Source organism: Lolium perenne, chromosome 6 (assembly GCF_019359855.2).
Source record: "Lolium perenne isolate Kyuss_39 chromosome 6, Kyuss_2.0, whole genome shotgun sequence".
In the NCBI taxonomy this organism is placed as follows: Eukaryota; Viridiplantae; Streptophyta; class Magnoliopsida; order Poales; family Poaceae; genus Lolium; species Lolium perenne.
In genome coordinates, this window is record NC_067249.2 from 258,004,675 (window position 1) to 258,076,586 (window position 71,912).

General features: G+C 44.3%; 2 protein-coding genes and 4 long non-coding RNA genes across 11 annotated transcripts; 5 read left to right on the forward strand and 1 right to left on the reverse strand.

The window, feature by feature from the left end:
* Positions 1-17,049: 17,049 nt before the first annotated feature.
* On the reverse strand, positions 17,050-18,281 carry LOC139832717 (uncharacterized). Its single transcript, XM_071822536.1, has 2 exons — positions 17,475-18,281; positions 17,050-17,373 (listed from the first exon to the last, which is right to left on the reverse strand). The coding sequence occupies exons 1-2, from the start codon at positions 18,279-18,281 to the stop codon at positions 17,050-17,052; spliced, it is 1,131 nt and encodes a 376-aa protein (XP_071678637.1).
* Positions 18,282-31,571: 13,290 nt separating this feature from the next.
* On the forward strand, positions 31,572-36,965 carry LOC127305311 (uncharacterized). 5 transcript variants are annotated; one of them, XR_007853812.1, is made up of 7 exons: positions 31,572-32,039; positions 32,143-32,292; positions 33,113-33,271; positions 33,378-33,419; positions 34,087-35,100; positions 35,182-35,877; positions 36,034-36,965. It is a non-coding gene; the product is annotated as an uncharacterized lncRNA (long non-coding RNA). The 5 variants fall into 5 exon arrangements; XR_007853814.1 differs by having other exon boundaries at positions 35,182-35,503; positions 35,730-36,965; XR_007853813.1 differs by having other exon boundaries at positions 34,087-34,804; positions 35,017-35,100; positions 35,182-36,965.
* Positions 36,966-40,107: 3,142 nt separating this feature from the next.
* LOC139832718 (uncharacterized) lies at positions 40,108-44,349 on the forward strand. Its single transcript, XM_071822537.1, has 3 exons — positions 40,108-41,397; positions 41,914-42,003; positions 42,577-44,349. The coding sequence occupies exons 1-3, from the start codon at positions 40,108-40,110 to the stop codon at positions 44,347-44,349; spliced, it is 3,153 nt and encodes a 1,050-aa protein (XP_071678638.1).
* A 5,943-nt stretch (positions 44,350-50,292) lies between these two features.
* Positions 50,293-55,487, forward strand: LOC127305312 (uncharacterized). Its single transcript, XR_011746195.1, has 3 exons — positions 50,293-50,405; positions 54,377-54,448; positions 54,531-55,487. It is a non-coding gene; the product is annotated as an uncharacterized lncRNA (long non-coding RNA).
* A 430-nt stretch (positions 55,488-55,917) lies between these two features.
* Positions 55,918-58,855, forward strand: LOC139831880 (uncharacterized). 2 transcript variants are annotated; one of them, XR_011746194.1, is made up of 3 exons: positions 55,918-56,014; positions 56,117-56,527; positions 58,505-58,855. It is a non-coding gene; the product is annotated as an uncharacterized lncRNA (long non-coding RNA). The 2 variants fall into 2 exon arrangements; XR_011746193.1 differs by lacking the exon at positions 58,505-58,855 and having other exon boundaries at positions 56,117-57,492.
* Positions 58,856-65,104: 6,249 nt separating this feature from the next.
* Positions 65,105-66,578, forward strand: LOC127309169 (uncharacterized). Its single transcript, XR_007856983.1, has 2 exons — positions 65,105-65,182; positions 66,302-66,578. It is a non-coding gene; the product is annotated as an uncharacterized lncRNA (long non-coding RNA).
* The last annotated feature ends 5,334 nt before the right edge of the window (positions 66,579-71,912 follow it).

The window sequence follows — 71,912 nt, forward strand, 5'->3', positions numbered from 1 at the left end:
TTTGATGGCTTAATAATTACTTTGAGGGTGACAAGTATACAATACTAGCAATAATCTAGTGTACGTGTGGTCTTCTTCTACGAACGACGCAATACACTCTGATGTACACAGGGCACAAACACGAAATCTTCAACTCGAATCCCTCGCTTGGTCATTTGACTCGTAACAGCCAGAAGACCAGACCAGCTCTCAAGTGTGCATATCCGTTTATTATGATCTGAACAAATAGGAGGACGACATATATTGATGTCAGTTTGTAAGGAAGTTTAAAATGTAACGACAGATATCAACAATCATATCTGACATCAATCTTCCTAACTGGGAGTTGAGGGGTGAAACTCCACACTTCGACACTTTTAAGAGCACGACGAACGCCACACAAACGCTAGCCAAGCAGTGTTCCTTTATCTGCTAAAACTCAAACACCTTGACATACTAATGTCGGTCGTATGGTCCCTATGGATCCAAACTTTCAAGAAGGAGAGCCGTCCCTAGCGAAGAACTTAAACTGTCCCGTACGTATTAGAACCGGTAAATGTTTTGGCCATCTTTATAACATAATTTTATCAATCAAAGGATTTGTAGAGGAAAGTGAATAGCTACATCAGCAAGAAAGGTGCCTCTAGGTTTTCTGAATATTTCTAGCCTCTTGTAAAACATGGTATCTTGCCACTCCACCAAATATACTGTAGCCTTTTTCTAAATATTCTCACTTTTTAAGAGGTGGACCTAGGACTTGATACCTTCATGGACAAAATCAAGTCCCGCATTTACCCGATTCGGGACAAAGAACTGTCCTCTAAGGAAGTGTAACCTTGCACCCTTCAATTTTCGTTTCCGTCTCTTGGTTGTGTCAAAAGTAGATGAATTCCTCACCTAATAATTTCTTGTTTCGTGTTTTACTGTGACGACCCTCACGGGGGTATGTGTAGCGTACAATTACATGAGGGAGGTGACTTGAAGTGCAAGAAGGTTTCTAGGCAATCCTATGAATTTGGATGCACATGCACCCATTTTCTCTAATATTGAAAAAATGCTATTTAATTTTTTTAAGAAATTTAAATTAACATATTATGTTGATACTTACTTTTTGTAAGTTCTCACGGAAAAATACGATTATATGTGGCCTACACAAAAATAATAAAATATCCAAATGACACTATAATGATTGGTTTTGTAGGAATTTCCATTTTTACATTTATGTGTAGGCAGATGGAAATTAACACCTTTTTAACACACTACGAAGTGAAATAGTCCTAGGATGTTCATGTAGAAATAAGATTCCATAAATATCACACTCAACGCAACTCCTCCGCGTCGTCCTGGACAGGGCGACTTGGGCGGAACCCTAAACCGCCGCCGCCCCAAAATCCTCCTCCCCTTCTCGCCGCCGTCGGCTCTCATCAGCGGGCAAAGCCCGCGGGCGGCCGACGGAGGCGGAATCGGTTCCGCGTGCGTCCTTGGCTGTGGAGGATGGGAGGCTCGGCTCTCCTCCGATCTGCAACACTGAGCTCTTTGGCGACCCGTGGTCTTCCGGTGTCGCCTATCCGACGAGGTGCAACAGCGGCGGCCGGCTGTGCGGTCTCAGACTGATATCCTATCCGCCCAGATGGAAGGTCTGCCCGACTTGTCGGCCAGCGGTGGCGGCGTCCGTGGACGTCGTGGTCCTCTGCGGAGGCGTCGTCATGGAGCTATTCGACACCCACAATCCTCGGGCCATGCTCGTCGGGCGAAAGTCTATACCTCGGTAAGAGGCCGGGCGGCGGTGTCTCCACGTCGTTACCCTCTTTAGGGCACCACCTTGAATATCGTAGCCTCTACACGCTTTCCTTGGGCTGGACGTGCATGGCGTCACGACTGACAGGTTCCAGGTTGGCGATTTGCGTGTTCCGTGCGGTGGCTTGCGTGGCAACGATGACTATGATGAGTGATGGTCTTGTTGCGGGAAGATCTTGTTAGTCGGCTAGTTTCGGCTTGTCCGAGTATCTTCACGCTGGTCTTCTCTCATTCTGAAGTCGGAGCTGCTATGTTTTTCAAGTGTCTTCGTTTGAGCAGTGTACGATGATCTGCTAGGGATGGTCCGGTGGTGAAGATCTTCTTCAACGCGGTTCTTGCGAATCTCCTCCCCGAAGCTCATCAACAGAGTCGGAGCTGCCTAGCTCTACGCGAGGAGCCACCTGTTTGGCATTGATCGGCTAGAGCTCCATGGTGCCGCTACGGCAATGTCTTCTTTAATGGTTGTTTCTTCGGGGAAGTTGGAGTTGCTACAAAGTGATGACGATGACGCTGGTGGGCGACCTCGACAATGGCTCTCGCTTCGGTGGCGTGTGTGCCATTTGCCACGACGATCGGTGAGGGTGGTTGTACCGGTTTTTTACTAGTTTTCCGCTAATAAAGTGGCCACTCTGTTCTTCTTTTCTAGAGTATTAATGAAAATGGTAAGTCTTTTGCCTCGGTTCAATTTTTTCCATAAATGCAACTAGGTTCAAATACAAGATTATATTGGCTTGAAATGGAGTTTGAGTAGACTGACATCCTGTGCCCGGTCTCTCATGTGTTTTTATAAAAAAGAATGCTCTTTTTGCCCTACTTGGTTGGACAACAAGGTAAAGAGTGCGATGCAGGTGCATGAACGAATGCATGAATGGTGGGTGTCGGCGCTAACAAATTAATTAAGATGGAGTGCCGGAGCGGAGAAGGAAGGCGAAGTTGGCTAGCTGTTGGTTGACCTCTGAATCGCCGGTGTGAATGCCACAGAGAAGATCGAGGAGAAAATCGTATCGCGTGGCTGATAATAGCTGTAGGGAGAGCGACGTGACTGCGAACGTTCGAATTATATATAGTAGTACCGTACGCAGTGGCCGGAGTGGTACCTGTCACAAGCAAAACGAACTTGACGACGCCAACCAAAAAAAGCATGGAATCGTTTGTTCTTGGATGCAGAACGACTCTTCAAGCTTGGAATTTGACTCGGCCGGCAAATCGAACCAGCCGCGCGCGTCAACCCACCACCCAAATTAAGCTGGTGTTTCTTTTTGAAAGGGCAGTAGTGGAGGTGGCAAAAGTTTGGATTTCCGAAAATGAGAAAACTCTTGCATTCTGAAGATAGAACCGAAATTGATGCATACACTTGGATCGGGTACACGTAGAAACAAAGACATCGCAGATCATCTAACGCACGCGTACTGACGCGCCGTTGCCTACTTGTCTTGCCTGCCCTCGCGACGACGACGGTCGGACGGTGGCTTAATTTGTCGATCCAGTCAAAGACCTATATATAGGTCTGAATGGATGCGCGCGCCAATCTTCTGTCGACGGATCCTCGATGTATCTTCTTTTCCTCTCTTCTGAATCGATTACTAGTTGGCCACCACTGTGGATTAATTGGAGCATTATTTAGTTTCGCTAATTGCACCGCCTAAATCCTCTTATACTCCAGTTCATTGCGCCATTCCCAGTGCAAATTATGAAAATTTACTCTTGAAACAGCAAACTGAATTCTAAGTGGATCAGACAGGCCGGTGCCACTGCATACGAAAAGTTCGTTTTCGCTGAATCAGAATGTCGGATGCACGTGCGGTTGGCCGACCTGCAGGAACGCCGAAATGCGACACAAGAGTCAAGACACGAATTCTACGCGCGCGCGCGAGAGAGCGACGTGACTGCGAACGTCGTCACCTGCTTACTTATTCCGGTAGGTTTTGCTGCCGTTGAACCAGCGAGTCAAATTTAGATGGCTGAATTGTCTGGACTGAAATGTACATCACTAACATGTGCATAAACTAGTAATAGCTTTGCGATAATGTAGTAATGCTCTGGTCTTCTCTGCTTTTTTTTTCGAAATGGGGAGTAAAACCCCGGCTTCTGCATCATGATGATGCACACGGCCTTTTATTAATCAATTACGAGTACAAAAATATAACATCTCAGGCATCGCCTAGAGTTGATACACGAATCAACCAGCGAAATAAAACAAGAAAAGACAGACTACAATTCATAGTATCCGTCTATTGTGCCGCCAGCCAGCCTGGCACAAGATATCCTGAGCGACCATCTGGAACCGTGTGCATCCAGTAGCCATAGCATCCCGCTGTCCCTCCGGTGACAGGAGAGCCCACAACTGGACCCAATGTACCACCATATGTATAACCTGCAAAAAGTTGAAAGAATTTTTTTTGTTAAAAATAATATCATTTCTCACCCTCCATATAGACCAACATAAGGCAGAAACCCCAATACGGATGAATGCCTTTGATTGTCTATCAACTCCATTTAGCCAATTACCAAACATATTCGTAATAGTGGTTGGAGGTGGGAGAGCGAAAGTAAAGTTAATCGTACGCCAAAGTATTCTAGCAAATGGGCAAGTGATGAACAGATGCTCAATAGTCTCCTGTTCACCACAAAAAACACACTTTGTGCGACCTTGCCATCTTCTTTTAGTTAAGTTGTCTTTAGTAAGTAAAACCTTATTACTCAAGAACCACATAAATATTTTTATCTTAAGGGGGATTTTAACTTTCCAAAGATATTTTCGTAAAAAGGGTGTATGGTCATTCATAAGATCCTCATACATAGATTTCACTGTAAACACACCATTTGTTGTCAACGCCCAGACAAACCGATCATTCTCATCCGATAAATTAAACCTCATAAGCTTTCGGCATAATTGTAACCATAAATTCCATTTGTTCCCCACCAACAGCCTTCTGAAATCGATATTCAGAGGTGTCTGAGATAACATTTGGGCTACCGTTACATTCTTGTGATGCACAATATTATATAAAGAAGGATATTGTTGGGCTAATGGTATTTTACCTAACCAGGTGTCTTCCCAAAAACGGGTATATGCTCCATTACCTACCTGGAAAAAACCTCGACTCAAAAAATCGTCTTTAACCTTCATCAATCCCTTCCAAAAGGGGGAGTCTGTCGGTTTAGCTTGTACCTCAGATAAGGTCTTTTGTCTTAGATATTTATTTTGTAGCAACTCCTGCCACACTCCTTGTTCGTTAAGAAGTTTATAAAGCCATTTACTTAATAAACATCTATTTTTTAGTTCAAGGACCTCAATACCTAGACCCCCTTGATCTTTGGGTCGGCAGACGATATTCCACTTGGTAAGTCTATATTTTCTTTTGTTTTCCTCAGATTGCCAAAAAAAATCTAGATCTATAAAAATCCAATCTTTTCCTGACCCCAACAGGTATCTCTAGAAAAGATAGCATGAACATAGGTAAGCTTGTTAAGACTGAATTGATTAAGACAAGTCTATCCCCATAGGACAATAGTTTGCCTTTCCAGCATCCCAATTTGCTTTCAAATCGGGTCTCCACTGGGTACCAATCAGAATTCCGAAGCTTTCTAAAATGTATAGGAATACCTAAGTATTTAAAAGGTAAGGATCCAGCCTCACATCCCAAAATCTGTTTATACAGTTCTACCTCATCATTTGCCTTACCAAAACAATAAATCTCACTCTTGTGGAAATTAATTTTGAGCCCTGATAATTCTTCAAAAAGACAAAGAATTAGTTTCATATTCACCGCTTTCTGTGGGTCATGTTCCAAGAAAAGGATCGTATCATCAGCATATTGTAGAATAGAGATTCCCCCCTCAACAAGATGAGGAATAAGACCTCCTACTTGATCATCATTTTTTGCTCTCTCAATAATGATGGCAAGCATATCCACAACAATATTAAAAAGAATCGGAGACAGTGGATCGCCTTGTCTCAAACCTTTTTTTGTCTGGAAATAATGACCAATGTCATCATTTACCTTTACTCCAACACTTCCCCCTTGAATATATTGTTGGATCATCCTACACCATTCAGGGGCAAACCCCTTCATTCTCAAAGTCTGTTGTAAGAAAGGCCATTTCACTTTATCATAAGCCTTCTCAAAGTCAATCTTAAATAAAACCCCATCCATCTTCTTATTCTGTAACTCATGTATAGTTTCATGAAGAATGACCACCCCTTCTAAAATATTCCTTCCGGGCATAAATGCTGATTGTGTTGGTTTTATAACTCTTGGGGCAATTCCAGTTATGCGATTAGTACCAACCTTGGTAAAAATTTTAAAACACACATTCAGTAAACAAATTGGTCTATATTGTTGTATTTGCACCGCATCCTCTTTCTTTGGTAGTAATGTTATGACACCAAAATTCAGTTTGTACAAAGGCAATTCCCCAGTACTGAACTGATTAAATAGCGCCAACAAGTCATCCTTTATTACTACCCAAAATTTTTGATAGAACTCGGCCGGGAAACCATCCGGCCCCGGCGCTTTATTACGTTCCATTTGAAAAAGTGCGTCATGAACTTCCTCCTCAGAAAAAGGAGCTGTCAAGATCTCATTCTCAACAGTCGATATCTGGGGAATATCCTGCACCTCCTCCTCTATCAAAGAGATATTACTTGACACCGGTGCCCCAAATAACTTTTTATAAAATTCAGTAATGTAGACTTTCAAGTTGTCGTCACCAACAATAGTTCCTTCCTGTTGTTCTAATTGAAAAATTTTCTTTCTTCTATGCTTCCCATTTGCAATCAAATGGAAGTATCGTGTATTACTCCCTCCTTCTTGTATATGTTTAACTTTCGCTCGTTGCGCCCATTTAGATTCTTCTTCCCTTCTTAATTTGTTAAGCTTTTCATTAGCATTTTTTAGTGTTTCTTTCTCCACATCCGACAGGATATTCGTTTCAGCTTTCACATCTAACTCATCAATAATACCAATTAACCTATCTTTTTCTTTCTTATATTGCCCACTTTGGTTCTTTGCCCAACCTTTAAGAAATTGTCTGACATGCCTTAATTTATTTAACCACACATCCATCGGATTCAAACCCACTAACACTGACTTCCATTCTTTTTCAATCATATCAAAGAAACCTTCTTGTCGCAACCAATGTAACTCGAAAGAAAACCTTGGCTTATTTCCTAAATGTGCTTTCACTCCTGAGTCAATAAGAATTGGCGTATGGTCAGAATCCGCCCTTGTCAATGCACGCACAGTGACTAAGGGGAATTTTTGTTCCCAAGAGATGGAAGCTAACACCTGATCTAGCTTCTCATACGTTGGTACCTCCCGACGACTTGCCCACGTAAACTGTCTCCCCGATAGAGCAATTTCACGTAAATTCAAATGTTCAATGATGGCATTAAACACAAAAGGCCACCGAGCTTTAAAATTATCATTATTTTTTTCTTCACGTTTTCTAATAATATTGAAATCACCACCTACTGACATAGGCATCCCAAATGGGCCTGCCGAAGATGGTACCCGGGGTTTACTGGAAGCCCAATACCCGAAGAATAAGAAGATTCGGGAGCCCAAGATTTACTAAGGAAAGATAGAGTTGTAATAGGAAGTGTTGTTTGTGATCTGGCGGGATGAGTTAGAAACCGTCCCGGACTATGTAAACTTGTATAGCACGAATCCCTCGGCTCCACCTCATATATAAGGGGGAGTCGAGGGACAAAGAATCGATCGAATCATTGTCTGCAAGCCCTAGTTTTCATAGTCGTCGAGTACTTTTCGGCTGAAACCTTCGAGATCTACTTGCCCTCTACTTCTAACTAAACCCTAGCCTATAATCCATAGGCATTGACAAGTCAATACCTTGTCAATTGGCGCCGTCTGTGGGAATTAGAGGCGTAAGGAGCTGATCTCGATGGCACGCTCAAGATCTTCGACATCGTCAACCGCAAGCAACACAATGGATCGAGGTAAACAGATCGCTACTGGTCTTGTCGATTTTGTTCCTCACCCACCCTCCCGTTTGGATGCATATGCGTATCTGGCGGAGCCCATGGAGATGACGTTCGGAAGGTTCCACTTTCGCGTCGAGAAGGAAGGATCGTATCGTGTCGAGATTCCGATTTCGTCGGAATCATCAGTGGCCGATTCCGATTTTCCAAGCTACACATCGTCAAACGAATCAGGAGAAGAAGAAACCTCGGCGACACGCTACGTCAGCATCAGAGCAAGAGAGAAACTCGCCAAGATCTTCAACGACATGTCGTTTGAGTCATCTGCGGATTCATATATAAGCGATGGTTCAAGCAATGTCGACAGTTACGACTTCATCGACAAATCTTTGACAGTGGGCAAGGTCTTCATCAACCTCAACGACGATGTCACCAAACCCAACATAGATCTGAGTACAAGGTATCATCAGATTTACGCCATTGAAAATCAAGAAGAGACATCTGAGGCTTTCGACAGTTTGGGAAATCCATACGTCGATCCCTCCAATCTGCGACAAGGCTTGGGCAACAAATACGTCGGGCCAGAGCCGCGAGATAGAGTTCAACTTTCACAAGCAGCGTGGGACAGAGCTGCGAGAGCTATGAACGGCACAGAACCAATGGCTACCACAGCCACACCAGAAGAATTGCAAGCATATCAATATAGGCTCGCACGAGCTGCCGAGGAATTGGAAAAGCAGAGACGGTTGAGTTGAACGGGAGAAAGGAGGCAGCTTCGCATCCAGCGGGGAGAAGGGCAGATCTAAGTCGACAATCTAGAACTACGGGTGATAGCCATCGGGAGGCACGGAACAGAGCAAGGTCAAGACTGCAACACATACCCGAAGCGGAAAGAGAGCACTTGGTTCAAAACCTCGACATGTCCTTTATGTCGATAGATACAAGAGGAAACATCATCCCTAAGACACCAGAGGCTGGGTATATGGCGACACATGCTTTTATCCTTGCATCTAAACCACCTCCGGGTGACCCAAGGGAAACACTGTACAATATGGCGGTAGCAGGAGTTGGAGCTATGGGGACAGCGTTTATATCAACGCCTCCCGAAGGAGTGGCAAGGCAAAATAGTCCGCGACCCGCAGCAGCAACAGCGGCAAAGACTGAAGGGCCAAGTGGAGCAAGAGACACGGCAGCACAAGCAAGAGTCGACGAGCGCGGCAAAGCGAAGGGATCATCGGCAATCCCCGAACTTAACGACGAAGATATGTGCGGCTTACCATGCTTCACGAGGAGAGTCCGAAAACGCGAGTCCCCTCGGGATTCAAGTTACCCGATAATTTCAAGAAATTCGACGGCCTTCAAGATCCGGAGGATTGGCTAGTCGACTATCTGAGACGGTGAAGCCGACAGAGGAACTAGGGCAACAGCCATGCAAAGCATCCAGGTGCACCCGAGTGGTGCCGCACGATCATGGATAAAGAAACTCGCTCCGGGATCCATCGACAGTGGGAAAGTTTCGAGGACGTGTTCGTCAAGAACTTCAGATCCACGTGCAAAAACCCGCATCGTTAGAGGAGTTGAGAGCGTGTCGACAAAAGCCGGATGAGCCAATGAGAAAGTACATCCAGAGGTGGAATATCATCAAAAACTCGGCGAGAAAACATATCCGACGAGAGAGCAATAGATGCGTTTGTCGCAGAGTCGCGTGGAGACTTTGTCGAGGATTTGGGAAGGACCAATCCAAGGACAAAGATCCGCGTTGATGGAGATAGCAAATAAATGGGCAGATGGAGAAGACGCTGTCCACAACAAACGACACAGGTCGCCAGAGGAGGACCGTGGTCGAAACTATCAACCGAGGCGAAGATTTCCTCGGACGTACCAGAACTACGACGCCCCAGGACAAATTTCGGCAGGTTTTCGGACAAATACAGGAGGCAACAGAGATGATTACCAGAGAAGCGGTGAACAGCGAGGTGATAATAGGGATGATTCACGCAACGGTGCAAAATAGTGGGCCGAGGTTTCCAAGACCTTTCGTGTCCCCCGAGGAAATGCTGAACGGACCGTGCCGGATGCACTTCTTCCTCGACAAAGAACGGGAAAAGACAACAGGGCACTGCAGAAGACCGTCGAAATTTTCAGGCAATGTTCGGATACGCGAGAAAATGCTCACGCTCGAGCAGCACGAGAGAAACCCTCGGGAGCCTAGGAGCGAGGTTCATCTACCGCCACCTCCCGCGATTACAGAGGACAATCGACACCGGCTAAGAATAGCGGCAGCACCTGCACCACCACCCTATGTCGATCCTAACTCCAACGGAGCAAAGGTTGATGATTCAGAAGGGAAGGCCGTCCAATAGAGCTCAAAAAGTAATCTCACGACGGTGTTTATGGCAGAGAAAATGCCTCCACCAACAGTTGAGTACCTTAATTGGTCGGGACAAGATATCGGCTTCACAATAGCGAGATCATCCGCAAGCAAGTTCCTCGACCAGGGCGATCAAGCACTTATTCTCGCCAAAGCTATCGCAGGATTTGATGTCTCTCGAGTGTTCATAGACGGCGGCAGCAGCTTGAACCTCATGTATGCAGATACATTGAGGAAGATGAACATATCCTTAGCAAACTTGAAACCAACAGACACAAGATTCCACGGCATCACACCAGAGAAACCAAGTTATCCATTGGGAAAAATCAATCTCGATGTTCAATTTGGGACCCGAGAAAATTATAGAATCGAGAAGCTCGAATTTGAAGTCGTGGATTTTCCATCACAATACCACGCTCTGTTGGGACGACCAGCATATGCTAGATTTATGGCAGTACCACACTATACATACCTGTTGTGGAGGTTGCCCGGACCAAGAGGACCAATCACAGTCAAGGGAAGCTTTGCCTTAGCCGATAAGTGCGACAAGGATTTTCACAGGTTGGCAGAAACTTTCGGGATGCAAGCTGAGTACTTGGCGTCAAAAAGCATGACTGATTACGACGTACTGCCAGACGTTGGAAGACCAAATAAAGAATCAACTTTCAACACAGAGAAAAATTCTAAGGAGGTGCAGATTCACCCGACAGATCCAAAAAAGACGACATCTATAGCAAACGACATGGATATCGCATAGGAAAGCGCGCTCGTCAAGTTCCTCCGTGAGAACTGGAAAATCTTTGCATGGTGTCCAGCTGACATGCCAGGAGTACCCAGGGAACTTGCCGAGCACCACCTAAATTTGGATCCAACGGCGAAACCAATCAGACAACCTCTGCGGCGTTTTTCGGAACCAAACCGCAAAGCCATGCTTTCAGAAATAAATCGACTCGAAGAGGCTGGTTTTATCAGAGAAATATCTACAGAAGCCACATGGGTAGCTAACCCAGTGATGGTGCCGAAGAAAAACACGACAGTCCTTCGCATGTGCGTCGACTTTACGTGTCTCAATAAACATTGTCCCAAGGATCACTTTCCCCTCCCAAGGATCGATCAAATTATCGACTCCACGGCAGGTTGTGAACGTCTTTCCTTCTTGGATGCATACTCTGGTTATAACCAGATCAGATTAAAAGAAGATGATGAAGCCAAGACAGCGTTTATTACACCTTACGCGTGTTTTGCTACAAGACAATGCCCTTCGGTCTAAAAAATGCGGGAGCAACATATCAGAGGATGATGCAGAAGTGTTTAGCAACACAGATCGGGAAAAACGTGCAAGTATACATCGATGATGTCGTCATAACATCAAAAAAGGGGACAACGCTGATCGAGGATCTCAAAGAAACTTTTGACAACCTCGACAAATTCTGCCTCAAACTGAACCCGACGAAGTGTTCTTTTGGCGTCCCAAATAGAGAACTTCTGGGGTTTCTAGTTTCGGCAAGAGGGATTGAAGCAAATCCCGACAAAATACAAGCCATAGTAACAATGAGAAAGCCAACAAAGTTGAAAGAAATACAGCAGCTAATCAAGCGAGTCGCAGCTTTGAGCAGGTTCGTCGCCAGGTTAGGAGAAAAAGCGTTACCATTTTATGCGCTGATAAAACAAGGAGATAAATTCCAGTGGAACGAAGAGGCCGACAGAGCTTTCGAGGATCTGAAGCGAAAAATCTCGACACCACCAATCCTGGTGGCTCCAAAGGAAAAGGAACCTCTCCTGCTGTATATTGCAGCCACGCCCCAAGTGGTTAGCACAGTATTAGTTGTCGAAAGAGAGGAAGAAGGGAAAATCCATGGAGTACAGCGGCCAGTATACTTCGTGAGCGAAGTCTTGTCACCTTCAAAACAAAGGTACCCTCAGTACCAAAAGCTAGCATATGGAGTGTTCACGACAGCACGAAAATTGCGCCACTATTTTTCAGCACACCCGATCATAGTGGTCAATGAAGCTCCCTTGTCAAATATACCGAATAACCCGAAGCTACGGGCGTGTCTCCCTTTGGGGAATAGAACTTTCCCTCGGGACATCACGTATGAAAAAGAAAAGCAATAAAGTCGCAAATCGCCCGGACTTCATCGCAGAATGGATGGAGTTGCAAAATACAGGACCTCCAGATTTATCGAGAACTTGGACCATGAACTTTGATGGGTCCAAGAGACTAGAAGGAGCCGGGCGCAGAGTAGTACTCATATCACCTGAAGGCGACAAATTGAAGTACATCCTCCGGATGACGTTCCTTAACGCATCTAACAATGAAGCAGAATATGAGGCTCTCATACACGGGATGAAGATGGCGAAAGCATTGCGAGCAACTCGATTAAAAATCTTTGGCGACTCACAGTTGGTGGCTCAGCAAGTTATGAACCAATGTGATGCAGTCAATGATAGCATGATGGCATACAAGGAGGTGTACAACGAGCTTGAGAAGTTATTCGATGGATGCGAAGTAAATCATATTAGCAGGTTGAGCAACGATGAAGCCGACGTTCTTGCAAACATCGGGTCACAGTGCCTTCCAGTCCGCTGTGTATTCTCGGGAAGAGATAACAGAGAGATCCACTAAGCCAACAAAGTCAAAAAAGAAGGAGAAGAAACCCTCGGGGCTGCCAAGGAAAAGCAAGAGGACGAAGAAGATCAGGACTTGGTCATGATGATACGGATACCGTGGATGCAGCCGTACATATCATATATCCTTAGGAAAGAAATACCGACGATCCAGCTTGAAGCAAGGCGAGTAATTCGACGCTCCAAAGCTTTCACGGTGGTCAAGGGAGAATTGTATAAGCGAAGTATTTCGGGCGTCTTGCAAAGGTGCGTCACACCCGAAGAAGGAAGAATAATTCGAAGGATGTACACGAAGGAATATGTGGCCACCACGCAAGTAGTCGAGCTATTGCAGCCCAGGTTTTTCGGGCTGGGGTCTCGTGGTTGACAGCAATCGAGGACGCCAAGGACATAGTAAGAACTTGCGACGCGTGTCAAAGGTTTGCCGCAAAACCCCACTCTCCAGCAGCAGAGCTAGCACCAATACCATTGTCATGGCCCTTTGCTCAATGGGGACTTGATATGGTGGGTAAGTTACACAAATCATGGCCAGGAGGAAAGGAGTACATGCTAGTAGCTGTCGATAAGTTTACAAAGTGGATAGAAGCGAAGCCGATAAATTCACCGAGATGGAGCATCCGCAAAAAATTCGTAAAAGGCCTCGTCTTCAGATTTGGAGTGCCCCACGGCATCGTCACGTACAACGGCAGTAACTTCACATCCCATGAATTCAAAGATTATTGCGAAGAGGTGGGTATTAAGCTGAACTTTGCGTCAGTTGCACATCCTCAAACCAATGGGCAAGTCGAGAAAGCCAATGGCATCATCTGCAATGGTATCAAGAAGCGCTTGTTAGGACCACTGGAAAAAGCTCGACATACCTGGCCAGAAGAACTACCAAGTGTGTTGTGGAGCATCCGAACAACACCAAACACAAGAACGCAGAAACTCCGTTTTTCCTGGTTCATGGAGCAGAGGCGGACTACCAATCGAGATAGAGCACAACTCTCCACGTGTCGCTGAATATGATGAAAAAACGTCGAGAAGAGCGCTAGAAGACGACGTCGACGCACTTGACGAAGCTCGAGATGAAGTATTATCTCGGGTAACCAAATATCAACAGGACTTGAAGAATTACCACAGTCGACGTTTGCGGCCAAGATCTTTTCGGGTGGGAGACCTAGTTCTTCGGCTCACGCAAAAAAGTCATGAAAAACTCGAGTCACCATGGCTTGGCCCTTACATTGTCACGGAAGTAATTGGAGGAGGAGCATACAGAATAAAGGACAAGAAGACAGGGGTGGAGGAGCCAAACCCCTGGAACGTGGCGCAACTTAGGCGTTTCTACGCCTAGAGTCAAAATATAGTCTTTGTAAAGCTTCAATGTACTGAAACGCCCGCGAGTTTTCAGACGCACTCTTTTCCTTTTTCGGGGCACCGAGTGGGGCCGGAGAAGGTTTTTAATGAGGCGGGCTCGCGGTGCTGCAATATAATAAAGATAGTGACAATATAACTTTTCTTCTTTATCGACATGACCAAAGTCTTCGCTCCGACGAATTTCAATATAGTTCATCGACAAAAGGAAAAACTTGCCTTGGTATTCAAATACCTCGTGAGTCAACAAAAATACAAAATAGTACTCAATAAAAAGCTCGGGGGCTCATATTCGCCCTAAATATATAAATGCCTTGGTTCAAAACCTCGCAAGTATACAAATATAGTAAAGAGTCACCGAAACACTCGGGGGCTAAACAAACAGAGAAATATAATGATTGCTTTACAATATAGTCATGGATTACAAAGAAAAATATCTACAAGAAGAAAATAACTAGTCTTGATTCAATATGTCATCAAGAGTAACCCTGTTTTCCTCAGGAGCAGCACCAAGAAAATCGGCATAATGGCCATCGGCAAAAAAGTCGGCATCCATCCGAAGTAGGTCCTCAATCATTTCTTCGGCTATAGGCGTAACCTTCGTGTTAATCCTGTCAACACCAACTCTCCGACGTTTTACTTTTTGGTGAACCTTTTCGACAACCTGGGTAAGGTCAAGCTTCGAGTGGCAGATCTGGAGCATGATAAGAGCAAATCTGGCGCCAGCTACCAGTTGAGCTCTGACAAAATCATGGATACTGCGAGCATCCCTGAACCTTTCCATCAAGTCAGGAAGAGTTTTTGGCTGGACGTTCCGAGGAAACATGGAGTTGTAAACCATGGACAAAGTCTTGGTGCAGAAGTCAAGGAAATCGCGAGTTTGAGAGGCGCGATCTTGGAATCTGACAATTTGGCGGGTCCTCTCTGGGGTAGCCCAAAACAAAGAACCATGGTCCAGGGAAAGATTAACAAGGAGGGTTGTCCTAGCATTTACCCTCTCCTCCTCGGCAGTAGCATCAGTAAAGGCACCTATCAAAACAAAGAAGTGGAAACCTCTAAGAAACAATAGCATGAAGATAAAGAATATCAGCGGATGAAACAGGCATACCCGACATATCTGCACTGGCTTCATTCATTAATTCGAGCATGAAATTTTCTCGAGTAGTTGCCTTTTCAGCCTCGGAAGCGGCAATTTCCTTAGCAGCCACGGCTTCGTGAGATTGTTGAAGAGCAATTTTTTCGGCTTCAGATGATTTACGAGATTGCTCCATCATCACAAGTGTTTGCTTCTTCGCATACTGAAGTTGCTGCCGAAGTTCATCCAGTTCTTGCGACAAGGTATCGTCGACAGGTGCAGTATCAGCAAAAGCTCTCCTCGCACGAGAAGAAGGCGATACATTGGAAGGAGCAGAAGATGGAGTATAGTTATCAAATACCAACTGAAAAATAAACAAGACAACATCAAATAACAAGCAAAGATAGAAGTCTTCATTAATCTCTTGGAATAATTACAAGGGCATTACAGTGGAGTTAAGAAAGTACGTGTCGCCAAATGACTACTTTGGCGACAGAAGCAAAAGAAACAGAAAGAAAAACAGAGGCATGCAACTAGACCTCCGGCCTCGAGGAGCTAGGAGTTGAAGCTGGATAGATCCCCAGATACGCAAAGAACTAATTCGTGTTGTCCTTGGCCGCATAGAACAGCGACCACCATCTTGACTGCTCTATCTCGATCGGTGTCGCCAACCTTCATCCAATCAAGCGTCCGTTGGCTGTCGCAACCAGGGCAACAAGATTTCGACAAGAACCTTCATATTCTCCTGACGCATCTTCAATCCCAGGTCTTCCGAAGCATTAAACATCTTGGCGAGGTTAAGGAAAGTTGCGGGTTCTTCTTTCTTCGGGAAGAAATAAGGGAACAACGCTGACAATCCTGCATTAGCATTTGCCACGCCTTCACGAATTTCGCGCCCGTGAAACTCCAGAAGAGAAAGTGCGTCAAGGAGAGGATCGTTGACGGGATTCTCCAGATCAAAATCTTGGTTTGTTTGGGCTGCCACACAAAACAAAGAACCATTAGTCAAAAACCAAGAAACAGGAAGTACAATAGAAGGGGTTGATGATATTACTCAGCGTACGTCGACTTTGCGACTTCAGACGCTTGATGATCTCTTGTTCACGCACAGTTTGTGCAGTTTTCTGCTCATCTAAGGCAGATTCGGCATCTTTGAGCCTTCTCTGCAGTTCCTCGACACTAGCAGCTTTCACCTTGGCTTCATCAACCTCGGCCTTGGCTTTGCTAGCAGCAAGTTCAGCTTTCTTGCGAGCCGCCTCACTTTGCTCGAGTTTTTGAGCAAGTGCGTCGACACGTTCGTTGGCCTCTGAAAGTTTTTCTGTCGAGATATGAAAAAGAAAGAAAAGAAAGATCAAAAAATAGCGACGAGCAACAGGAATAGAAAGTCAGTGCAAAATAGCAAGTACAAAAGTCGTTACCTTCGGCTCTGGCGGCATATTCACGGTACCCAATAAATTGGGACCCGATGCGGAGAAGATCCTTGATCATAGGCTGTTCAGCGTGAACACAGTAAGAGAAACATCGGCATGAAAAAGAGAAAAGGTGTGGAAAAATAAAATAAGGAAAATATAGATGTCGACAGACTTACATCATCTAAGAGCAGAGTCGACGAACTGCCCAACCGAGGGCGTAATCAACAATCTTTTCAACCCTTGCCCTTTTTGGTGAAGGGACACGGGGCTTGATGGCGGAGTAGTGGTGACGACGTCTTGTTGAGGAGGCGACGTTTCTTCTCCTTCAACTAGCGTGTCCGAGGCAAGTACAAAGACGTGACGTGCTTGTTCGAGGAGCCACGTCGATGGCAGTACTTCTTCCTCCTCATCACCGATTGATCAAAAATCGGCGATAAAAAGCACGACAAGATAAATATTTCGAGTACAAAAATATAGCGAGATAGGTGACTTACGAGCTGATGAGGGATTCAACATAAGGATCGTAAGCTGCCTTCGGATTAGAAGGACCAGCTTTTTCAGCCTTAGAAGTGCCAGAATCCTCGGCATCATGCCTTTTCCTTTTGCTCTTCGGAGAAACAGCAGGAGGAGGAGATTGTGCTGATGTTGTATCTTCAGAGGCAGCATCCTTCTCAGTAGATCCCGCAGATTTTCGAGAATCTGCGGGTTCATTCACAAAAGAGGGGGTCTCCTGGTTGACATCATCGACAACGGCTCTTTCTTCGACCTCTCCATCCTCAGGAAGAGGAGGAAGGGAAGCCATAGTAGGATGATTCTACAAAGAAATAGTGACAAAAGAGAATAAGTGAGATACCACTGCAAATAAGATACGAGGAACAGTTCAAAACAAGATAAAACTTCGAGAAGAGAAAATACCTCGGGAAGAGGATTGGAAGCACTGTATGGTTCCACTCGACAGGAGGAGGGAATAGGATCCTTCTTGCCTAATCGAGAAATTCTTCGAACCAATTTTTCCAAGTCCTTTACAGAAAGATCACTGGAGATTCTGTTGGCGTCATTTTCACCAGAATACGTCCAAAGGGGATTTTTGCGAGCCTGAAGAGGCTGCACTCTAATCCTAAGGAAGTAGGCAGTAATTTGAACACCAGATAGCTCTTTGCCTCGAGTGTTTTGAAGATGACGGATACGAGCCATGAGCGCCTCTGTCGCTTTTTTCTCTTCTTCAGAAGCTTCGGCATCCCAGGAACGGCGACGCTGAATCCTGGCACTTCCGTCGAAAGGAACTATGTTGTGCTCCACAGAATTGGCGCTTTCTTCGTGGATGTAGAGCCACTTTTTGCGCCATCCTTGGACAGAATCAGGAAACTTGACGTCGAAATAATCGACATCAGTCCGAACACAGATAACAACGCCACCTATGTTATAAGTGACGTTGTGGGAGCCATTACGGCGGAGGCAGAAAATGCGCTTCCACAGAGCCCAATTGGGAGTAATTCCGAGGAAGCATTCGCAAAGTGTGATAAAAATAGAAATGTGAAGGATGGAATTGGGAGTCAACTGGTGCAGTTGAATCCCGTAAACAAAAAGAAGGCCGCGGAGGAAATCGTGGATTGGGGTTGAAAGGCCGCGGATCAGGTGATCAACAAAACTAACCCGATACTCCATTGGAGGCTTGGGGTAGCTTTCTTCGCTAGGAAAGCGGATGGCGTCCTCCTTCGTCATGAGGCCGAGCCTCTTCAGCGTGTTGATGTCTTGATTGGAGATTTTGGATCTCTCCCACTCAAAATCCTCGGCAGCCATCTTGGATTCCGGAGTGCTGTGGCGAGTGAGTCGCGTGCGCGGTGGCATCAAAGGCAATGGGCAGAGTAAGGTCTGTGAGTGCGGAAGCTTGGAAAGATTCGGGCGCAGGAGAAGTTTTGCGAAGGGGAACAGATGAGCGGCGCAAGCGAGGGGATGAACGGAGGTTGAAGAAAGGTTTATATAAGAATCGGGTGAAGCAACGTGCCGTTGGATGGAGAAATCGTGTGGTGAGGATGGATCTTCTAGACACAAGGGCAAAAGAGTATTTTTACTGAAATAGGCGTTACCGTACGTGCGCCAGAAAAAGCGGAGGACGTGTGTCCACTACTTGCACGACGTGTCAACGTGGTCGAAGCAATGGACCCACAGGGCAGAAAAATCACGACTATTCGAGAAGGATGAAGTAAATTTGATTAAGGGAAGTATGTCGACAAGAAAAACAAAAGAAAAGTGGCGACAGAAAGAATTATTCAATACTTCGGGAGCCTTTGGTCAAATACAAGTTTTTGCCCAAATGCTCGGGGGCTACTACAGAAAAAAGTAAATTTTCGAGTATGACAAATATAGAAATTGCGGGAGCCTACAACCAAGCACAAGTCCTTGGCTGTAGCCTCGGGGGCTACTCCCATCGGGAGCGCTGTTCGCGCACCCGAGAGATAAAAAAAAAAAAAAAAAAAAAGAGAGAAGAAGAAAGAGATCATATTGGGAAGTAATGAAAATATAGCGACAAGGTGGACTAAAATGTTGAGCCTACAACCAAGCACAAGTTCTTGGTTGTAGCCTCAAGTTACTCCCATCGGGAACGCTGTTCGCGTGCCCGATGAAATTAACAAAAATAGAAAAACAAGAGAGTATATTTCGAGTTATAATTAACTCTACATATACTCCCATCGGGAGAACAATATAAGTCATATGTGACTCGATAAAATGTGCCATTCCAACAGCCGGAAAAGCACTCGACAATATATTCTCAGAACGCCGAAGTTGCGATCAATTTCTGAATGCCGCAAATTTGCGAAGGTAAGACCCCAGATCCGTTCTGCTGGGCGTGGCATCGCCAAAGATCGCTCTGCTACTTTTATCCGTATCAACAGATACGAAGAAAAATCCTAACGGACGCGTTAGGTACCCGATAAATTTGATCGGGACTCGACAGAATGGTAAGACCTTAAGCGGCACTGTCGACGTTTACACCAGATCCGAGATCATGTCCGGGGACGTGATTTTGAAGTAGGTTTTTGCGGATTGCCACTAGAGCAGTTAACTAGTACCTGATCCGTCAGATGAACTAGCCCCAATTACCAGTATCCCTGTACAATATAGAGTTTTATGTGAAGAAATATAAAAGGTTAAAGCTTGCGAGTAAAAATAAACAATGGAGATTTTCCCTGACTCTACGATTCAAGCAAAATCTCGGGGGCTACTGACATAGGCATCCCAAATGGGCCTGCCGAAGATGGTACCCGGGGTTTACTGGAAGCCCAATACCCGAAGAATAAGAAGATTCGGGAGCCCAAGATTTACTAAGGAAAGATAGAGTTGTAATAGGAAGTGTTGTTTGTGATCTGGCGGGATGAGTTAGAAACCGTCCCGGACTATGTAAACTTGTATAGCACGAATCCCTCGGCTCCACCTCATATATAAGGGGGAGTCGAGGGACAAAGAATCGATCGAATCATTGTCTGCAAGCCCTAGTTTTCATAGTCGTCGAGTACTTTTCGGCTGAAACCTTCGAGATCTACTTGCCCTCTACTTCTAACTAAACCCTAGCCTATAATCCATAGGCATTGACAAGTCAATACCTTGTCACCTACCAACATAGGTAGCGTTTCATCCTCACATATTCTGACTAATTCTGCTAAAAATTCTGCTTTATGTGCGTCTTGGGCAGCCCCATAGACTGGCACAAGAATCCATTCAAATCCATCTCTTTTACACTTAATATGAAGCTTAACACAAAAATCTCCAGTACTCACTTTGAGCACTTCGAGTGTGTCAGAATTTATGCCTACCAAAATGCCTCCTGATCGACCATGAGGTGGTAAACAAAACCATGAAAAACTATAGCCTGCCGCTAATTGATTTAAAAAAGGAATAGAGAAATTAGACCTTCCAGTCTCCAATAAGGCTACAAAATCTAATTTGTGTTCCCTAATTGCCTCCTTTACAAACAAATGCTTAGCGGTATCTCCAAAACCACCTGGATTCCAATTCATGCCTTTTAGATTCTGCATCATGAAAATTGTTTTTTAATTCTTCTCCTAGTACTTTTCCGAATATTATTAATATCATAAGTTTTCCTTACTCTAGTCTTCTTTACCTTAACTACCGGGTTCAGATGTTCCAAATGATCATCCAAATCCAGTGGGATGCAATCATCCTCAACCATCTGGTCTTCTCTGCTATCCGCGCAATATAATACCTTCTGATGCGTCCAGGGTACGACCCGAGCTAACTCTAGGAAGTTGATCTGTTTTTTTAAATAGTAATGTGACAAATCCGGAGAATTCTTCAACTCCAAATCATTTGACCCATAATATGAAATGAAATCTCCACAAGGATAACCATTTGACTCGGAATACAAAATATCCAGAAGAATCTATATATTTATAAAATTAAACAAATATGAATAATTTTTTTTTTTTTGATTTGAGGGGGCAAGAGGCCAAATAAGAGAAACACTCATAAAAGCAGCTATACACTCAAGTACTTAGGTATAGATGCAAGTGGTCCAATATTAGGGCGCAAGAGAAGAACACATGCTTCTTAATTTTCATCCCTTTTTCACTAGGTTATCACACTAATCATCCAAAAAAAGTGTATCACAGTAATTACTTCTTTTACTAGGGTATCTTGTTAGAATACCCCACGCAACACAGGTACAGAACAAAATTCTTAATTTGGCCAAAATTTTGAGTTCCAAATATGCTGTAAATCTAGGATGACTGTTTGGTGGAGAACATCATCACCACCTCCTCTGACCATTATGCTGTTTTGGTGACAATAGCAAAGACAGGAAACCAGGGAGCAACCAATCCAGTACATTACTCGTTCAAGTTTGAAGCTGCATGGCTAAGAGCACCTGATTATATGCAAATGGTGGAAGAAAATTGGAAGGGGCATAAAGAGAACCCTCCCTCGTTGATTAATACTTGGACAACACTGAATAAGATGTCCACTGTCTGTCTTACAAAACTGGAGCAGACAGTCCTTTGGATCAGTTAAAAAGGAAATCAGAAAACTGGAAAAAAGGCTAACTACAATCCGGAAGAATTATGTGAACAATAGCAGATCCAAAGAAGAAAAGGAGATTGAAAGACGGTTGTGTGAGTTATTCGAAAGGGAGGAAATCACGGCTAGACAGCGTTCAAGAGTTGATTGGCTGTGCGAGGGTGATCGAAATACTTCCTTTTTCCAAGCCCGGGCCTCAGCAAGAAGAAGGAATAACAAAATAAAACATTTAAGGAGAGATGATGGGTCTTTTTGCGTGGATCCCGAGGGGATTAGGAGTATGGTACATGATTTCTACTCTAGCTTATTTACTTCTGAACCTTGTGCCTCCCTGGAGACTGTTTTTAATGCTGTACCATGCAAGGTATCACAAGAGATGAATGAGAAGTTGTGCAAGGAGTACACCAATGAGGAAATTAGGACGACATTATTTCAGATGGGACCGACAAAGGCTTCGGGGCCTGATGGATTTCCAACCTTATTTTATCAGAAACACTGGGATCTGATTGGAGAAGACGTTTTTTTCGAAATGGGGGTGAACCCCGGCTTCTGCATCATGACGATGCACACGGCCCTTTATTAAAAAAATAGTCCAAGACACAAATCGTTTACAAAACACGCATCAACGAAGATCGATACAATAACCAACCATCGAAAGAACCAGCATACTAAGACTATAAATCAACATAGCCTCCTAGTATGACGCCAACCAGCCTGGCACAAGATATCCTGAGCAACCGTCAGGAGCCGTATGCAGCCAGAAGCCATGGCATCCCGCAGCCCCTCCGGGGAAAGTAGTGCCCAGAGTTGGACCCAATGGGAGACCATATGAATAACCTGCAAAAAGTTAAAAGACCATTTTTTATTAAAAATTATATCATTTCTAATCCTCCAAATAGACCAACATAAAGCAGACACCCCAATCCGGATAAACGCCTTAGATTGTCTATCTACTCCATTTAACCAATTACCAAACATATTAGTAATATTGGTTGGAGGTGGAAGATCATAAGTGAAAGAAACCGTACGCCATACAAGTTTAGCTAGCGGACATTCAATAAACAAGTGTTGAATAGTCTCCTGCTCGCCACAGAAGACACATTTTGTACACCCATTCCAATGACGTTTCGCTAAATTATCCTTAGTTAACAACACATTATTACTCATGAACCACATAAAAATCTTAATCTGTAGCGGTATTTTCACCTTCCACAAATACTTTCTCAAGTAAGGAGTATGGTCACACATAATATCTTTATACATCGACTTGACAGAAAACAACCTATTAGTTGTTAGCTTCCAAACAAAACGATCATTCTCATCGTTCAAATACCAGGGTAAGGAGATTGGAGAAGACGTATGTGCTGCAGTAAAAGGTTTTCTTTTGGGATCAGAAATACCAGAAGGTTTCTCCGATTCGGTAATCGTCCTCATCCCAAAAGTTAGTAAACCTGATTTACTGTCTAATTTCCGGCCAATAAGTCTTTGTAATGTGATTTATAAAATAGCTTCCAAAGTTATTGCTAATCGTCTTAGGCTGTTCTTGCCGGAAATTATCTCGGAACAACAAACTGCCTTTGTGCCGGGTTGGCTAATCACTGATAACGTGCTTATTGCATACGAGTGCCTTCATACAATTCGAAAACAAAGGGCTAAGATGCCTTCCTTTGCCCTGAAAATTGACATGGTAAAAGCCTATGACAGGGTAGAGTGGTGTTACCTTAAAGGGGTTTTATTAAAGTTGGGCTTTCAGGCTGAATGGGTGAATATGGTCATGAGGTGTGTTACATCTGTAAAATATGCAGTCAAGGTAAATGGCGAATTAACTGACTCTTTCCTCCCAACAAGGGGCATTAGACAAGGTGACCCAATTAGCCCATATTTATTCTTATTGTGCGCTGAAGGTCTGTCTTGTCTAATGCAGCAAAAAGAAGTCGTTGGTGAATTGAAGGGTATTCGAAATGGCAGAAATGGCCCTCCCATCTCCCATCTCCTATTCGCTGATGACAGTGTGTTCTTTACAAGGGGAGACGATAAAAGCATCCATGCTCTTAATTCTGCCTTGCAGACTTACTGTGAGGCTTCAGGTCAGATGGTAAATCTTCAAAAATCTTCTATTTTCTTTAGTAAAAACGGTCATAAACAAGTTAAGGAAATGGTAAAACAAAAATTGGGGGTGCTGGATGAGACGCTTCAGACAACATACCTTGGCATGTCGACGTGGGTGGAACGTTCTCCAATGAGTAACTTCAACTTTCTCACTGGCCGGCTATGGAAACACCTTAATGGGTGGAGTGATCGTCCATTGTCAAGGGCTGGGAAAGAAACTCTATTAAAATCAGTGGCTCAAGCAATCCCCACATACGTAATGAGCTGCTTTCAAATACCTTTATCTATTTGCGAGAGAATGAGGAAAGCAATCTCCAATTTGTGGTGGGGAGTCGAGGATGGGAAGAAGAAATTGCATTGGAGATCATGGAAATGGCTATCATCACCAAAATATTTGGGAGGAATGGGCTTCCGTGACTTCGCCATGTTCAATCAGGCAATGCTTGCGAAACAAGGGTGACGGTTACTAACTGAACCGAACTCACTGTGTGCCTGGGTATTAAAATGACGCTACTTCCCCAATGGAGACTTCTGGACAGCCCAATGCCCAAGATCATCCTCATACACATGGAGAAGTATAATGCATGGTAAGAAGTTGCTTGACAAGGGAATTTTATGGAGAGTAGGAGATGGAAAATACATAAATATTCTAAGGGATCGTTGGATCCCGGAGGTAACACCTGGTACACTCCTTGCTTCTCCGTCCATAAATGATAATCAAACTGTCACTCTCTACTAAAAAGGAATGAACGACAATGGAATGAAACTGCAATCAGGAAGTCTTTTCCAGAGGAGGTTGCTAACAAAATTTTAAGCATCCCTCTCATTTTTGAATGCTGCGAGGATTTCCCTTCCTGGCCTTACTCCAAGACCGGGATTTACACTGTTAAGTCAGCATACAACCTGGCAAGAACATGCGAATTCTGGTTTGACCGTAGTTCTTCAGGCAAAGGCTCTTCATCATGTCAGAAGTCTACGGAGAAGGCATGGAAAACATTGTGGGCAATACAATGTCCAAATAAAATGAAAGTCGTGCTCTGGAGGATGGCTCATAATTGTCTCCCTACAGGAGCGCAACTACAGCTGCGGTCGATCCCCACAAGGTATGATTGTTACTTTTGCAATAGTGTGAACATGTTGAACATTGTCTTATGCAATGTCAATATGTAAAAAAGATATGGAAGGAATTGAAAAAATAATATGGAATTCAATTAAATCTAAAATGCTTTGTCAATGTTAGGCAGTGGCTACTTGACTGGATTACTGCAGCCTCTGGTTTTCATTCTACAGTTCTAGCAGTAGCTATTTGGCACATTTGGGAGAACAGAAACAATATCCGCAACGGTGAGGTACTTCCTCATCCTAATCGGATTGCGGGCAAAATCAAAGCTTATGTTGAGTTTATTACTTTGCATAATGTCAGTTCATCTATTTCCAACAGGCGTGAGACTTCGTCTTCAATCCAGAAATGGTCTCCGCCACCGGAAGGTGTTGTGCTGATGAATGTTGATGCTGCAACTTTTTCCCAATCAGGACAAGTTGGTTTTGGCGTCATTGCCCGCGATCATAAGGGGACAATGCTGGCAGCAAATCGGGGAGCTCTTGAGCATGTGCATACACCAGAAGTGGCTGAAGCCCTTGCAATGCGTCAGGCCTTAATCTTTGCTGGGAGTACCGGTTTTCAGAAGATACATGTCGCCTCGGATTGTCTTTCCCTGATAAACAAAGTAAATGACTCCGAGTTCAGTAGATCTGCTATAGGCGCCATTGTCTAGGAGATTAAATCTAGAGCTACAAAGTTTGTTTCATGTAGTTTCGTTCATGTAAAGCGGTGTTGTAATGCGGCAGCCCATGTTCTGGCAAAATCTGCAGAATATGATGTTGGTTCGTGCTGGTTCAATGAGGTACCTGCTATCATTAGGACCATTGTTTGTACTGAACAAATTATGAATGAATGAGAAGGGTGCTGCCCATTGTCTCAAAAAACTGAAAATAGATAGTTGCATCAGTAATATATCCGCATATTTGGACTACATTGAGAAGATCCAAGATACTTGAACCTTCCATGTAAAAGTGTCTTATTATTTTTTAGGGGAAAAATGTCTAATTCTTAATTCAGTTGAATAGACTCAAGGCGGCCTCGTAACCTCCTGTACTCGTTTGGATTGGAAGTGGTATCTCATTCCGTGTCACCCATGCGTTTTGTGGAAACGGGAATATATTAATATTGTAAAGATATCAATTACGTCTATTCTGCACCAATAAAATGTCTAACGACAAGATCATCTTTGAATTGGATTGTGCCACAGTGGTCAAAGATATGCCTTTGGGAAATGACTCATTGTCCCAGTTAAGAAGTATCTACGGTGACGCGTCCTCCATGCTGAAGAAATTTTCAGTTTGGAATTGTGTTTATGCTAATAGAGCTCAAAACATCGTTGCACATGAATGTGCAAGCTCGGTGCGAAAAATAGGTGTCGACTGTGTCTGGATTAGTTCTTTCCCAGACAATGTAACTAAAGCCATGGCTTTAGATTGTAATCGAACATCTGTTATATGATATAAAGCTCTTTCAGCCCTAAAAAAAAAAGTCTAACGAGACAAAGAAACAAAAAGCTTGCCACGGTAAACAATCATTCACAGTAGTAGCACACAAACCACCACCAAAGACATCACACGAAATCACATGGACTAAGGAAGAGGTTCTCAAAAAACGACGCCTCCAAAATAAAACGTTGCATAAGCACCATTGTCATCCAATCAACAAATCTTACATTGTGTTTGGATGTACACAATTTGATCATGGAATTGAATTGCACTGAAATTCCAAATCCAAGATGGAAAGGAAATGGTCTCCATTTCAATTCTGTTGTTTGGGTGTCATGCTATTTGTTCTTAGAATCAAAAGGCCAGAACCCGATTCTAACCATGTTTGGATGCGCAAACCGTGGAATCGAATTGGAAAGAAGCAGGGAGAGGGCACGAAGAGGTCGAGTTGGAGCCGGCCAGGGAGAGGCAACCTACCGCCGCCATCCACCACCCGCCGCTGTCCATCGCCCGCCCACCGATGTTCCCCTACCCGGCCAGGGAGAGGCCACCGCCCTCCGATGTTCCCCTAACGACCAGGGAGAGGCCACCGTCCGCCGCAACCGCCCACCGTTGTTCCCCTCCTATCACCGTTGTTCTAGGGTTAGGGGCCGGTTAGGACGAGGCTATGGAGAGGATTGGAAGAGGGGCGAGATGGGGAGAGGAGGACGCATAACAAGTGAGGGTGAGGTGTCTTACCGGAGCTGGAGCCGCCGCCGCCGGGTTGGCTTACCGAAGCCATCGTTGGCAGGTGGAGAAGGCCAAGCTCGAGAGTGTCGTGCTCTGTCGCGCGTTGACGAAGGGGCAAGCAATTCCACGCCTTCCGAGGTCTAGAGCTCGGAAACTATCATAGTGAAACGGTACGCGCACGGGGATGGCTCGAAATTTGCCCATTGTTTTCAGGCCTCAATTCTAAGGCCACCTAAACAGCCGAATTGGGCCTATTCGCTCCAAATTCCAATTGCGCGGGCAAATTCCGTGCATCAAAACGCAAAGTTAATGCAGCAAATACTGCATAAGCTATTTTTACATTTTTAATTTCAATAAATCTTTAAAACTTTTTTTAGGTTCTATTTACTTAGAAAAATCACTTTATTTAGTTTTTTAAGCCAAGAATATTTTTTGTAATCCCTGAACATTTTTTATCATGAATCTTTTTTGAATCGCGTGGAAGAATATTTTCCTTGTACATTAATATTTATTTTTTGGATACCTTGGACTTTTTGCACCGGTGATCTTTTTTGAATCTCTTAATCTTATTTCTTCAAAACGTGTGAAAGAATTTTTTTTTACCCCGTGAGCAATTTTTTTTTGAGATAATGCAAACATTTGGTGAATCAGTTAACATTTTTGATATATTGTACAAGTAATTTTTTAACCATGTGAACTTTCTTCCGAGCACCATGAACATTTTTTGAACCCGTCAATATTTTTTCGAAGTTTGTGAAACTTTATTTCAACGTGATGAAGATTTGTTTTTACCATGAACTAGTACGTTTTGAAATACCATGAAAAAATTCCACCGCGTGAAAAACAACTTCTTATTATAGAAACATAAAAAATAAAAATAAAAAATGAATACATAGAATAAAACTGGAAAAGTAAAAGGAAAAGAATAAAGAAAACACAAAAGGACAAAGGCAGAAATAAGCTGGAACTGGGCCAGGCGCCCAGGCCCATATGCTAGAATAGGCTTTACTCGGTGCTTTGTAATCTGAAAACATAATTTGTGGATGGAGTAAAACACCGGAAATCCTATACACCGACCAGGTCGGTGCCTACCAGGCACCGCACACCCTGGTCGGGTATTGGACCTGGCCCATTTTAACCTTTTGTTTCTTTTTTTTTCGTTTTTTGTTTTTGTTTCTGTTTTTGTTTTTTGTTTTTTCGGTTTTCTTTTTTGTTTCCTTTTGTTTTCTGTTTATTTTTATTTCTGTTCAAAACCGAAAAGTTCAAATTTGAAAATAGTTTAAATTCAAAAAACGTTCAAATTTGAAAAGTGTTCAAAACGAAAAATGTTCAAAGCTAAAAATTGTTCGTATCCAAAAAATGTTCATAATCGAAAAATGTTCAAATTTAAAATATGTTCATTTTCAAAAAATGTTCAAATTTTGGGAAAAAACCAATTTTTGAAAAAAGTTCATTCTAAAAAATGTTCAATCTAAAAAATATTCAAATTTTGAAAAAAAGATATGCTAAAAAATTATTTTTTCGAAAAAATTATATTAAAAAAGACAAAAAGATTAAACTTCCAGATTTACAAACGGATTCAAAAAATTCTTCTTTTTAAAAAAGGAAAATATGTAAACAGAAAATAAAAAAGAAATAGAATAAGGAAAATAGAAATGACCTTACCTGATGGGCCGGCCCACTAGACAACCGCCGGGTCGGGGGTGTGCGACACCGCGTCCGCACCGACCCGGTCGGTGTATAGGAGGCCCCGTAAAACACAGATACCCTGTTGCTCTCCGGTGCTTGCATTTCGCTCAAGGAAGTCTAAACATGGGCTAGGCCCATTTTCCGCTTCGCTCGCAGTGTTGAAACACACGACGTATAAAAGGCAAAATATATGCGCTAGAGCCAAGATTCGAACCTGGGTGACATTGGAATGAAACTACACCTGGGCAAAACTCGGGCCGGGCCGTGTTTCGGGCCAAGCCCGAAAAAGCCCGAAGCTAAAATGTCAAGCCCGAACCCGGCCCGGCCTGACTGTCAGGCCTATAAATTGAGCCCGAACCCAGCTTGAACTGGCAAAAGCCCGGCCCGGCCCAACAAACCCGGCCCGAACCTTGCCTAAATCGCAAAAATGATGTTTTTTTAATGTAACAGTACGTACTGTCTAATATATTTCGAAGCCCGACATCTAAAAACCACAGGAGAAAACATTGTCATCTTCTGCTCGATATGGTTTGCGTTAATCGGTTCAGCATTGCTTTTTTTTTTGGGTAACTTGTTTCTTTATTGTTTGTACTTATTATCCTTGCTTCTAATTTTAGATAGGATTTTTTCTTTCATATATGGTTCTTTCACATATTTTTTCTATTTTTCTTCTTTATCTTTCTTTCTTATATTATTTGCTACCCATGTTTTTTTTCTTTCTTCCTTCTTATATTCTTATTGTTTTTTCATATTTATTTTCATTTTTATGGTTTTAGTTGGATTTTTTTCATCTAGTTTTACCTGTTTTTTTATATGTCTCCAAAGGTGGTTTTGTTTCCTTTCATCTAAGTTTTTGTTTTATCATATCTAAATTTTTATTTCTTTGCGTCTCTATTTCCCTCTTTTAAGTTTTTCTTTTCATCTATCTAAGAAAAACTGCAGAGGGTTGAGCTGGTTCCCAATATTTTCCTCTAAACCCTAACTTCTTACATGAAACAAAATGAGTTGAGTACATTCCTTCACAAAAATGACTTGAATATATGTTATATAACCGGGTTTTCTCAAATAATAAGTATGAAAACACGGATCCCGACAAAGCTATGCAGGTTGTGGTCGCCATAGATAATGATTTGCCCAAGTAATGCAAAAAAAGAGGAAAACTTGGTTTATTTCATTTCAGTCTTTAAGATGCCTAAATGATTTGCCTCATGAAAGACAGAGATGTTAAAAAGAAGATACTATCATTTTCCAAAAAAAGAAGTATAGAAAAATAGAAATAAATCAAACTTCAAATGCTATTTAAGTATTTATGAGTAAAGTGGATTTTCACGGGCTAATCCAAACTGTCTCTGTCTTATTTCTGGTCATTTTATCGTGCATCTTACACATGAAACTAGAGGGCAACCGAGTTACTGGCCTAGCTGCAAATAATAATACTACCTCCATCCCAAGGAATAAGGCGCACGCGTATTCCAAGAAGAAGTTTGATCATAAAAATTGAACAACAAAATCTTGATTATATTATATGTAATTAGTATAGTTGGATTCATATTGAATAATACTTTCTAATGATGCTAATTTCATACAAATAATCTTTATATATTTGAAGTTATTCTCGGTCAAATGAGAAGCATGTAAAACGAGGGCGTCTTATTCCTTGAATCGGAGGTAGTATGTCCGAAGAATTTGAGAAAGTGGTAATATCGTGTCCTGACGATGAACTGCTTGGAGATTCGTTGCAGCCTAAACAGCAACAGATCAATATTGACCGTCCTCTGCAAATGTCGATTGATGAGCTGCTCAAAGTGCTAAAAGGAGCCAATGCCGCGGGAAGGATTTTTCATCCTAAGTCAGAGGATCTCGTTCCATGCCACGCCGGTGCTCCTTGTCCCCTCCGGTGACGGGCTGCTGGCGGCAATAGCTCTAAACAGCCTTGAGAACATGGCAACCACCAATCATCAACTCAACGGCTCCACTGAGAAGAGACAACATGATTCGCGTACCTGGTTGTTGCTCATAACGTCACTGGCAGCCACAGTCACTTTCACGGCGGGGCTCACCCCACTCGGTGGTTTCTGGGCCGCCGACGACAAGGCCAACAGGTATGTCGCCGGTACCTCAGTTATGCGTGACAAATTTCCGGTGAGGTACCGCGTATTTCAAGTAAGCAACGCAATGGCCTTCTTCAACTCTTTGATGATCATAGGAACGCTCGCTGCAAACAGGCGGATCAATGATTTTAGAAGGAGGGCTTTCCCATTTCTGGTAGCTTCTTGTTTTCTGATGTTGGGGACTAGCTTCCACTAAATGGCTCGCTACGCTGACGGCTGGAAACTCCCGGTGTAGCTATATTGGGCCGTCGGTGTAGACTACGTCGAGGGCGCGTACCTCTCGGTATAGCTCCTAGGAAAAGATCCGCATCGGCAGAGTCACGTGTGCCATCCGGAAAGATCCGCATCAGCGTAGACCTGCCCTCGGCGTAGCTGTGATACGCCGACGGTGGTCGTTGCTGCCTACTCGACAATACTTCGGAGGAGGGATCCACTAGTAGAAAACATGCCTTTCGTCGGGTCTCTTTAGTTCCGGCCGTACTCTAGGCCGGGAGTAAATGCCTGGCCACGTCGGTCTGAATCCGCCCATCCCTACGACACCTTTTGATCCCGGTTCGATAGAAACCTGTTGTCCTGGTTTGAGACACAAACCGGGACTAAAAGGGTCCGCGGCCCGCTGCGGCCAGGTGCTCTGAACAAATCTTGTTTGAATGTACAATGTTTGGAATTGAAAGTTTTTTTAACTTCATGAACAATATAATCTCTGTAATATGAATGAAAATACACCTGTAAATTGAACAGTATAACCTCTGTAATATGCGGATTACTGCGTGAGGCCGGGGCGGAGCAGCGAACGGGCTAGCCAGGTGTGAGCGTTCGTGTGGGCGTGACGGTGAGGGGTAGTGCGGGCGAGCGAGGATGAGGGGCGTCTGGTGGTTGTCCCTGGCGGCGCACGGCGGAGCGAGCGGTTGGAGCGACCGAAGGTCAGGCGGCGCGGGCGCATGGTGCTGCACGGAGGTGGGCCCGGTGGTGGATGCGCGCATGGTGCCCAGTTGTGCGCCGCCTCTCCCCCGGGTTGAAGCCGGCACCTCCTCGGCGTCCGCCTGCCCGGTACGGATCCGCTCGTTCTCTCAACCTCCCGTCTCAGCTCCTCTCTCTCAGGCAGCAGCAGATACGGGCATACGGCGGTCGCGTCGACAACGGGTCCGACGGGGAGCGCTCGCCGAGCGACGACGGTGCTTGGACCCGGCAACAGCGATGGCCGGCAGCGCGCCCCGAGCGACGGAGGTGACTGGACGCGGCCGAGAAGCAGCAAGGAGATGCGGTCAGGCGGCAGCATGGCGTTTGCTTCTCTCTCTCTCTCGTGCCTCTGATTTGGTGAGGAAGCCCTTCCACCCACACTGACATATGCATTGTTTTCTTCACAGTTGCAGTAGCGCAAGCCATGCCCTGGATTGGGCATTGCTGTTTTGACGCCAAGAGATGACATTGCTTGCTGATGAGGCGAGCAGCCAACTTGTTTGTGAGATACGACAACACACCTTGACTTGATTCGAGCTCACCAGCATGCAAATGTGGTATGAGGCGATTTCCAATTTCTCTGAGTTTCTCTTCAGTATGTACAGAAAGGATTCAGCCTCTTATATATATACTTAATGTGGATCTTTATTTCATGTACATATATAGTAACAAAAACACACTACCGAGGTCTTGGTTGCTTATAATGGTTGACAATGAATAGCAATGAGGTTTAAGTGAGAGTGAATCTCTCCTTGAACAGATTGAAAGCGTTTCATTCTTTCTTTATACTTGGTAGTACATATATGTAATATGTGAATATTTCTTTACTTCCTGTGAAAACTACGGGGCACGTTATCAGTTAGTGGCTCAATATGGTGTTAAGCTTCTTAGGAAATCCATACCCTCATGCGCCCGCCAGCCTTCCTCCTCGGTTCAGGCTTTAAGTTTGCACTCGATTGCAGCCTGCACAAATCACTCAGCTGTACTATTTCTATAGAAGCTGGCAATGTATGGTACTTAATTAATTTTGTTCCCATTACTTCCTGTTTACGGCGATAAAATTGACAGAGCCATGAAATACTGATTTCCAGCATTAAGATTTTCAACATAATTTTTAATCTGATTACCATCATTAAAATGCAGGACTGGTTATTATTTAGTTCCTTGTACATGAATTACTCTGAAACAGTATAATTCACTAATTAACTTTTAGTTGTTCAAAACCTGAACCATACAGAGAATAGCATTATTAACCAAATACATAGTAATTTTCTTGCGCTTATACCATTCATACTGCCATGTATTGGATGCTGCAGTTTCTTACTGTATTTTGTCTGCCACTGAAATTCTATGATGAGGATACATACATAATTTCAGTTTCTAGGTTCGCACATTTCTGTGATTAGAGAGGATACATACTTGTTGGGCAGCAGGCTCTTATCAGAGGCGGTGGTGGAAAATCCTAGCGCGTGGGGTTGCATGGGCTGGTGCAGCTGTAGCAGCTGTAGCTGGTGGACGGAGTGGCTGCGCTACCTGGTAAATCTTTTTCCCAAACCTTGCCGCCGCCTCCCTCTGTTCTCTGCATCCAACACTCTGATTTTCAATTGCTAACTGATGTTTTTTGTAAACACGATGTGGGCAGGTCTGAGGTAGAAGAGAAGAAGGAAGTATCAAGAAGGCAAAGGTAGAAGAGGATGGTTGAAATGTAATGTTTATTAATCATCCATGTTTTACAATGTGGTCCACATGCTCTGGTCCATGGTGTGAATATATATGGAGCTAGGCCAAGATTTAGATAGTGTTGTCTTTATACCGCAGTCCACATATTCTGGTCTGTGGTGAGAACATATATGGAGCCAGGCAAAGATTCTTGTATTGATGTCTAGGTAACGGTGGTACATCTAACTGATAAGTATGATATGATTGCATGGTCCCATGGTTGCACTACTGAACTATCTTTGAATATCATGTATCTCAAATTTGACTTAAGGTAGTATACGGTATCACAAGGAATATTGTTGCCATAACATTCTGCACTGCATTATTTTCTGTAGTGTATATGTTAATGAAAGTTGGGTTTGTGCCTTCAATTTTCTTTCCTTCTTCATATTCAAATAGGTTTCAAATGTTTCTTTCTTAGCTGTAATTAAGGTCCACTATATTGTGGGATGATGTTTCCCTTTTTCTTACCTATGTTTAAATAGGCTTAGCCTTCTATGACATATATTCTCTTCCTTTTTTAGTAGGGGAGCTTTTTTCTAATATATCTTATGTTGTGTTATTGACTTATTGTATAAGTATAACTACTACTACAATGGATGTTAATGGCTCAACCATTTACTACCTTGCAGCCGATGGTTCCACTTTTCAAACTAAAGATTCGTCATTGGCTAGCTAAGAACTGGCTGCATCCTGAGCTGGTGACCAGTGTTTCACCCGTCGCCTGATGGCTAGCAGGCCATCATTCATGGTAGTTTGCATCTCCCCATTTAAATATCATTGACATATGGTGGTTGCTGTTGCATACTGAAACTAGGACCCTAATTTTTTGTGTGTTCTCCCTGATTATGTTAATCAGGTCATGTTTGCTCTGTTGGCAATATTTTTAGTACCCGTGCTCACATTTAAATATCATCTCTATTTTTTTCTGTCCAAATGAACTTAGTGTGGTATGCTATCTTGTGTTAACCCGTGTTGTCTAGCAGATCTGACATTCATGGAAAAAGTTCAGGTTTTGTGTAGATGGTTTGGTGGAACAATGGAATATTAAGTTGTGTAGGCTAGCACTTTTTTGGAATTAATTTTTTTTTTTGAGAAACACAGTACAAACACAGACGCTCACAAACACGCGCTTACTCTCACCCCTATGAACGCACACACTTCCGGAAGACTGAGCCGGTGGATCGGATCTTGAAATTGACGAAGTCATCACGGGCGCCTCGCTGTTGATGGGAACGTCGCCTCCCACTGAAAGAATATTCCGCCTTTATGAGATACACATATGTCAAACCTGGGGTTTGAACTCTGGTGGGCTGGGGTACAACCACCCTCCTAACCACCCAACCTCAGGTTGGTTCTCTTTTTCGGAATTAAATAATGGGTGAACCTCTCTGCCTTTTACTCTAGGTGTGCTGTTGGAAGCTGGTCATGATGGCTACTGAAAGTCTGATAGAGTGGAGAATAAAAAGGCTGAAAACACCATTGATAATGTAGTAATAGAAGACTTGAAGGTGCCTCTCGCGATCATTTGCTGAATCCTTGAATGGTATATTTATCTCCAGGCTGCTTTGATTGCTTTAGCTGCTCATGCTTCTGGCCCGACTGAGGACGAAAGACTGAGTTTTTTGGCTTCTCCTGCTGGAAAGGTTACTTCTATTTGAAAACCTATGTTGTAGTGTTTTTACCTGGTAGATATTATTCGCTGAAGGTTACACTTCTATGTCCAGGATGAGTATGCTCAATGGATTGTAGCTATCCAGCGGAGCCTTATTGAAATTATGTCTTCATTCCCTGCAGCTAAACCTCCTTTGGGAGTATTCTTTGCAACGGTTGCTCCTCGTCTACAGCCACGATTCTACTCCATATCATCATCTCCAAAGTATGCCTGTGTACTTAATTAATCTTCCATTTATTACCCATTATAGAAGATTCACCAGTAAGGTTGTAAAGCTCTCATTTTGTGGGGTAAATATATGTATGCACGATGCTTAAATTCTTCGACCCATGGCGCTGCTCACAAGGTTGTGGCTACAGGGGATGCCAAGAGAGGTAACTTGGCGATTTTTTCTACTAATTGAGCAGTGCACAGATGATAAAGGGACGTAGATAGAGACCCTCTATTTGTTTTCTATTCATGAGCATGGTTTGGGCTAATTATATAGTAACACAAGGACTTTGGATTGCTGTTATAGCCACCCTGTCCTCTTGCTATGACCTGGTGAATCTTTTTTCCCCTACCCATAAGCTCCCAACTGATTAAAATCTACTTGGCCAGGTTTCTGCTCTATTCGAGTGGGGAGATTGACTAGAGCAAAAGTATTACTTATAAGAACCATTTTCTTGTTGTTTCACTACGATTATTGGTTCCCTTATTTTTAAAATACTTGAGTGTGGCCATAGATCCAGAAAGCATCCATTACCAGGTATGAATGCTGAATTTTAGTTCAAGACATCACTAAGTTATCAGATTCTTCTAAATCCAGTTTCTATAATCTCTCTGGCCTTTGAGGATGGATGTGGCCATCGATCCAGAAAGCATCCTTATTTATTGCTCAACACCGAGTCAAACTATTTTGCAGGCTAAGTACATGAGCTCCCGCCTCTCCTCGCCTCTCAGCTGCCGGCGGTGGAGGTCTGGCTCTCGGCTACGGCGGGACCCAGACGTGTGCGGTGTCTCCGGACTACGCGATCTACGCTTGGTGTCTTTGGCGGAAGCCTTAGCCGGCCTGGGATGGTCGCCAGCATGGGGGCGCGACCTGAATAAAGGCGGGGGTCCTAGGATTTCAATTTGCGTCAAGATGATGATCTGCTAGAGCTATGTCCCCTTTGATCTGGCTAGAGTGACGGGTTTCGGGAGGCGCCGCGGCGATCTTCCATGGGCGATTCACGCCTGGAGACTGCTGGATCGGGTGGGACTCGGTCGTGCGTACCTCTGTTTTACTCTGGCCGTTTGGTTTCAGAGAGAGCGCTTCGAAGCTCTGCTGGCCGTTAATATCATGGGGCATATTTTCGTTCCATGGTGCTGGCAAAGAATGTCCCGAAGGCTGAGATCTGAGGACTAGCAATGGAGGTTCCAGTCTTTGGAGTGAGGAGGAGTTGGTTTGGTGTTTCATGACTTGGAGTAGCGACATGCAAGTGGGGCGATTGCATAGGAGAAGACCAGAGTCTTACCTTTCAGGGTGGAAATCCAAGGTCTGGCCTTAATTGGTTGTGCCTAGCAATGACTTTGTTGAAGACATTTGTTTTGAAAGTGAGGATCTTCTTCAGGCTGAAAATCCAGATCTTTGATCGGGCGACGATAGCGCTTGTGCACTGTTCTCTTCTTGGAGACGCCGCTTCTGAAGAAGTTGTATTTATGGTGCTATCTTGATGGTGCGTAGTGGGATTTTTTTTCCGTAATTCTTCTTCTTTTTTGGTTGTGTGCTTCTATAAGGCTGCTAGAGTAATGCGTTGTGGCATAGGTTGAACGTAATTGGTATCTCCGATATTAATATATGCTCTTTGTCGAAAACATGAGCTCCCGCATTTCTTTTGCTGTGCATCTGAGTAGAATGCATCAGGTCTACTTCCGTGGTAACAAGATCAAGCTACTTTTGATGCGGATGACACTGGCATGTTTGGGGCATCAAGCGTGTTAAATTCAAGCTGGTCATCTGACCGATGAATGAAATAGTATTACTGTAGTTGTAAGATCGATTCGCTGAGTGAACCTTGGCGATATTTTTGTACAAAGCTTCTCGGTTTCCTATTGCCAATGTTTCGTAATATATTGCTATGAACTACTCCTAACCACCTATGTGGAGATCCATGCTATGGCGCTCGACGTGTATGCTCTACGCGAGACTATTTTTTCCTTCTTTTTTTAGCTTCATGCATGCTTTGTGGCAGTTTGAAAATGGTTGATCGCGCTTGCCGCACCATATGATTTGATTAGAACTTCAGTATTATGGTCCTCGGTTCTTCCTTGAAAAATACTTATATGAGCTACTGTTTGGATTATGCCTTGGCATTGGAATTGTCATATCTTACTGCATCGCCTTGATTGAATGGTGTGTCTACAATTATATTAAAACTGTCAAATTTCAAGCTAATTCTTAATACTAAGAGCTAAAACATATAGCTTAATTTTTTCCTTGATTCCAAGCTAATTCTTAATACAAAAATGAGCTAAAACTTATAGCTTAAATTCTGCCTTGATTCTGCCATTTGCGCAATGAGTCATCTAGTGCAACTAGCTAACAATGAACTAGCCTGCATGTACCATTTCAAGAGAGCTCATTTCCCCCTTCCTCAGTAGCTGAGAGCTCCTTCGAGGGCACCGGGCCGACCTGAAGCCGATCTCGCCGGCGACGCCGGTGGAGATGGGTGGAGGGGAGGCGCCGGAGTATATAGCTTAGGTAGGGTTAGCGACAGTTTGTCGGTAGGGGGCTTGATGCCCGGTAGTGGAGGCGGAGGAGGAGATCTGGCCGCCTGCATCTCGCCTGTTGTAGGGTCCTTCTTCTACCTTCTTCTTCTCCGGCGGTCGGAGGGGAGAGGGAAGCAGGGGGCTGACGCTTCCTTCAATAATAAAGCGGCGGTGTACCACCTGTTGTAGCGCGGAAGCGGTGGGCGGCGTATTTTCCTGGCCAGCCTTGGAGGCGGGAGGGGGGGGGGGGGGGACGCGCGCACATCAGAGAACAACGTCGTCGTCGAGCTCCTGGCCGGCCGTTGAGGCGAGGAGGAGCACAGCCACGGTGTCACCACTTCATCTGCTTCCAGGAGGTCTTGTTTGCGCTGGATTCGCTCGGTGTTGAGAAGTCATCTTCTCTGCTTCTCCCTGGCCTGCCGTGGTGGCGAGGAGGGAGTTGCTGCAGGTGTTGCGCCTCATGCCTGCAGAAGCCAGCCTCTGCCCAAGAGGTGCTATGAAGCTGCGACTGCGCCAGAGAGCCTCCATGCTCTCCTTTCAGGAGTTCTTCAGCAGAGGACTGAAGCCGGTGGCTTCCACCGCCTTGCCTCTGCATCTTATGGTCGAAAGGCAACCCTCCTCATCCTCTACTTTCCGGAGACCAAGAAGTCCAAGGGGATCTACCGCTCCTGCCACGACGCCGGACCAAGTGGTTCGTCCCCGGCACCGGTGTCCGTTCTGCGGCGGAGCACATCGACGGCGAGCTCCATCAGATGCGGTGTAGAGCTTGGAGGACATGATTGCTTTTTCCATATTTTTCTTGGGGTCCTTTCTGTAAAAGCTCTATCCTTATCCAGAATCCCCCTGATCTGTAGGGACTTTTCTGTAATATGTAATCACCGCTTCGTTAATACAAGCAGCTTCTATCTCTGTTCAAAAAAAAAGAAAAAAACTAGCCTGCCTGTACACAAATGGACACCGGACACGCCTACATATGCGTATAGTGCCGCAGCTACTACTACCAGCATAACTCATACTTAATCAGCTAAATTTAGTACTCCGTACTAATTACAAGATTAGTTGTAACACCGTAGTTGGACTGAGTGGTTACAGAGATTGAGTGGTCGACGGGGTGGGGGATCGCGGTGTTTTGTGGAAATTTGCTTTGCCGCGCGTATGTGTAGATGGCGTCAACGGTCAGCCGCCAAGGAGCATTTCCACCCCGTATCATGGTAGTTGAAGCTTCTTCGGTTGTGGTAAGCCTGACTCTGACATACCGTTTGCAACATCCCATACCAGGCCACCACACACACGACTATCAGTTCTAGAGGACGTTGTCCTTCGGTGCGAGGCTCTCCACTAGTTCTATTGTTTTGTATTACTAGGACAATGCCCACGCGATACGGCCGAAGAGCGAACAAAGTTGCTTATCATGTATTCAACGCTACTTCCACATTAATTAAGTAAGACCTCAGTACTTTTCAAAATCTGAAGACAAATAGTGTGCCCTAGTTGCATGATAGTCCAAGGACGGCATGTATAAAAATTATGAAAAATGAGAAATATGCAGTCCTCTCTCATGCTACTTGAGACATGAAATTAGTAAAGGAAATTGCCAAACATGTACATGAAAATATTTTAAAGATCAGGAAATATGAGAAATATACTATCGCTTGGAGATGACTTAAAAAAAAAGTGTTACCTGCTATGATGCAGGGATACGGCATAGAAGTGCTGTATGAGTAATGCTACACATATGCGCAGATTCTCTACGGATCGCACCTACGGACTGATGTGGCAAGCAGGCGGTGCATCGGGGTGAGTAATTTCCGGAACCACCCACAGGATTGTTAGATGTATTTTCTGTATGCTTGTATGTCGTAGGTATGGAGGAGTCCTCCACCCTACGTACCCCCCTCTCTTGTACCCATGATGGGCTTGGTCCCAAATATATAACACGCAACCGTTGTGGAGATCCAACACACGTTACACGCCAAAACCTAATATGGTATCAGAGCGTCTCTTCCGAGACCTCTAGCCGCCGCCGCCGCTGTTCCCTACAGCCGCCGCCGCCAACACACAACGCCGCCACCGCCTCTGTTCTCTACAGACGCCGCCACCAACACACAAGCCGCCGCCGCCGCTGCTCTTTCAGCCGCCGCCGCACTACATCACGACACGATCTGCAGCCCTCCCGATCGATCCGATCGCCGCTGCCTAAAAACCCTACGACCACGACTGCTTCTGCATCGACAACAACAACGCCGCCATGAGCTTGTCTTCCTCAACCACGGCTCTGGCCGCTGCCCTGGGTGCCCCTCCCGCGCAGCCTCTGACCCGCAAGAACTACCTCGCGTGGAAGGCGCTTGTGCTCCTTGCCTTCCGTGGTGCCCGCGTCATGGGCCTCCTGGATGGCTCCGATAAGGCACCTGCTGAAACGATCGAGGTTGATGGCCCTGACAAGAACAAAGTTACTACAGACAACCCGGCCTATGTTGAGTGGATTGGCCGTGATCAGCAAGCTCTTCGGTACCTCCTCAACTCATTGTCCCCGGATATTCTGTCCCATGTTCTCGGTGTGGACACCACTGCTGCGGCATGGAAGACCATCGAAGGCATGTTCAAGACCGCTGCCCGCTCCAAAGTTCAACAAATCCGCAGCGAACTGAATGACACAAAGAAGCTCCAGATGACTGCTGATGAGTACTACACCAAGATGAAGGGGTTTGCCTCTAAGCTTGCTGCAGTTGGAAAAAGTCTTGATGATGATGAGCTAATTGGCTACATGCTTTGTGGTCTGGATGTGGATCACTACAATGCTCTCATTACAAACATCAATGGTAAACCAGAAACAACACTCGATGAATTTTACAGCCAATTGTCTGCCTATGACACGCGCAACCCACCCAAGGAGTCTCCCGAAGTGTTCACCTCCTCTGTTAATCTCGCTCGCCGTGGTGGTGATGATCGCTACCGTGGTGCACAAGACAGCCGCAGCCCCGAGCGTGGGCGTGGAGGAGGAGGAGGAGGTGGATGGTCTCGTGATCGCCGAGACCGCCGTGATGGCTCTTGGAGACGTGATGATCGCCCACGACAGGATGGTGGTGGTGACTGCCCGCGCCGTCGTGATGATGATGACCGCCGCCGCACTGATGGTGGCAAGGGACGCCGTCGCTCTGACCGTGCTCCCACCCCCTTTGTTGACACCACCTGTCAGATCTGCACTATTCATGGCCACCCTGCTAAGGATTGTTGGTGGCGCTATGAGGATGAGGATGATGATGATCGTGGCAACAAGGGTGACAGGGGTGCAAACTTTGCATCCTATGGTGTAGACACAAATTGGTACTCTGACACAGGTGCCACAGACCACATTACCAGTGAGCTGCACAAGCTCTCTACACATGAAAAGTACAATGGAAATGATCGTGTCCGCACAGCTGAAGGCACATGTATGCACATTAGTCATATTGGTCATTCAAAATTTGCACATCCACATGGTTCCTTTAATCTCAACAATATTCTTCATGTTCCTAATGCATCAAAAAATCTTATTTCTGTACATCGTTTTACTCTTGATAATCATGTGTTTATTGAGTTCCATCCTTTATTTTTTTTGATTAAGGACCAAGCAACACGAAGAGTTCTGTTTAGGGGACCCTGTCATGGCGGTCTCTATCCCTTGCTTCCCATGTTCAATGAGACCTCCAAGCTCGCCTTCATCGCAATAAAGCCGTCATCCTCTACATGGCATCGCCGTTTAGGACACCCATCTTCTTTTGTGGTTCAACAAGTTCTTAGGAGAAATAAAATAGCTTACACCCCAGAAAGCACACCATATGTTCATGATTCTTGTCAGTTAGCCAAGAGTCATCAACTGCCATATCCCATATCCACTAGTGTTTCTACTGCTCCCTTGGAGCAAGTGTTCTCTGATGTATGGGGCCCTGCTCCTCTTTCTGTGGGAAAACATGCATACTATGTAAGCTTTATTGATGATTTTAGCAAATTTACATGGATATATTTTCTCAAAAAGCGCTCTGATGTTTATCAAGTATTTATTAATTTCCAACAGTATGTTGAGCGCAAGTTTGATAGGAAAATTGTTACTATGCAAACTGATTGGGGAGGAGAGTATGAAAATTTGAATGGTTTCTTTCAGAAGGTTGGCATTACACATCATGTTTCTTGCCCTCATGCTCACCAGAAAAATGGTTCCGCTGAAAGAAAACATCGCCACATTGTTGAAGTTGGCCTTGCATTGCTTGCCAATGCATCCATGCCTCTTAAATTTTGGGATGAAGCTTTCCTTACCGCCACTTTTCTTATCAATCTTCTCCCAAGCGAAGTCCTTGATTTTGAGTCTCCCACTGAGCGTCTCCTTAATGTGACACCAAATTATGATGCCCTTCGAACTTTTGGCTGTGCTTGTTGGCCCAATCTTCGTCCATATAATAAACGAAAAATCGCTTTTCGCTCCAAACGGTGTGTTTTTCTAGGCTATAGTCCTCTCCACAAAGGTGTTAAGTGTCTTGACACTTCTGCAGGTCGCTATATTTCTAGAGATGTTGTATTTGACGAGAATGTTTTTCCTTTCTCCACATTACATCCAAATGCCGGTGCTCGTCTCAAACAAGACATCTTGCTCCTTCCATCCTCCACATCTTGTTCTCCCATGGATGATGCAAATTTTGATGATCATATTGTGCCTATTGTGTCCTCTAACACTGTGTCGCAGGATGAGGAAGCTGCAGGACAAAATGGAACTGAAAACGGAGCTGAAATGGCGACAGAAACGGAAGAAAACTACACGTCATCGCATGCTACAGAACAAGACGAAACCAGCGTTGAACACGAGGAGGAACATTCCTCTGCTCCGCCTGATCCCGAGGTCAGCGATCCCGAGGGGGATCCGCTGTCCGCTCCAGCGTCTGCGGCAGGCGGGGCAGGTGACCCTGCTCCCTCGCAGCCTGTGCACATGCACGACGGAGAGGAGATTCCCTCCTCGTGCTCCCCGCCCGCGCGCGCTCGCCACACGCCGCCTGCCAGCTCTGCATCCGAATCTACAGGTTCTGGTGGATCTTCTATGCCACATGATTCTGCAGCATCTTCTACACCCAGCTCCTCACAATCTGCTGCCTCGCCGTCTGTTTCGCCGGCGCCGGCGCCAAGTGCTGCACCACCGGCACCTCCATCTCCTATCCGCACTCGTTTACAGAGAGGTATAACAAAACCGAAAAAATATACTGATGGTACAATTCGCTATGGTCTATTGTCATCCACAGGTGAACCATGCACATTGGGAGAAGCTCTAGATGATAAAAATTGGCGTCTGGCTATGGAGGAAGAATACAAAGCATTGATGGAAAACAAGACTTGGCACCTTGTTCCTCCAAACAAAAATAAAAATTTAATTGATTGCAAGTGGGTTTATCGCATCAAGAGAAAAGCAGATGGTACAATTGACAGATATAAGGCACGTCTGGTTGCAAAAGGTTTTAAACAAAGGTATGGCATTGACTATGAAGATACTTTCAGCCCTGTGGTTAAAATTGCTACTATCAGAATAGTTCTGGCTCTTTCTGTTTCTCGTGGCTGGAGTCTAAGGCAGCTAGATGTCAAGAATGCGTTTCTTCATGGTACTCTGGAAGAGGAAGTCTATATGAAACAACCTCCAGGTTTTGAGAATTCTCACACTCCACACTATATTTGCAAACTTGATAAAGCATTATATGGGTTGAAGCAAGCTCCTAGAGCTTGGTATTCTAGGCTAAGTTCTAAGCTTTGTGATCTTGGTTTTATACCTTCAAAGGCTGATACCTCATTGTTCCTTTTTCAAAAGTCCGGCATTACAATGTTTGTGCTAATATATGTTGATGATATCATAGTAAAAAGCTCATCTGATCATGCTATTTCTGGTTTGCTTAAAAGTATGAATAACAATTTTGCTATCAAGGATTTGGGAGACTTACATTATTTCCTTGGTATTGAGGTTACAAAGACACAGAATGGTTTGCTCCTAACGCAGGGAAAATATGCTAAGGACCTGCTTCAGAAAGTCGGTATGCATGGCTGCAAACCATCTCCAACACCATTGTCATCCACTGAACAGTTATCTCTTACAGCTGGTACACCTCTAGGTCCTGATGATAGTACTCAATACAGAAGTGTTGTTGGAGGACTACAGTATTTGACATTGACAAGACCAGATTTGTCATACTCTGTTAATAAGGTTTGTCAGTATCTTCATGCTCCAACTACAGAACACTGGACAGCTGTTAAACGCATCCTCAGATATGTACATGATACCTTGCATACTGGAATTACTTTTGTAAGATCATCCTCTACACTTCTTAGTGCCTTCTCAGATGCAGACTGGGCAGGATCTCTTGATGACAGGAGATCCACAAGAGGTTTTGCTATATTTGTTGGACCAAATTTGGTCTCCTGGAGTGCCAGGAAACAAGACACAGTGTCCAGGTCAAGCACTGAGGCACTACAACTGAGATGATATGGGTTGAAAAGTTACTTGATGAACTTGGTGTCAGATTGAAGAGTAAGCCATGTCTTTGGTGTGACAACTTGGGTGCTACTTACTTATCTGCAAATCCAGTTTTTCATGCTCGTACCAAGCACATTGAGATTGACTTTCATTTTGTTAGAGAAAGAGTCGCGAAAAATTTGCTAGCCATCAAGTTCATCTCAAGCAAAAATCAAGTTGCAGATGGTTTTACAAAGGCCCTTCCTGTTAAGAAATTAGAAGAAATTAGAAGAGTTTAAGCGTAATCTAAACCTATCTGTAGGTTTAGATTAAGGGGGAGTGTTAGATGTATTTTCTGTATGCTTGTATGTCGTAGGTATGGAGGAGTCCTCCACCCTACCGCACCCCCCTCTCTTGTACCCATGATGGGCTTGATCCCAAATATATAACACGCAACCGTGTGGAGATCCAACACACGTTACACGCCAAAACCTAATAAGGATTACACCAACTGTATTCAGCCACGTCTGTACGTAACTTTTGTCCGTAATCACTTGTCCGTAGGTGTGGGATTATCGGTGCCGTATCGTTGCAGGATACTGCATGGGAACGGGGATATGCACGGATACGCATGGGATACTCATATCCCCAAGTATCTCATTTTCCGTATTAAAAAACAAGGGAAAATGTTAGAAAACGGCTGGAATACGCAGGGATACCTAAGAAATACGTCCAGGCCCAGAACCCACCGGAAGGCCTAATCGATGTATGAAACTTAATTCTGCTGGACTTCTCCTGCCTAGTCGGCTGTGGCCAGACTTAAAAAGACTGTGCTAGCTTAACTTCATTCACGCCAATTTTCTCAACTTTATAATACTGTTTATTTGTACTGATTTTTAATGCATTTATGCATATATTCGCCGTATCCCCGTAAGGCTACTTTGAGAAAAAGCCGTTTTTCCGTATCCCCGTATTCGTATCCCCGTACCATGTACCATAGGTTACCTGAAAGAGTATATCCTATCGTGCTCATCCCCTTCACACTACTCTGTTAGTTTGCAGTTCCATGTGAGAAGCCTTGTCGTTGGTGATGCACAGAGGCCTGGCGATGTCAATGGCTTCTTCGTTTTATTCAGCAATCACAGATCTCTAACCAAAAGACTGGACCGAGCAGTGCATTGTGTTTCATGTGTGCTTCTCAGTCTTGCTACAGAATCAATTGGAGAGGCCAACAGCAACAGAAGGATCTTGTTTTTGAAGGTGAATCAATTGGAGGATCTGGCAGTAGTAATTTTCTGCTGGAATAAAATCGCTGCTGCCATCTTCTCCGTCATTTACCACATTCAGAGACGACATAAGAGGGACGTGGAACCATGGAAGCTACAGACTCCATGGCCTGCCTCCACACCGCGGCCATATACTCGACGGACAGCCTCCGAGGTTGGCCTAACACGCATATATGGCCTACTTTCCGCTTCCTTGATTCTGACAAGGACGAAGCTGCTGGCCACGAAAGAGCTAGGGTCGCAGGGAATTCGACTGCATCCACCACCTTGCCACCTTCGCCTGAAGAACAGCCGGTCGACACATCCTCATCCGCCTTGCTGCTGGAAAACGCTGCCGTACCTTTGGCCTTCCACACCGACGCCGGCCATTGACCAATTGATTAGTCTACGAATCTCGACTGAAAACCTAGGTCTCGATTTGGCAGGAGATCTTGGACTCGATCCGGTTTCCGGCTTTGGGGTCGAAGTGGGAGGAGAACGCATCTATCTCGAATTCCCAGAGTATCCTTTGTGGATCGGTCGCCACATCTGGCCGTCAGGTACTTTATCCGATCGCCGGAGTGCTCGATCTCGCCGAGAAGCTCAGCCAGGTCGTCATGCTACTCGATCTGACCACGCGGATCTAGGAATAGACGTTATAGGACATATATGGGGAGGACGGCGAGAGGGAGCTGTTCCGCGGCGCTGGCTGCTGCGTGGGGTTGGGATTGACCCAGAGCAGAGCCAGCAAAAATGAACCGGTATGATGGTATTGTGTTGTATTATGGGATTTGGTGGGAGGATAAAACGGTCCAGGAAAAAGCGTTGACGAAACTTTTTGGCAGAAACCTTAGCTCCTTTATTATTTCTTTACTATTAAATTGGAGTTGGTCGTTTGACACTCAACGCATTTGATGGTCGTCATTGGAAGCATCTCATCCATCCAATTTCCCAGCATATACCCTCACCGTTAGATTGCTTTTCACGTCAGGAGACATCCTCTCTTTTCCCTTAGCGCTAATTAATGGCCGTATCAAATCAAATCACACTGATATCAAATTGTATTGATTTATTTCCTTTCATTGATTTCTCTCTTCCCTCAGTAGCGCTGACTAAGTACCACATCAAATCTCCTTCAAAAAAGGACTAAACCAAATAAAATCACACACTTACCAAATAGTAGTACGTATATGATTTGTTTCCTTTCCTGGTTCTTCTTTGTTCTCTTATACCACACTTTTCTCTTCTCAATAATCGATGTTCAGCCGGCCGTCTTTCCAAATGCAGCACGCCCTCGCATCTCATCTCGGGGAGGCCGATGACCAGGAAGCCGTGGTCGATGTTGTACACCAGGTTGGACGTTGTGTCAAAGTACCATCGCATGTACACATCATGCATGTCGCAGGTGGCTGGTGGTGCCGGTGGCGGTGGTTGTGGCGACGCGGGCCAGGAACAGGAACACGCTTTTCTCCGCCTTCTCGAGGCTGGACCTCTCCACGAAGGCGTGGTACCGTGGGGTGGTCATGAGCATCTGGGCGTTTGTCCGCTAGCAGCGTCACTTCTCGCCGTCGGAGTTGAAGATGCCACCGTTGAGCATGTTGAATATCAACGCGAACACGTCGCCTTTGGATAGTGCTCGAAGTTTGACGTGAAGATGTAACGGACGTTGATCGAGTCGCAGGGGATGAAGTAGCGGAAGCCGGCGAACCAAAGGTACTGGTAGTTGAGGCCTCTGCGTTACCCCAAAGGAACAATAGCGTCGTTTCCCTGTCTTCCTGTATTTCTACAAGGAGTGATAGTGGTGCACTGGGACAAGATGATCCCAAGGGTGCAGACAGACTACATGAGAAGCTGCACCACAAAGAACAAATCCATGTCCATGGCACAGAGTGGTACAGTACACACGTGTGCACGCTGTCCCTTCCTTTTCGGTCGTCTTCCTCCTCACAGGACAACATGGTTGTGGGCATGTGGCCAAGATCATCCGCGCCACCGCCCGCGGCCAATTCCTCCTCGATCGAGATGAATTGATGATCACTCTGGCATGCTTCCCGGCCAGCGGGGGATGTGGCCGTGAAAAGAGACCGGACTGCAGTGTGCCGCCTCATGCATCACAGTTTAGGAAGGCGGCGAGGCGCCATGACGATGGGGACATGAGCGGCTGGAGGACAGCGAGGCTGTCACGGTGGACCCGACGTCCAGGCCGGCCAAGGGCGTGTCCTCGAGCTATGTATCGCTGATCCAGCTGGTGACATCAGTTATCTATCTACGATTCGTTCATGATTTGTTGATCAACAAGACACGCATGCATGGCGGCGCCTGGGTGTTGCTAACCCATCAAAACCATAGAACCCATCCAAATCAAACCATGATATATGAACCACTGATTTTATGCTGGTTTCAATAACCTGTCCAAACCCAGTAAAACCGGGATCCCATGGTTAGGAGAAACTACACTGCCTTGATGGTCTACATCTGCTTAAGTTAATTGGACGAGCACTATATATGTTTAGAAAGGTTATTGTTTCCCATTCATTAGATTATTGCTTACCTATGAAATTCTGAAATAGCAGCCCGGGTTGTGGAAGAAAAAAAAATTACTGAGAGTGCATAACAATAAAAATCCTATTGCCTTTATAGGAGAAGCTAGCTTTTTTTTAGCAGAGGAGAAGCTAGCTTTTTTTTAGAGTAGAGGAGAAGCTAGCTGGGCAAGGAATTTTTGCAGCTGGGAGTAGATGCTTCTATTTTTTTAAATGAGGTTTAAACGCATTTCGAAATGTCGAAAAATTATGAGAAAAAATGTTGCACGTACACATACTCGCCAATTTGTTTTACAAAAAATCAATATTGTGTGTGTCGTGTGTAAAAAAGACAGAATTCGGTGCTAAAAATAGCTCATATTAAGATATATTCTTTATCTTTTTCACACATGACAAAAAAAAATCGGGTTTCCACGAAAATTGGCGTGCACACCTAAAATGTCAACATGTATGCGCGAATTTTTGTTCGATATGTTTTGAACATTCCAAAAAAAAAATTGAGTAGCAGGAGCATATGCACTATTTTCAGAGATGTTCTGTAGTAAAGATGTCCATAATGAAACTTGTTTGGCATCCCAATGGTGTCAGGTTATACAGGGAACTATATATATTTCTTTCTTAATTATTATCGGTGTGGTTATTTCTAATATTACGTATTAGTTGTATTTTTAAATAATACATAAACAATAGTAGCATTATTAAAGGTCATTCTACTATGTGCAAGTTTTGGCAAGCTGAAAGAAGATATTATTTAAATCTTAAAATTCATCGTAGGTGGTGAACTATTCGATAAAATTGTACACTCACACTCTTCTCATTGTCATTCTTGACTTCAAAAGTTAAAATTAAAACTAAGTATGATCATAGATGTATGTAGACAGGGACGAAGCTGGAAAAACTATACCACTTGTATCGTCACTAAAATCTCTCTAACTCACTGAGGTCATCCTCCATAAAACAACACTAGCTAATACTAATTAGTGAAGAAATGTGTTTTACATGTGGGTTATTTTTAGCATGTGATACAGGTACTCGTTTGATCAATCGAACTTAAACCAAATGATGGCTTTGACTGTCTACCTCTGTCATGTTTTTTTATATCAGTTGGAGTAGTTTTGAGGGCATTTATGTATAGTGCACATCGCAAGATTATAGAACATGAATATTAGAGCAAGCAAAAATAAGAAGAAAACCACCCAAAAGTAGATATCAAAGTTCCCTAAAATAAATTATCTCATTTACGTCAAATTCGTAAAAGAAACAAGAGAGTAATAATGAAAATAATTTAAAAATAAAATTCATTCGAGCTTGTTGATACTTTAATCTTCTCGATTTTTTTGGAATTACCAAGTCCGGATGAACTCCGCATTATTGTGATTTTATATGCACATGAAAAAAACTAAGAACCGTAGCAACGCACGGGCATTCAACTAGTTAGGTATAGATTTCGAGTTGACCACATTCGCCCATGATAATATTCCTGTGCCGACGCCTCAGTTTTTGTTCTTCCAGAAATGTAAGGACGTTTGCTTGGTTCCTGGTGATCGTAGAAGCATTCTCCCCTCCTCGTGGCAAAAGGAAAAGTATAGACATGTGGGATTAATCGTTGAATTATTGACTTTGCACTCAAGTCGTTACCACTTGTCTCTTAGCACATGCCGCCTTAGTTGCACCTTATCCATCTATCTTCCTCACGATGGCTTTACTAAATCTGGAGCCACGCAATGCATGTACAGTACAACACACTTAGGGCATGCCCAATGCACTGCTTTAGAGGTGCTGCTTCACACCTTTAGCTAGGTTCGGGTGGTCCAAAATAGGTTCGGATGAGGAGGCAGCCTCCTCTTCAAGAAGTGGGATCTTCAGTCCTAAAAGCATGCTTTTTGGAGAGAGAAAGAGATAAATAGTGTCATATTTGTAGGGTCCCTTCTCTCTTTTTCCTAACTACAGTTGTAGCTTCCATTGGAGAGATAAAATTTAACCTGTTGCTTCTTACAACTTTTTTCCATGGAGCAGCTAGTTGTGTATGCCACCATTGCTCATGCCCTTATAGAATACCGAGTATAACTTTGTTTGTATCCGTTAATTAGGTGGAGGAAAGTACCGCTACTCCGTAGAGAGGTACATGCATGTGGACATGTGGTGCACTGCCTTCTCCGGTTATATCTATATATGACACTAACCTTTCCTTTTGAATCGTCGCAGAGATCTCTTATAACTAGTTTGCCCCTTCAAGTTTCGTTTGCTTAAGAGCGTTTACATCTCCAAGCAACTCCAACAGGTACTCAATCAGTCTTTCTCTATCTCTCTCCTTTGCTTCTGATTCTTCTATCCTAGTTTCTGAATTGAGTTCGAATTTACAGAGCAAGTGTAGTTCCATATAAGTTTTCATGAGCCCCATACATGGTGATGCATAGGATATTCTGCCTTTAGGCTTTAAGTGCCATTCATCGGTAATATAGACTTGTTATTATTTTCCAGATATGCACTATAAAACCAAATCGATGTGCTTTTTCGAGAAAAGGAGCACCTAGCCCCAATTTCATTTTACTGAAGTAGGTAAAACAGACCGAAGGAATACTTTCACTTTAAAGGGTGCCTTAATAAACCAGAGTTTTCTGATAGAACGTTTGAGGTGTCAATCTTTCGACGCAGCACACATGAAATGAACACTACTCCCTCCAATGAATAATAAATGTCACTGTTTTATTTTAAATATAACTAAAATATAAACTAAAACCACGACACTTATTATATATGACTGAGCGAAAAATCAGTAGGAATTGAAGTTCATCTGCCTCTGCCTTCCATATCATACAACTATATATACAATATCACAGAGCGCTCTCAGCTGATACCAAAATTATTGGCGCCTTTTGTATACACATGTGCATGAGACGTAAACGTTGGCACATAAACGATTAATCCGGTCGGTAGATTTTCTCTAATCATTCTTTGAGAAAAGTAAGCTGAAACCGAAGGAAGAACACCGGCATTGATCGCCTTCGTCAACTCCTTTTTTCAAGCCTTTTCATCCAAGCCATCCATCTTGTCTAGTGATGCTGGCATGGATGCCTGTTTAATTAGCTCAGGGCGGTGGCTTAGCCAATATGTTGGTGCGATTGCAAATCTCCATTCACCTAGCAATTCACTATTGCGATAACTCAACAAAATTTGGCCCTCTATAGGCCTTTGCAGGTATTCTGATGGATGAATTTCAACAGATTCATTATCATTGAGGACATACATGTTTCTTTTTCCGAAAAGGGGAACACGGCCCCGCCTCTCCATCACTTAATATTCATAACCTTTTATTGCAGTGTTTCAAAGTAACCGAGTAATAGAGTTTACGTTTACATCTCAACGATCACAAAGCGTGTACTGAAAAATCAACTAGCGGAACACTAAAAAGACTTTGCACCTAAGCATCATGAAGTCATCTAGTGGACCGCCAACCATGCATCCTCTCTTTAGATAGCATGTGCAACCGTCTCTAGATGGCTGCATCCAGAATCTATATGTGCTTGTTGCGCCTCCCGAACAAGGTACGATCACTCGTGGTTCCCATGAGTAGACATACAGGTAACCTGCAAAAAAAAATACAATTCTTCCATTGTTAAAAAAATATATATTCCACACTTCCATAAAGCCCAAACCAAAGCACATGCCCCTACCTGAATCTGCGCTTCAGTTTTTTTTACCCACCCCATTTAGCTAATTTCCGAACATATTCATAACATTAGATGATTGTGCAATATCAAAATTAAAGTAAACCACTCTCCATACCAAATGAGCCAAAGTACATTGAAAGAATAAGTGATTGATAGAATCCAGGGCATCACAGACAACACAATTCATTCATTCATTCCAATTATGTTTAGTTAAGTTGTCCTTTGCCAAAATAACTTTCTGGTGAAGAAACCACATTAATATCTTAATCTTCAAAGGAATCTTAAGTTTTCAATATATTTTCTTAGGAAAACCATGTAACCATTTGAACAATAAAACTTCATAAATAGATTTGACAAAAAAGTCTCCAAAAGTAGTTACAGACCAACAAAATTTATTTGTTTCATCTATTAGTGTGATCGGCATTAGTCCCCAAACTAAGATTAGCCACATGTCCCAATTATTAGCAGAGAACACCCTTCTAAATTATTATGTTTAATGGGTTAAAAAATAACACATCATGCACCAAAACATTTTTTTCGACGCACTAGATTATGAAGAGTATGATATTGATGCGCTACATATCCCCTAGCCCCGTGTCTTCCTAAAATCGTGCGTTTTTTCAACCATTTTCCACTTTAAAAGAGCCTCGGTCTAGAAAATCAGTGGGCCTTGTTCTCACTTGGGACCCTTTTTTTATTTTTGAGGTATTTGTTGTGGAGTAACTCTTAGTGCACCAGTTTAAACAACCATTTTCTTAAAAGACATCTACTTTTCATATCTAAAACCTCAACACCTATCCCACCCTGATCTCTAGGTGAACAGATAATATTCCATCTGGTCAATTTGATTTTTTTTTCTTCAACTTATCACTCTACCGGAAGAATTGTGACCTACACATGTCTAATATTTTACTTAACCATTTAGATATTTATAGAAAAGACAATATGAACATAGGAAGACTCGTAAGAACATAACTGATAAGTCGATCCCCATGTGAGTAACTTGCCCCTTCAACATCACAATTTCTTCTCGAAACGGGTTTTCACAAGATTTCGTTCTTTATTAGGAAGTTTTGTATAATCAATTAGGATTCCCCAAGTATCGAAAAGGAAGAGCACCAGTAGAATAGCCGAAAATATGCTTGTATTGTTCCGCCTCGTCCTTAGCCTTACCAAACCAGAAGATTTCGCTTTTATGAAAGTTAATCTTGATCCTAGAAAGCTGCTAAAAATGTAGATTATGATCTGCTAAAGATACTTTGCCGAGTGTAATACTTGACAAAGCCTTCACCTTGCATTTTTGGTACTAGGCAAAGATTTTATTTCCCTTAGTGTATGGGCAATACTCAACACTCTTAATTTATAATGAAATCGTGTCTAGGAGGAACTAGACACTTTTTGATATAGTAGAAACGAGGCTTAATCAGATGTTCCAAAAGTAATTGAACGTTGTTGCGGATTAGTGTGTTGTAGTGTATGCCGCTAGTACTTCACGAAGCAATGGATATATGTGCAACTCTTATTTCCAAGAATGTTGAATGAAAGCTAGCTTAGTTGGTAGGAGTCGTGGGTGTACACCTCCAGCACCCCGGTTTGGGTCCTATTCAACTCGAATTTGCCGAATTTATCTTGAGGTTTATTTACAATAGTGAATCTAAAACAAATAACCAAACCCAACAAGCCAAACCGCGTGCTAGGTAATATTCGGAACAAATGTTGAATTGTTGGAACAAATGTCGCAACTGGCATTCGATTTTCCGTGGTGCTTAATCAGATGTTCCAAAAGTAATTGAACGTTGTTGCGGATTAGTGCGTTGTAGTGTACGCCGCTAGTACTTCACGAAGCAATGGATATATGTGCAACTCTTATTTCCAAGAATGTTGAATGAAAGCTAGCTTAGTTGGTAGGAGTCGTGGGTGTACATCTCCAGCACCCCGGTTTGAGTCCTATTCAACTCGAATTTGCCGAATTTATCTTGAGGTTTATTTACAATAGTGAATCTAAAACAAATAACCAAACCCAACAAGCCAAACCGCGTGCTAGGTAATATTCAGAACAAATGTTGAATTGTTGGAACAAATGTCGCAACTGGTTCTTAATCTACAACCCACTTCACCTCTCTCTGCTCTTCTCTCTTCCAATTCGACTAAAATATATTATATAATTTTTTATAGCCAGATCACAACATATTGTATTGCTCTAAGGAGAAGGAGAAACGTGCTAGAAACACTTAATACATGAAAATATTATTCCCTTAATTTCATTCGGCTTATAAATATTATTTTTTGTTCTTTGTCAAAAAATATAATCATTTTTAGTACAGGGATAGAACTTCTGGAATATTTATCACATGATGAACACATCTTGCTTTTATTGCATCATTCGCGGATTCTTATTGTTAGGATACTCGTATTTATAGTTGCGGCAGTGACATAAGTATGGAAAACTTAGGTGGAGTGTATTTCTGACAGTTTTCTTAACCTTCAGCACCTTCTAGGCACCTGAAATTTCTTCTGATGGGGATATTTGTGAGTCTAATCTTTTCTGTGATTCGTGTGCAATGATGTGTTATTTTTGCAGGCGGCTGCATTTAGATACCAACAAAAAAGAAAAATTTGGATAGGGTATTTACAAAAATGCGCGGTGAATTGGGTATGCATCTCATAGCCAAGCGGCAAACCTAAATTGTCTCTGGAAATTAGTCGCTAATTAATGGAACTGATATTTGTTGCAGAGAATATCGTAATATTATCAGGAGGCGGTGTACGTGAAGATTCTATGGACAATTATGGCCCGCACATTTTGACTGATGAGGTGTTGGAAGTAATAGAAGGAGCAAATGGCACACCGGTGCTCCTCATCACCTCCAGTGACGGGCGCTTGTCGGCAATAGCTATGAACGGAGTTCAGACCATGCAGCCCACCACCAATGAAGTCAATGGCTCTACCGAAAAAAAATTACAGGATTTCCGTGCATGGATGTTGCTTATAATGTCACTGATCGCCACTGTCACTTTCACCGCGGGGCTCACCCCACCTGGTGGTTTCTGGTCCGAAGACAAAGACGGGAATGAAGCTGGCACCTCAATTATGCGCAAAAAATTCCCTACAAGGTGGGCATGGTATCACGGCACCAACACGATGGCCTTCTGCTCATCCTTGATGACCATTGCAACGCTCGCTATAAACTTTGGTAACAAGAAGGCCGCTGCCTTAAGATCTAACGTGTTCCCAAGTCTTGTATCTAGTTGTTTCATGTCGCTGGCAGGTAGTTACATCAGCGGCACGTGGGAGAACCGACGATCAGGTGTCTCTACTATTATTGCTTTTGTGCTTGTCCTTGTCTACATACCATCCTTGCAATTGTTTGTAACTTGGCGTGCCTCGTGCCGAACTGGCGAGCAACCCACGGATACGAATAATTTGTAAGGAAGAAGATGCTACGGAAGGAATCAACAACAAGTATCCGTGCAGGTTCGACAGCGTGCAACCTGCAAACTCATATTGTCGTGGAGAAAACATGGATCATTATGTTACTGGTATCCTATGACTCTTGTTTTGTGCTTGTAATAAGTGTTCTAGGTACGTACCTATTTGTAAACACGTGAGAACCCTTGGGTTCGCTACTCATTTGTAACTCCTATGTTGACACGTGAAGCGTGTAATTTGAATCCTCTATGTGTTAGGGATACTCGATCGATGTTACAGTTTTAAACCAAGAAACGTATTTTTGTTTCTCAGATAGACATATGTATTGGGTCCGGCCGTTACCGCTAGCGAAAATCTCTCAGGTTCGCCGGGGCTACCACCGGCGAAAATGAGCGGCGCGCGGCGAGAATTAGGTGGGCCAATCGGACCCCTCCGGCAGCAGAGACGGGGAAGACCTGTCCGATACGGCGCGCCCCTCGAATCCCCTCGCCAGGTGCCGCGACCTCGACGGGCTAGGGATCGACGCCGACGCGCTCCGCCTGCCCTCCCACCTCTTGGCTGTATTCGACGGCCACGGCCGCGCCGAGGTAAGCTACGCGGGTATCTCGAAACAAAAACCATCTGACAGAATTCGCCGCCCCACCCAGCCACAGCCTACCTACCATGAACTGACCATCTGTTCGCTGTCGTGCAGGTGTCCAACTACTGCTGGGGGTATTTCCCCGAGCTCCACGTTTCCAGTTGTCTCGACGGAATAAAAGGAACCTACTGCTGGCCGGAGTATCAGAGGTCAATCGACAGTCAAAAAACTTGCACTTGAAACCTATTCATGGACAGTCAATTGCTGGTTACCTCTGAATTCTCATTGGTTTTGCTTATGGATGGATGCAGCAGCAGCAGCAAAATTTTGGATCTTTCATTACTAGGAAGTCAATAACGCAACTGGCATTGAGCACTTTGCTGTTGGAGTATCGCATCAAGTGAGTTTCTTTCCTCCTCTACCACATTTTTTTGCAAGATTTTCTCTTTGGTTTCTCCAATTACATACTGAGCTGTGCTAACATTGAGCACTTTATTGTTGGGGTAACGCATGAATTGAATTATGATGTTGTTTGCACTATGTCTTGTACAGTACAACAACTTTTTTCAAGCAAAACAGAGAACTAATGAGCTGTTATGGTTTGAGTAGTTGCAAATTTAGAAAATTCAGTTGTTATGGTTGTACTCCCAGGTTTACAAAACTGATAACCTGATACTTGGAGTACATGACTGGGACATGCTTCTTCTCATTTTGACCATAAGGTAATTCAACACAATTGAGCTCAAACTTTCTATGCTTCACTTGCTCTCTCTGTAGCGTTCAAGTTTGTGTCTAAGGAACTAAATGTGCAGTTCTCATTGGAAAATTTCAGAACAAGCAAACATGCTGTCTAGATTCTTCAATTAAGTTTTTCATAATTTGTGCATACAAGACTTGATTCAGGTTACTCAAATGTCACCATCTCACATTTCTAAAAATTTCCCTCGAAAGTTGCTACTCCCAAAAGACCAGAGACCAACAGCCTGATATGTTCTGTGCATTTAGCCTAATTCTGATTTTCCTCTGTACTGAAGAAATTTAGCTCTAAACATATGATTGCCCCCCTTGAATTTGTTGCTCCTATGATAAATAAACAAATAACCTGATACTTTTTTCGATAAAGGGAATATATTAATATCAAAAAAATACCAATTACACCCAGCCTCTGCAACAACGCACCACCCTAATGGCACTACGGATGCACACAGCCAAAAAAAGGAAAAGAAAACTAAGAAACAAAAGTCCCGCTACAGTATCTCGGGCCTAACAACAGCAATGCATCCACCGCCAAAACAACACCTGAAATACAGACTCTCCAAAAACGACGCCTCCAAGAAGGGAACGGTGCTCTAACACTGTCGTCGCCCGATCAACGATCTTAGGTTTTCACCCTGAAGATAGTCCCCGCTCTCAAAACAATGCCTCCAACAAGGTTATTGCCAGACACAACCAGTTAAGGTCAGACCTTGGGTTTTCACCCTGAAAGGTAGGACTCTGAACTTCACCTGTGTTGTCGCCCCCACTTTCATACCGCTGCTGTGAAGCCCGGAACACCAAGCAAGTCCCTCAACAGCGCGGAGACTTGAACCTCCCTTAGCTAGTCCTCCCCTCCGGCCTTCATGAACTTCTCTTCTTCCGACTTTCATCATGGATCCATAGTCACTTGATGTCAACACAGAAAAAGAGCTTCGCGCCGCTCCCTCCAGAACCAATCGGTCGGAATAAAAGCATGGGTGCGCACGACCGAATACCACCGATCCAGCAAACTCCAAGCAAAAAGCACTGTTACATTCGCCGGCGGAGCCTTCCGGAACTCAACACTCCGGCTAGATCACGAGTCCAGGCCTCCGGTAGGTCTTCCTCTTCACGCAAGAGAGACCCTAGGACCACCGCCTTTATTCAGGTCGGACCCCCATGTTGGCGACCATCCTGGGCTGGCCACTCCAACCCTCCACCGGCGACTCCGTCGCCGGCTTCCATGCATCTCCATCTCGCCGCTGGAACGCGGTGATAGATCGATAGATCCACCACCACCAACCGCAGGCCGACCTTCTCCGGCGAAGAAGAGAGCCACCTCCACCGTCGTACCCAAGGCTGCTGCCCCGGGCGACCTCGTGTCACGGGTGAAGCCCGAGATCGCCTCCACTCACCGGCGAGAGGCGGGGGGGAAATGGCGCAGGCCATGGGCCTGGCCTCCGCCCACCACCAGCCCCTGCCGGAGTGCTGAGGAGAGCCGACGGGAGGAGGGCGCAGGCAGGCCGCCGCCGCCCATCCCAACCGCGCCGGCCGATCCACCAGGGGAGAGCCGACGGGAGAAGGGGGCGCAGCGCAGGCCGTCGCCGCCCATCCCATCCGCGCGTCCACCATGCTCGAGGGAGGGAGATCGGGCCGCCGTCCACCATGCGTCGACGAGGAAGGGCCCCCGCCGCCGCCACGCCCCGTGGGACTTTGCCCCAGCGGCGCTACCGGCGTGGGTCAGCGGGTCTTGCAGACTAACAATGCTTAAAATACATCAGCTGGTTTCAAGAAATGTCTCAGGAAATGCACAATATTTTCATGCTAAGATTCAGGAAATGTGTGTATCTGACCCAAGGTCTTCTTCGCTGATTGTTCTACAGTATTGTTTTACTGTGCATCACTTCAAATTTATCTCTATGCAGCATATTCAAATATAATTATGTGTTGTTTCACCACTTCAGCACCCTTGTTTATTCATCGTCTGTAATGGCGGCGTGACTGGCCAGCTCGTCGACGCCGCGTGCGTCGATTCGACGGCGCACACGACTCCGTCGATCCCGCCGGTGTGTGTCGTGCGCGTGGACGAGGGAGAGCAGTGCGTACGGTTCTGCAGGCAGCCGCGCGTCCAGGGCCTTGTCGGGACACACATGAAAGGACTTACCTGCTCTGTTTTCCTTAGGTTGGGATTTTGGGAATGCAGTGGCCACCTGTGACACACATGAAAAAAGTAAATCCCTATTTGTTAAGTGTTGTGTTTTTTTAACAAGGACCTTTTGTTACTACTGCTGTTCTGAAATATAAGCCTTTTTTTAATAAAGAGTGAATTTGTTTTTCTTCTATATCTGGAGGTTTTATGATTTCATGTCAGCTTTTATTTAAATCCTAAAATACATACCACCGGCGCATAGGGATGTTTGCCGGCGGTACTTAATACCCCGGTGGATCGGAAAGCGCCGGCGGTAAATAATACCCCCGGCGAGTTGTCTAAGGCACCGGCAGTAATCTGGGTTAACCTCGGCGGTTTGCAATGCGGTAAGGCATTAGCACCGACGAGATGGTCGCCGGCGAATAGAAATGCACCGGCGGTAGCAAATTCTGTGCGTCGACGGTAAGCAAACTCCTACTAGTGGAGGCTCGGCATTAGACATTCGGACATTCACAGCCCGAATACACCAACTATCCTCTTCTCCGGCGCGTAGCCACCTCTGTTCCGTGCTCCGTCCTCTGCTCGCCTTTTCCACTCGCTCCTTGTCTCCGTTCCTGGAGGCGTCCGCTGCCGCGGCAGCTAGGGCATTCGTCGTAGAGGAGTACTAAGTGTTGACCTCCAGAATCCTCTTCGGTTGCTTTCTACCAAACGAGTTTGCATGTGCCTACTGTATACTGATACTTGCAGACATAATCTGAAAATCCTTCTTTGGTTAGAGCATTTTCCAGTTCTAGATTTTGCAATGCATCTGACTTAAATTTTTTTTTTCGATAAAGAGAATATATTAATATCGCGAAGACATCAATTACACCCAGCCTCTGCAACAACGCAATGCCCTAGCGGTATTACGGATGCACACAGCCAAAAAAAGAAGAAGAATTACAATAAAAGAAAAGTCCCGCTACAGTGATCTATTTCTTGAAGCAGCAGTACTAACACCACCAAGACAGCACCAGAAGTTCAGCTTCTCCAAAAGCGACGCCTTCAAGAAGGAAACAGAGCACAAGCGCCGTCGTCGCCCGATCAAAGATCTTAGGTTTTCACCCTGAAGAAAATCTTAGCTCACAAAACAACGCCTTCAACAAGGTCATTGCCAGGCACAACCAATTAAGGCCAGACCTTGGATTTTCACCCGGAGAGGTAAGACCTTGAACTTCTCTTGTGCTGACGCCCCCACTTACGATGCCGCTGCTCCAACAAATAGCCCACCAAGCCAATCCCTCGTCACAACAAAGACTGGAACCACCACAACTAGTTCTCGGATCTTGACCTCAATGACATTCCCCGCCGGCTGACCTCACCACGGAACGAGAAAGCATGCTCCATGATAGTCAAAGCCAGCAAAGCTTCGCAACGCTCCTTCTGAAACCAAACGGCCAGAGAAAAACATGGGTGCGCACGACCGAATCCCACTCGATCCAGCAATCTCCAGGCATGAATCGCCCAATGGAGTTCGCCGATGGCGCCTTCCGGAACACGACACTCCAGTCAGATCAACGGGAACTCGCAACAGGAAGATCTACATCTTGGCGTGATTTGGAACCCTAGAACAACCACCATTATTTGGCCAGGCCAGCAGCCCCCTCACCGCCGGCCGGCTTCCGGCTAATAGATGGAACGGGTCGACCCGTGCTGGCCCAGATCGGGATCCAGGTCGTCCCCAGATCGAGCACGCGAGTGGTACCGAGGGCAGGACTGCACGCGAGCGCCACCGTCCGCCGCCGCCGGCCCACCACCGCGCGCCCCCATCACTGTCTCCTCCACGCCTCCCTGCCGCGCGCCAGCAAGCGCCGCCCACCGGCAAGCGCCGCCGCCACACCGCCTCGACTCCACCTGCGCCGCCCCGATGTTGATCCCCCCACGCGAAGGGAGCCCGACGGGCCGCGCCATCCCTGCCCGCCGCCCTTCGATAGCAAGGCGTGGCCGCCACTGCCGGCATCGGCGACGGCAGCGGCCGGTGGGGGAAGATCGGGCTCTGGTGCTGTTGGGGAGGTGGGTGGCCTCCGGAGCCGCCCTCGCGTGAGCGGCCCGAGAGGTGCGGAGTTTTTCCATCTGACTTAATATAGTTGTTATAAGATGATGTGACAATTTTATATAATATTTTTTTTGACTTTTATTAATTTATACATCATATATTCATTCAAATTTATTCAAAAGTTACACAAAACTCAATTTCAAACATATATCATGATTATACTCTCATAAAAATACAATACATCACTTTGACCATTCAAACAAGATTTGGCATTCAACTAAGATATCAGTTCTAGGTACCAAATATCTAAACATCCAAACGAAAATATTGACATTGATCTCAATGCAAATATCCCAAGATATTGATATTCCACGGAATGGAATGCCAAGCCCGACAATACAAACATCCAAACAGATCCTAAGAAACATAAATAAATTATGTGTTCAACACAAACTTACACATGAATATTATTTCAATATGCAAAATTTGGCAATGTCCAAAAATCAAGCGCCCTGAAATTCATGTTCACTACTGGAATCGGACTTATCGCCGAGCGACATGCATATGCAAGCGAGCCTTTTATTGGGGCGCCCATGCCTATTCTAGACACGGCGCTCGGCATAAGGTTGCGCTCGGCAAACATAACAAAACACCCTCGACATACCCACTAGCCACATATCCCCCACAACCGGTGTTGACAGAGATTTGGCACACGGGGATGTATGTGAGCGCCACATCCGATGCGCTCGGCATATTTTCTTTTTAACAATTTTCATTTAAATAATATATTAAAAATAAAATATTTACTTTTTGTTTAGCTCCATTTTGGTTGTCCATGTTTTTATGATCTAACCTAGTACAATGAAGGAGAAAAGTCCTTTGTTAAACCCCTTTCAGAAGCTGATCAAAGGATAGACAACTCGGAGCCATGGATGAAAAGTGATCCTGAAACGGCGTGCTAAAGGGTCGGAGTCCCACTTAATACTTGCATGTGGCCCAATTGTTAGAAATATCACTATTTATGCCTACATAAACGATCTCATGAGGTGACTAAAAACTAAACACGACGTGTCTTGGGTCTATAGAATATAATATGCTTCGTTATTTGCTCCACGGTACCCGTGGTCTCTTGGACGAAAGTGACCAATTAGAGCATCTCCCCGCCGCGTCTCCAAATGGCGCCGGATCGAGCGTTTGAGGGACGTCACTCCCCAGCCGCGTCCCCAAAACCGCTTTCAATTTTTATAGGGTTTTTGAAAACACAATCATTTATTAAATATAGCATACACATAAATATAGTATTTGCTAAAATTGTTTTCAAATTAAAATACAGAGGAGCTGGAAATAGGATTTCTGATCTGGGAATTGCGGGTTTCTGAGGGAAGGAAACTCCCTATAGATATACTTCTTAAAACAATAAAACAACTAGACAAATGTAATAAATGAGGCTAGATCAAGACGCTGTGGTATTTGCTGATAATCCTTTGGTCCTCCACATATGCTCAACGAGATCATTTTGAAGTTGCTTGTGAACATTGCTATCATGGATCTCTGCGTGCATGGCGATAAAATCAGCAATATTTGCAGGCAACTTATGATCAACCTCCCGCAAAAGAGCCCTGACACTCATAAGCACCAACAGGTCTCCTGACATGATTCTTGTTGTCATCCTCGATGATCATGTTGTGCATTATCACACAAGTCTGCATCACCTCCCACATTTGATCGAGAGACCAGATTAGAGCAGGGTACCAGAAAATTGCAAATTGAGCTTGAAGTGTACACTAAATGTCTGCTCGACATCCTTCCTGCAAGCCTTCTGTCGTGAAGCAAAGTAGAAATTCTTCTGACTTGATGGAGCCGAGATTGTTTTGACAAAAGTGGCCCATTTTGGAAATATACCATCAGCTAGATAATAGACTTTGGTATATTGGTGGCCATTGATCTCATAGTTGCATGGTGGAGCATGACCTTCCACTAGTTTGCTGAACACCGGAGACTACTGCAACAAGTTGATGTCATTGTGTGATCCCGCCAAGTCAAAGAAAGAATGCCAAATCCACAGGTCATAATCTGCCACAGCTTCAAGCATCACACTGCAATATCCATGACGCCATTTGTATATAACTTGCCAGGAAAACAGGCAGTTCTTTCATGACCAGTGCATGCAATCGATGCTTCCAAACATTCCAGGGAATCCTCTGGCAGCATTTTGTGCTATGATCCTTGCCGTCTCTTCTTCAGTTGGCCCTCTCAAGTAGTATTTACCAAACTTTCCCACCACAGCTCGGCAAAAATTATACATGCATTCAATGGCAGTAGACTCACTCATGCGAAGGTAGTCGTCCTGCGTATCAGTAGATGCTCCGTATGCAAGCATCCTCATGGCGGCAGTGCACTTCAGAATCGACGAGAACCCGGCAACACCTATAGCGTCCTGCTTCAGCTTGAAGTAGGTGTCGAACTCTCGAAAGCCATGGAGGATATTCATGAATAAGCCATGGCTCATCCTATACCGGCGCCGAAAATTGTCGGCATGTGCATCTGCGAAGTAGTCATTGTGCAGCATGGTATGCCCCTCCATCGTCTACCGGGGCTTCGACTTCTTTCTCCCCGGTCTTGATCCTCCGCGGAGTGGCCTCTTCCGCTTCTCCGCCTCGGCGTCAAGCATGTCCTGGAGGGACGCGATGATATGCAAATGCTCCCGGATGTCATCTGCGAAGTAGTCGGACAAGCATCTCGTCGTCGCTATCCATGTCTGAAACAAAATTAATGGTTAAAATTCAGCCGCGGTAGACGAGGCAACAAAAAGCGGCCTATCACGTCTACCTGACAAGGCGTCGAATACCTTATATGCGCGGAGGTGGGCCGGATTTGACACCGCGTTCTGGGACGCGTTGGCGAAGTTGCGGCGGTGAAAAGGCCGGCGAGAGAGCCAGCCACGACGATGGTGCCGACTCAGAAGAGATCATCTGTCGAAACGCTTGGTAAATCAAGCGGCAGCGGAGGGGTGGGAGGCGCGGAAGGGAAGACGCGACGAGAAATAAAAGGCGTGAACCAACGGTTATGGAAATAGTCGCTGATAGGTGGGAGTCCGCCACGCTTTTCGTTGTGTCCAGCGTGTCCGGAACGTCCCCTGTAGTGGGGACGGGCTCGGGGCGTCGGACACCGTATTGAGCCGCGCCGGACGGAAGAAAGCTTTGGAGCACGCGCGAAAAACGATTTTTTATCCAACGCGTCCTAAATATCTTCAGGGGACGCTTTGTGGCGGCTGAAGATGCTCTTAACAGCAAACCTAGCACGTATTGGGAAACAACCTAGAATCGGAAAACCCCGCATTTTTTTGGCTTTGGGTTGTTTCTTTGCCCAAGCGGATCCACTACAAATTTAGCCAATAATGATTCTGGTTGGCAAAAATGCTGAATGGATCCTAGGTGCACGTGCACCCAGTTATGAAAATCTACACTATTTAAAAAGAAGGAACACTGCCAATACGTCTTACCCTTAGTCGTCGCGTCTGGTCCTTCGTCCGCAAATCGTTTCGTTTCGTCGATCGATTCCGTCGTCCCGCACGCGGCCAACTGGGCCAAGCCCAACTATCTCGTGTGACAGGAACGGAAACCCAATACCTGAAACCCTCGCCCCCTAGAAATCCTGCTCCCCTTCGTGGATTCCACGACCCACTCGGCCGCTCTTGAGTCTTGACTGTTGCCGCCGCCGACCCTCCCGACGATCTCGTGATCTACGGGGAGGATGTCAACAGCCTGGGGCGCGGGCGTGCGGCACCCATCGCCGCCGCCACAGCCTACTCTGGCCGCCTCCCCCGTTGCCTCACTCCGTCGGCTCCTCGGTCAACCTATGTTCCAAGCTTTCCGGCATCCGTACCGCCCCACGTGGCCGTCGCTCGACGTGTTTGTGCTGCTACTTCTGAAGTTGGTGAATCAAAAGGGCAGTGGCACCAACACGATAAGTTGATCATATTCCCGCAGCAGCGTACGAGCACGTGCACGGCGAGCCCCTCCGATGGCACGTCGGCTGGAAGGCCTGACGCGAGAAGGGGAACGGCAGCACGCGAGATCCTCTAGGAATCCGCTGCCGACGATGCCCGTCGTGGCCGCGACGACAGAAGGAAGCACCGCCGTATCTAGAACCCCCGACACTGCCGTAGACAGTTCATGCGGCCTTCAATCTAAAGGCAATGAAGCTAGACCCCATGATGCTTCCCGCTGAATTTCTACTCCCTGATGCAAAACCGTGCAACTTTAGGTCTCGTGAATTTCCAGTCTATTTCACTGACATCCTATGCTATCATAAATTGCAGTAAAGAAAAGACGACTCACCATATGATGAGTCTGAAGTTGTCGGAGGGGATCTTGCAAGGATGCTTCTGAAGTTGGTGAATGAAAAGAGGGTCAAGGTTGATCATGCGGTTATTGAGACAACAGGTAAATCTCATTGGTAAGTATACTCAGTATATAATCATACTTTTTTTTAGCATATAAAGAGGTGTTAAGTTCCAATGTGTGATAGAATATCACTGTTCAGGGCTTCCAAAGCCTGCTCTTGTTATTCTGACATTCTGTTCTTATGAATTGGTCTCGGAATAGGAGAAACTTGATGTGGTTACTTTTGTTCATTGTGAGCATGTCACGAACATTTTAATGAAGTGAAACCAAAGGTGGATTGTGAATAAGGCAGTATAAATTTTTTCTTATGGACATTGGATTTTGTTGAACAATGTATTAAGTCTGATGCAAATTTCTTTTTGTTTTTTTATTAAGGATATCTTTATTCTGCTTTCTTCTTGAATAATACAACTTAAAAAAGTTCCTCTTGCTTTTCTAATGTATGGAGCTGGAGGTTTTAACAAACAACATCGGGGTAGGTTGGTAGAATATGTCTTCAGATCAAAGAAAACTCCACTAACCACAAACAAAGGTTCAAATCCTCCTCTCGCCTCTCTACCTAGGTATTAAGTCTTTTCTTCTTCTTAAGGAGAGCACCATACACATCTTTTAGTATGCCTACTCATAGTTATTGAACAGATTTTGCATCCCATTGTGATGCTTGTCGTGTTCTTTGGTGCTGCTTACTGAATACATGATTTTAAAGAGAGCACTGTACACATCTTTTAGTACTCATAGCTATTGAACAGATTTTGCATCCCATTGTGATGATTGCCGTGTTCTTTGGTGCTTCTTATTGAATACATGATTTTAAGAAGAGCACGGTACATATGTTTTAGTATGCCTACTCATAGCTATGTTGGTTATTGCGTTGTCATAGTTCGTAGTATAGTTGCTGCTTCTTCATTTGGTATTTTGCAGAAACATGGCTGTGAATTGTAGTTGTGATCGATTATTTTTTCGGTGCTGGAAACAAGAGGAAATTATCCTACCTTATGTACATCTTAACTTTACAATCTAAGAGGAACAGAAAAGAATATTATAAATCTATATTTCTTTACAGTCTTTAAAAGATCAAGAATATTTGGTATTTGCCATATGAGGGATCCTCGTGCTTCTCTTGCCCTTCAGGCGCAGATGCTCTTATGCTCTTTAGTCTATGCTACTTTAGGTACCGAAACAGAGGACGCCGAGGAGGACCGATATCGGTAGCGGCTGGCCGGCTGGGTCGAGATCAGAAGCGGATGCTCAACCCGGCTAGCTCTGGTAACATGTTTCGTTTTCGGTGGGGACTGGCCGGTAACAGTTTTGAGCTGCGCTGGGACTCGATTACACGATACTTGTTTTTGGAGGAACTAAATCAAACACGATTAACGGAAAGAGGTAACAATGTAATCGGTGAAAATATGCGAACCAAATTCTTCCTTGGAGGATAGAAAAATGAGGATGGGTTTTTACTACGTAGTATGCATTGCAAGAAATTTTATACGTATTTTTGTATATGTTACTTTGTAACTTATTCTTATAAAAGAATTGTTGTCAATGTATAAAAAAAGTAGTATGCTTCACATTCAGTGTCATGTTGCACTTTTGTAATCGATTTATACAATGAATTAGGATCAACAAAGTTTTTCTTACACACTTAGGTAATGAAAATACCAATAATTGTCCTACGGAAAAATGGCCAATATGGTGGAAATTGCTAGATTGTGTGCTATAGAAGAAGAAACATAACATGTTAAAAAGGGAAAAAAAAGTATAGTTGTTGGTCCTCAAAGGATTAGTAAGAAGATAAAAATGTGTTTTGAAAACTATAAGTCACCATATTTCCATACGTCCATCAAAATAAATTCACCTTTCAACATATTTTGTTTTCCGTGGCAACGCACGGGCATTTAACTAGTTTTAAGAAAAATGCCATTTAAAAGTTTTTTTCTAAAATTGAAGTAAATTTTTACATGTACATATTATGTTGATACTTACTCGTGTGTGTTTTCACGAAAAAATACCATTGTGTATGACCTACACAAAAATGACAAAATGTAAATTCTTAATCCTGTGAATAGTACAAGTTCCTATTCACTATTCTTATTTAGGCATTTTGTCATTTTTGTGCAGGCCACATATAATGGTATTTTTTCGTGAAAACACACACGAGTAAGTATCAACATAATATGTACATGCAAAATTTTATTTCAATTTTTTTTGAAACTTTTAAATAGCATTTTTTTTCATTTCGTGCACCCAGGTTCCATTGGTGCATGTCGATCTGGTTGGGCTCTACCGCCTGCAACAGGTATGCTCTCTCACGCCCCGACGCCCGCCTGCACACACACACACTCCGACCATTCCCTCAGAAATTGATTGGGCTGATGCTTGCTGTAGAGAATATGTCAGCTAACACCGCGGCAGTATCGTCAGGACACGATGTAGTTGGAGACTCGCAAGCAGCCTCAGCACCAAACGATCACTGTTGGTGATTGTCCGCACATGTTGATTAACGACTTGTTGAAGATCATCAAAGGAGCCAATGGCATGCCAGTCTTGTTTGTACCCTCCACCGATGGTCAGCTCGCGGCGATAGCTGGGCATGGCCTTTCTTGTCCGGCGCCCAGCAGGCAGCAGTGGCACCGCTGAAAAGAAACTAGAGGATCTCCGTGCCTGGTTATTGCTCGCTAGCTGCCACCATCATCTTCACCGCGCAAGGTTTAAAATAGCATGCTATTTTTTCGCTAATAGCGCACTATAGTATATCTAGAAGGTCCACGCTAAATTTTAGTAATTTTGCTCGTTGTGACGCTATTTGCGAATAGCATGTTATATCGCGCTAAAATTTCATAGCATTAGCCCTATTTTTTCGAGCAAATTGCTTTCACTTTTTTTGGTGATGAAGTGCAATTTGTTGGTTGCACTTCTAAATCAGAAGATAATATTGTTAATGCTAATATTTTTTAATAAATAATTTATACTATGTTGTTGCCCTGTGATATGTTGATGTTATCCTTCTAAAATATTTGTGATATATTTTTATGTGTGGTTATGATTCAGTCAGTTTTGGACTATATATCCATTCGTTCTAGTAAAATTATTTATTTTTAGGATATATTTAGTATTAATTTGAAAACGCTATTTGAAATATACCACGCTATTAGAACGATATAGGGTCCACAACGTTTAAAGGAGGCTGCCGCTATTTCATTTAGCACGCTATTTTAAACCTTGTCACCGCGGGGTTCGCCCCACCCGGTGGTTTCTGGTGCTCCGATGAAAAGGCAAAAAGGGTACATCGCTGGTACCTCGGTTATGCATTGCAAGTTTCCCATCAGGTACCGGATCTTTCAGCTGAGCAACACCAACGCCTTCTTCTCCTCATGGATGATCATCGGGATGCTCGCGAAAAACATATGTCACAAGGTGCCTATTGTTAAGCTTCATGCACTTGTACACGTCAACACCCCCTCTCACGTGTGACGGGGAGACGAGAAGATAAATCAACACGTGTAGAGAGACAAAGAGGCAGCGCCGGGACCACACGCCACACGGCAAGAGGCTGCGGGGGAATTTAGAATAAATTGTGAAATTCAGGATTTGAACTCGAGACCTAGGGCTCTGATACCATGTTAAGCTTCATGCACTAGCCAGTTGAACCAAAAGTCTGAATTGATGGAAAGGACTAGGCAATCTACTTGTACACGTCAACACCCATCACAATGAAAAATAGGGCACTTGTACTCCTTGTAGGACTTTGTTTTGTGAGCTTGGGAACTAGCTACACTAGATGATACCCCGCGCATTGCAGCGGTATGATATGCAATACATTTCATAAAGTGATATGGAAAACATGCGGATGCCCAAAAAAAAATTTAATATACTATTAAAAATATGGAAACGTTAATAGAGAAGTTACTCCAAAAACGATGGATAACGATAAGAAATGTACCAACATAAAGAAAATGATGGTATAAATAAGTGCTAGCTAATCATTTACATACACCACATTATTCTACTTCGTCACGTGTTTGGATATCAAGTGTTGTGTAAATATGAGCACAACATAGTTTGTGCAGTGATACCTCGTCATAGAAAAACTATATCCTAGAGGACAACTTTGCTTGACGTTTATATATAAACTTAAAAACACATAAATCATATATAGAAGATCAATAGCAGAGACAATGGTAGAACAAAGTTCTTTCTTGTGTCTTGGCTAGACTGGTAGAAGAAGAACTTATTGCTAATTCGGATCAACTTCGGTCAGCTGCACTGCAAATGCAAAGAAAATGTCCTTCCCCATTATAATTGCAAAAGGAAAGGAAACTCTTTTAAATGTAAATTATTGGTTTTGATCTTCTGCACGTTAATTTTGGAGAACAATAATTCAACATACATAATAAAGAAAAAAAATAAAAGGAGGGAATTAGATTTGGTACCTGCTGAAGTGAACAGTCAAAAGGTATGTGTTTTATGTAGGAAAGCAGCACCCTATAGCTGATGATTTTCTTTCTCCGATATTACCAGGAGGTATAGTATCTGAATTAACTTAACATCAAAAAAACCACAAAGGAGACACCAAACTGTCGTGTCAATTTCTATTATGTTCCAGTTCACAAAATAAAACTATGCTTTATGTAGGAAAGCAGCGGAGCAGGTATGTGCCGCAGAACTATTACTGCAGGTAGTAGAGAGCTTACCTTTTTTCATCTAGCCCACCTTGGAGTTTTAGTTGAAATTTATGTATTTCAGGCAACAACAGGCAAAGCATCTTGTCGAATCTGAGATTTGCTAGGAAAATACTGGGAATAATTTTGTCTTGTTTCTTTCTCTGCAACTGCACTTCTTAAATATGTGAAAACTCTAGCCAAGCAAAAGTGAAAGATAAAAGGAGAAAAGAGGCCTAAGGTCCAAACGAAAAAGTAATAATAGGATACCGATAGAGGTCATGAAGGTCTGGATTGATAGGAACAGAAGCACAAAAAAAAAAGCATTGGAGAACGTACCAAGAAAAATCTGCTTGTAGTTTTGATCCGTGTTATCGACGCCTTCAGAAAGAACTTTATACCTCAATAAAAGAGATTGCGTGTACATTGCAGGCACGAAGAGGGGGAATGAGGCATGGGGATAATCTGATTGCCATGTAGAGTCCTGACAGAAATTAAACAGCCGAGGATGACCAGTTCACATTCTGCCGTCCATGCCGCTGCAAGGAATCTTTCAAACGCGATGACTCATTATGGACGCAGTCGGCAGTTCTGCACAGAGAGTTCATGATGGTAGGCCAAGCAGCTCTCCCTCAACATGGCGATCTGTCCTGACTGTTGATCTTCAGCACAGTTTACAGCTGGGAGGATAAATGACCATATATAGGGAAATCATAGGTTGGCCGGAGTGTAGATGGAAGGCCAGGCGTTCTCATGAAGGGACATTCGAGAAGGACTGCAGGAAGACGGAAGGTGCGGGGATAGAACGTTCAGGAAACATAGGGGTCACGGTTTGTGCCAACCGAACAGTCCGGAGAAGTTCAGCAGAACAGAGACGAAACAGCAAAATAACGTGGGATGCATTGAAAATTAATTTGTTGCTCATAGCAAATGAAAAAATAAAGTGATGACGTGGAGCTGCATGGGCTAGAAAATTGTGGACCAAATTGGGACCTGCTGATGTGGATAGGCTGCATGTCAAGAGAAATAGGTTAGTTGGGATGAACTTCTTAGTTATATAGGATTAGCGGCACGTGAGTCAGCTTCATGGGATCGACTTACTCCATCATTACCTTTGTAGGCATTATTTCCTACATGATGGTTACGAGAAATTAACCACAACGAAGAATATTACAGAACATGAAGGGAAATTCTTGCAGCAGCCTACCTGCATATATGGTGTGTCCTCGTGAAGTAAATAGTGATAACTATGTTATGATGTGCCCGAGAGGCCATTCACGGTATCACGTTTTGTACCTGTAGCAAGGGCAACACTCTTGGTTTTGCTACTCATTAGTAAGTCCTATTTTGACACACGTAAGTTGTAATTTGTGATAATACTTAGGGTTATGTCATGAAAATATGTTAAGCATTACAAGAAATTTAGTTTTGATGCCATGGAATCTCAATAATGCAAAATTGATATTATCGTGGTTCTCTACAAGTAATGGAATGCCACCTTACGACGAAACTTCGCTATCAATGTAATTTTTCTTGGGGTTCAAAGCAGAAACAAATATTTTCTAACGTCACACACTCCGATTACCCATGATCTATCTATGATGTAATGCTATAACGGAGATGATATCGGTGATGTACCTCTCGTTGACCGATAGTGGTTAACATTCCGCTAGAACATGGTTGATGTAGTCGTACTCGTCATCGACCTCGAGATCGAGTAGTCCTCTCCACAACGTCGAGTGCCCCAAGTGTTGCACCTCACAGGTTTCGCACACGTGTGGTGCCCAACGACGCTCCCGGTCTAGAAACAGTAGGGTTGCAAAAGTTGATCTTCTGAATCCGGATCCCAGCAGCGCTCCTGCGTACTGGATGGAGTTGTCTCCCGCCGCGTGCAATTTTTCGGGGAACCGCATGAAAGAAGAAAACTAGAGAGAGACTTATCTATTTAATTATGTATTTATTTCTCTTCACCTAACCTGTGCAAGGGGGGTACTTGAGTTTGTGGCTTGGCAATGTGGGACAAAAGGGGAGGAGGAGGTCGGGTGGTACGCCGGCCAGCCCCTTGGGATGTCGCGCGCCCCCCTCACTCACACGGCCATCCGGCCCACTTGGGCCCATGTGTGG

What these genes read in the sequence shown, in the direction of transcription:
- LOC139832718 (XM_071822537.1), top strand. Translation starts at nt 40,108, where the DNA reads ATGAGCTTGTCTTCCTCAACCACGGCTCTGGCCGCTGCCCTGGGTGCC. An exon ending in CATCAAAAAATCTTATTTCT is followed by an intron (nt 41,398 to 41,913) that starts GTACATCGTTTT and finishes AATTTCCAACAG; the next exon opens with TATGTTGAGCGCAAGTTTGA. An exon ending in TGAATGGTTTCTTTCAGAAG is followed by an intron (nt 42,004 to 42,576) that starts GTTGGCATTACA and finishes ACTGTGTCGCAG; the next exon opens with GATGAGGAAGCTGCAGGACA.
- LOC139832717 (XM_071822536.1), bottom strand. Translation starts at nt 18,281, where the DNA reads ATGACGAAGGAGGACGCCATCCGCTTTCCTAGCGAAGAAAGCTACCCC. An exon ending in CTTCCAATCCTCTTCCCGAG is followed by an intron (nt 17,374 to 17,474) that starts GTATTTTCTCTT and finishes ATTTCTTTGTAG; the next exon opens with AATCATCCTACTATGGCTTC.